This window comes from Oryza sativa, chromosome 1 (assembly GCF_034140825.1).
Source record: "Oryza sativa Japonica Group chromosome 1, ASM3414082v1".
Classification (NCBI taxonomy): Eukaryota; Viridiplantae; Streptophyta; class Magnoliopsida; order Poales; family Poaceae; genus Oryza; species Oryza sativa.
In genome coordinates this window covers 16,674,917-16,747,005 of record NC_089035.1, presented here as the reverse complement: position 1 = coordinate 16,747,005, position 72,089 = coordinate 16,674,917, and the positions used below count along the sequence as shown (strand labels likewise).

Below are 72,089 nucleotides of genomic sequence, written 5' to 3'. Positions count from 1 at the left end.
GAATATATACTTGCTGTTTAGTTTTCCTCCTTCCTACTATAGCATACATCAGTACCATAGAGGTCAGTTTCACTTTCAAATGAATTTTGATTATAGTGTACTACTGATTGGAAAAGAGAATATCCTGACAATTATCGTTCATTTAAAAATAAAAAATATACTGAATTTGCTGGTTCCATTTAACATGGAGTCTCATTTGCTCACCAATAGCTCGTGATCTACTTTCCTCTTAACCAATATAATTTATATTTCACTTTATGCAGACAATGATAAATCTGATGTTCCCATTATATGTCATCTGTTTTGTCCTTCGGAGCAAAAACGGTTTCTATCTATGTTTTTTCCCCATGTTTTAGTGTACCATGCGCTCTTATAGTTTTCATATTACTGATGATAGAAAATGCATTTCTATATTTTTTGTGATCGAGGTGGTCGGCAGCAACGGTGTGGCGAAGCAAGAGTAGAGGTCACGGAAGATGCGGACGAACAGCGAGGAACCGGGCCTAGCACAGAAGAGCAGTTGCTCGCCGCCATTCCAACCTCCTCCCTCCACCCACCACATCTGTTGAATAGAGTGATCAGGAGGGGGAGGACTCTCGTCTGATCCATCCCATGCCACTTGTGGTGTTGGAAGAAGGGGAGGGCAAGGTGGCGACTTTTGAGCTGCAACTGGGAATAGCATCTACAAGGGCAGCAGGCATCCCTGACTGGAGCTGATGAAGTCATCACTGCTGATCCTTCTAACGCCGACCTACAAGGTATGCCTCAACGTCAACTCACATTTACTAATTCTCAATCGCCACATGCCACTGATAATTGACCTCGGCCCCTGATTCGACTCAAGATATGACAATGAGAAGCCATCTTTGTTAAAGATTAAGATTGTTTTGTTTCTATTGTAACTAAAATGATCTTGGCCCTAAACATTAATACGAAGTTGCTAACTACCATAGTATTTCTATGTTTTTTGGCACAGAAACAATTCATACTACCTCTGTTTTTTAATACATGATGCCGTTAACTTGTAGACACACGGTTGACCATTTGTCTTATTGAAAAATTTACATATTTGTAATTTCATTGTGTTACTAACGCATAACGTATATTTTGTCTTATGTGCTGCTCATGAAATTTTCCCTCTTATTTTCTAATGTTTTCTTTTATTTTAATGATGAGGTATCCCCAGCCCCAGGAGATGTTGAATGTATTCATGGGAAGCTGGGCCTTTTGTCTTTCTAGAAATCGATCTATACACTTAAGTAAAACAATTCTTTTTACCCCAAACGATAAGTTGATCCCAACTCTATTAGTTGCTTATATTCACAACATTCCTTCCATTGCAATATTTCTTTATATACAATTTGGTTTAAATTAATATTTTCATCTATATTTGTCATGTTTTGCTTATCAGTGCCCTCACACGCCCAATATGATATATTATAGTTTTTGTTATGCAGACATCCATGGTTTCAATTAAATTTCAACCATATTTGAATTATCATGATATTTGCTTTCCAGGATCTACAATGCATTTTATCTTTGAAACAACTGCCAGTATCAGAGTTTTCTATTTGCAATTAGAATATTGGCAGAATAATATGGGCACTTGAAATTTTCACTTGGTTCTATTGCTTGACAAAGTTAGTGTGGTTTAGTTGAGTTGGTCCAATTGAAAGGGTTGCTGTCATTCTACTCTGTTTACCAGCGACACATTGGCTTGGAAATCAAGTCTTCAGCCAGCTTTTGCGCAGCACAATTTAGAATATTATTTTCTTGTTATAATTGTATTTGTTTGTAACAAAATTGTGTCAAAAAAATGACACACAATTGCTAGCTATTTTACAGTTCTAACTGGGCTAGATGGTCATATCTTTAGGGTATATTACCTTCAAATAATTGACTCTATTGTAGTTCTGAACTGACATGCTGAAGTTTTTCCTCTTAATCATTCTGTGATATCAAACAAAATCAGCATGATGTGTCTCAGTGGCTTTCAACATGCGTACATTGTTTCCAGCACTGGCTTTCCGTGGCAATATAAGGTGTGATATATGAAAATAAAATAGTTAATTTCCTAGGTTTGAAAGCTCATGAGTTAAACTTTATGTGATCTCAGACAATATAATGGTTTTTCTTATGTCTGTAAAATATGCTAATGAAATTTTCATTGGCTGTTAGATGCAACTTTGATTATCTATTCCATGTGAACCACGTTGATGAGAAAAAAAGTATAAGATGGTCAAGCTAAACAAGGGATTTTTTTACTAAAGTTCCCCGTCGCATTAGTGCGTATGATCGATTGCACACATTATTATTTGTGACAATATTTGATTTAGTTGATCTTTCTGTAAATTAGAAGTGATGTTGTTGGCTCTGCTCATAAGTCAAGGAGACAAGGACTCTAAGCAAGAAATCGAAGTAGTTCACTCAATGTATCACTACTTTTGACTGGTGAGTCTCTATGATCATCTCTGTACATTATACAATCATATAGCCATATTTGTGTCATGTAAATTTGCTTATGAAATTACATCCATGCTGTAGGAAATGGATCGAAACCTATGTGTTAACTACTACGTATATTAGGTTGCTGTGTACATTATAGCTAGCATGAAATTGCAGTATGTGTGAACATATTCTATACCAATTTATCCCAGCATGTGAATACTACCATGGCTGAAGCTTTCTATATTTTTTAATTGCTAGGACCCCATATGTTTAGGTCTTAGCATGCTTTTGCTCATCGCAGTGTGATATGGCATCTATCTAGCAGGACTTCATTTACTTCAGTTTGTTCTATTCTGGTGTTATATCTTAACTATGGCAATCTGAATATGAGATGGAGAGTTTTGACATGTTTCAGGTTATACTACCAAGCTGGCCATTTGGTAGGTTTTTGGGCATGTTTATTGGCTTTGGAACTCTGATTCTCAGACTTAATTTTTATCCTTACAAGTGGCAATGTTAGCTTGACGATTAGGGAGGTTTGGCCGCATCTTCAGTATTGTATAGCTTATTGAGTTAATAATATTTGCAGAGTTATCTTCTTTGCTTCTATGGTTATACGGAACATTCTGTTGTTTCGGACAATCATCATCTCTAGATTGGCTAGAGATCAGCTGCATGCCTGCATGTGAGTTAACTTGGAAACCATAACTTTGGCATTAGAATTTCATCATCTGTATGTACTCCCTCTATCCTAATGTCATGGTCGGGATTACGTACCAACGGAAGAGAACGAAGGCGCAACGCGAGGAGAAGCAGACGCGCGGGGTTGCCGGAGACGCAGAGGTTGCGACGGCGCCGTGAGTTGCGCTTGCCAGACGCACAACAGTGCGTGAAGAACTATCCAGTTTGTTTGTTCAGTTTCAGTTTGTTAGATAAACAAACTTGGTTTCTTAGGATTTGGTTTCATCCATTCGATTGTAAGCTTATATAAGCACCATTTTCATTAATAGAGGCAAGCAAGATTCAATCTACTATCTCATCTCCCTTTCTCTGCTTTTCCCATCTTCTCTGCTCGTCGCCACCACGGGGCGACGGCCGACTTGGCAGCCGCGTCCTCGCCCTCCCACGTTCCACTCGTATCCCATTAGATCACTTCCCGGAGCTCGTGACAACTTGGTATCAGAGACTATGGTTCAAGGCGACTCTTCCGCCGTCGCCAAACTCCAGGACACCATGTCTGATGTTCTATCCGGGCTCTCGCTCTTGGCTTCCAAAAGCGATCTCGTGGACCTACGTCGCTCGGTGGCCGTCGTCACTTCACGCCTAACATCCCTGGAACAACACCATGGATTGTCAGCTCCACCGAACAATTCATCGGCGCCACGCCTCGGTGGCACCGGCATCCTGCCGAACCCATCTCAGTTGCCGTCCGGCGCTGACACCGCGACAGAACACAGCTCCGACAGTGGCAACAATGGTGGTGGCGTTCCACGCTACTACAAGCTGGAGTTCCCAAAGTTCGACAGCAAGGAAGATCCTCTGAATTGGCTCAATCACTGTGAGCAATTCTTTCATGGCCAACGCACGGATGCTGGCGATCGCGTGTGGCTCGCGACATACCACCTCACCGGCAATGCGCAAGAATGGTACTTCCACCATGAACAACACAAGGGGCCACCAGATTGGGACACCTTCAAGGATCTCTGCTACGCCCAGTTCGGCCCACCAATTCGTCACAACCCTCTCGGCGAACTTAAGCGTCTGACGCAGACGACGACGGTGGCGGCGTACCAGTGTCGGTTCTTAGCCCTTGCCAGCCGGACAGCGGAATTGCTGACTGAAAACCAGCAAGTTCAGTTGCTCACTGCAGGGCTCCGAGAAGACTTGGCAATCGACGTCGAGATCAACCGCCCCGACGATCTCCAGGAGGCCATGAGCCTTGCTCGGGCTTTCGAACGCAAGGCACTGAAGCAGGCCGATGGGACGCAGGGGCGAAGCCAGCATTTGAGATTAGGGGGGTGTGGGATGAGGATAAGTCATGAGACCGAATAACCAATATTGATAATCTATTTTACTTTGAAAAAGATGAGAAATCACATGCTAATTTTGCAGATCTTGGTTCTTCCTAATGTCTTTTAGACTTGCTAACTAACTAAATTGATAATAATTTCAAGCTACACAAATAAACTAGATAAATACTTATCTTAGTTAACCTTAATATAGAGTAAAAATTGCTTTAATACAGACTAAAAATTTAGGGGGGGGTGTAGTGATAGTGGTGTTGGGATAGGGGGGTGTTGGCACCCTCCCCCCCTTGGCTGCGCCACTGGCGGGACGCACCCGATAGGACGAACATCGTTCCGCACTGCTCATGCGACTGTGCCTGCCACTCCATCGGGAGCCGGTGCGACCGCGACAGACAATGCCGACTCTGCCCCGAAGCAATTTCATCAGCTCTCGCTGGCGGAATTGGTCGACCGACGTCGCCAGGGTCTCTGCTACAATTGTGGTGAGAAATTCGTCCGTGGGCACAAATGTGCTCGTCTCTTCTACATTGAGTATGACGAGACCGCACCCGATGACGACATTCCGGTGGCCGATGATGACCACAGCGCCAACGAGCCACACGTGTTTCTCAATGCCATCTCCGGCATTGACGGGCACACTATGAATCTTCCGGTGATAGTGGGCGACGAACGCGTTGTCGCCCTGGTGGACTCTGGGTCGATGCACAATTCTGTGCAGCCACAGCTCGTCCAACACCTACAACTTCCACTGTCTCCGGTGCACAGCGACTTGCACGTCATCGTCGCCAACGGGGATCGGCTGGTCAGCCCGGGCCTCTGCCACGACCTGGACATCATGATCGACGGCGAGCCGTTCACAATCGACTGCTATGCCCTAGACATCTGTTCCGTGGACATCATCTTGGGCACGGCCTGACTGAGCACCCTAGGCCCCATCCTATGGGACTTCAAATCCATGCGGATGGCCATCTGGCGCAGCACGCAGGAAATCACGCTCTACAGCTTGGCGGGCAGCCGGCCACTGCTGTGTGCAGCGCTCGCCAACGACGACCTCTTGCCGCGCCTCCTGGCGGAATTCGACGACCTTTTCGCCGAGCCACAAGGACTGCCGCCTGCCTGCACCATCGATCACCGGATCCATTTGAAGACAGGTTCGGTGCCGGTCGCAGTACGGCCATATCGCTACCCGCAGCTTCAAAAGGATAAGTTGGAGCGGCAATGTGCAACCATGCTTCAGCAAGGGATAATTTGGCCAAGCACGTCGCCATTCTCGTCCCCCGTGCTCCTGGTCTGCAAAAGCGACGCCACTTGGCAATTTTGTGTCGACCACTGGGCGCTCAACGCGGTTACGGTGAAGGACAAGTTACCCATCCCCATTGTCGATGAGCTGCTTGACGAATTGCGCGGCGCATGCTTCTTCTCGAAGCTTGATTTGCGCTTCGGGTACCACCAGGTGCGGATGCACGACGCCGACATCCACAAGACGGCGTTCCGCATGCATCAAGGGCACTTCGAGTCCCTGGTGATGCCGTTTGGCCTCACGAGTGCGCCAGCCAAATTCCAAGCACTCATGAACACCGTGCTCGCCCCATTCCTCCGCCGCTTCGTCCTTGTTTTCTTTTATGATATTTTGATCTACAGCTCAACGTGGTCGGAGCATCTGCAACATATCCGCGCCGTCCTTCACGTCGTCCGCGACAACAAGCTGGTGCTCAAGCGCTCCAAGTGTCGATTTGGCGAACGCACCGTGCACTACCTGGGCCATGTCGTGTCTGCTGAGGGAGTGGCGATGGATGAACAGAAGATCCAGGCGGTGGAAAACTGGCCTCCGCCGCGCTCGGTGCGTGCGGTCCGTGGCTTCCTCGGTCTCGCCGGCTACTACTGCAAGTTCAAACGTGACTATGGCGCGGCTTAAGCGTGAGGCATTCCGCTGGTGACCAGCGGCCGACGCGGCTTTCGTCGCACTCAAGACAGCGTTGTCGTCTGCACCCGTGCTCCAGCTGCCGGACTTCGCCAAGGCATTCATTGTCGAGTGCGACACCTCGGGCTCCGGCATCGGCGCCATCCTGCACCAGGGCGTCGGGCCGCTCGCGTTCTTCAGCCGGCCGCTGGCGCCGTGACATGCAGGGCTCGCCGTGTACGAGCGCGAGCTCATCGGTCTCGTGCAGGCGGTGCACCATTGGCGGGCATATTTGTGGGGACGCACGTTCACTGTATGGACGAACTCCTACAGCCTCAAGTTCCTGCTCGACCAACACCTCTTCACCATCCCGCAACATCATTGGGTAAGCAAGCTAATGGGGTTTGATTTTACAGTGGAGTTCAGGCCAGGGCGGGTGAACGTGGTGGCAGACGCGCTCTCACATCGTGATCAGGAAGACGCCACGGCTTCGCTCAGTGCGATATCTGTGCCGTCCTTCCAAGTGTTAACCGATCTGCGCCAGGAAGTCGCGATGGACACCGACCTGTCCGCTCTCCGCGACAAGATCCGTGACGGCACCCAGGGACTAGCGTGGGCAGTGTGTGACGGTCTCATCACCCACAAGGGCCGCATCTTCGTGCCAGCATTGTCCCCATTGCTACCAACGCTGCTGGCGACGGCGCACGCCGGTCACAAGGGCGTCTAACGCATGCTGCACCACTTTCGAGCGGACTTCGACACACCAGGCACCAAGAAGCTGGTCCAGGACCACATTTGCACGTGCGCGGTGTGTCAACAGAAGTAGTCGAAGCATCTCACCCTGCCGGTCTACTTCAACCACTGCCGGTGCCGACGACAATTTGGGAGGACATCGCCATGGACTTCGTCGAGGGTCGTCGAGGGTCTGCCGCGCATTCACGGGAAATTGGTCATCCTCACGGTCATTGATCGATTCTCCAAGTATGCGCACTTCATCCCATTGGGCCACCCGTACACGGCGACCTCGGTGGCTCAGGGCATTCTTCGGCGAAGTGGTACGTCTCCACGGCATTCCCAGCTCCATCGTCAGTGACCGCGACCCGGTGTTCACGAGCATGTTCTGGAAGGAGCTCTTTGGCCTATCCGGGTTGAAGCTCAACCTCAGCTCGGCGTTCCATCCGCAGAGTGACGGCCAGTCGGAATCAGCCAACCGTGTCGTCGGGATGTATCTCCGGTGTCTCACAGGAGATCGGCCACACCAGTGGCTTCGGTGGTTGCCGTGGGCGGAATTTTGCTTCAATACGGTGTTCCAATCCTCGCTTAAGATGACGCCATTTCAAGTCGTCTATGGCCGTCCACCACCGGCGCTGCGTACTTATGATCGTGGATCAGCCCGTGTGCCGGCGGTGGAACAGGCCCTGGCGGATCGCGATGAGTTCCTCACGGAAATTCGTGATCGCCTGGTCCTGGCACAAGACTATGCTAAGCTTTACTACGACGACAAACACCGGGATGTAGCGTTCGGCGTGGGTGACTGGGTATGGGTTCGCCTCCTGCACCATCAGGCGGCATCCTTGCCTGGATTCTCTCGCGGGAAGCTATCGCCGAAATTCTATGGACCGTTTCAGGTTCTCGACATAATCGGTGAGGTGGCTTATCGTCTTCGATTGCCGGCCGGCGCGCGTCTTCACGACTTGTTCCACGTTGATGTCCTCAAGCAGTACCATAGCGAACCACCGGCGTCGACTCCAACGCTGCCAGCCACCGTCAATGGCAGGGTGCTACCGCGTCCGGCTGCCGTGATTCGTGGAAGGATAGCACGCAGTGAACGTGAAGTCTTGATCCAGTGGGACGGCATGGCTGCAGCAGATGCGACACGGGAGAATGAGGCTGCGTTTCGCCATCATTACCCAGAGTTCTAGCTCGAGGACGAGCTGTTTGCGAAGGAGGGGAGAGATGTCATGGTCGGGATTACGTATCAATGCAAGAGAGCGAAGGCGCAACGCGAGGAGAAGCAGACGCACAGGGTTGCCGGCGACGCAGAGGGCACGACGGCGCCGTGAGTTGCACTTGCCAGACGTGCAACAGTGCATGAAGAACTATCCAGTTTGTTTATTCAGTTTCAGTTTGTTAGATAAACTTGGTTTGTTAGGATTTGGTTTCATCCATTCGATTGTAAGCTTATATAAGCACCATTTTCATTAATAGAGGCAAGCAAGATTCAATCTACTATCTCATTTCTCTTTCTCTGCTTTTCCCGTCTTCTCTGCTCGTCGCCACCATGGGGCTACGGCCGACTCGGTAGCCGCGTCCTCGCCCTCCCACGTTCCACTCGTATCCCATTAGATCACTTCCCGGAGCTCGTGACACCTAAAATATAAGCGATTTTGGGTGGATGTGACACATCATATTACTATGAATCTAGACAACCTTACTGACCAAATTCGTAGTACTAGAATATGTCACATCCACCTAAAATCCCTTATATTTTGGGACAAAGGGAGTAGAAAATAATTCCATAGCTGTTTTTGTAGACTAATTTGGAAACCATAACTCTTTGGTTACTTGGAGAAAAAGGCCTCTTAAGTTGTGACAATTTCTGAGTGAAAGAGTTGTGACAATTAGGTGGCAGTGCTCTCTAGAGTGGTATTTTGGCTGCAGAATTATGTATGTTTCCTCTGTTTAGCTGCATAATCATGTTCCTAACCGATTTGTTTTTTTAGAACATAATTGTGGTACAACAGACTTTATCCTTGGTTGCTGTATGTTTTAAGTTTGAAGATAAGGTAGGCACTGAATCCTGAATAATTTGGTTTGAGTTTTAAGGTTTAGCGAGTATACTAGGTACGAAATTCTGAATGGTGCATGCTAGCCTTTCACTGACAAAGTCTGGAAGCATTGTTAGTGACATATAGAAGAATCAAACAGTGCCCGCCATTTTTTGTACGGTGCTATATATTACTTTAGAGAAGTGTTCCTCTCCTCCTTATGGTGCATTGGTTGCTTAACTGTTCATTCTATTTGGTACACATGATATATGGATGATGTTATGGATGATATGACAAGTGGGAAATGCATAATGTTGATTTTCATGATCAGAAGGGTCAAAACGATTATTTGAAGAGAATGTTGATTTTCCTTATAAAAGAGGAACGATTATTTCATATACAAGGCTCCTTATACTAGACATGTTCCTAGGAGATGGGGAAGGAAAAAGAAGCAACATTTACCAGAAGATATGAAGAATTTGCTTTCTAATAATGTCTTTCCTGTAATTAGTTTTGCTTGAGTCAAGTTATAATTTTTGCACATGCAATTACTGTATATGGCATGACTTTGTGAATCTTGGCTTAGAAAAGTACTCTAATATGAATGTTATTTCGCCAATTTTATGATCTGTGCATGTTTTGATGGTGTCAGACTTAGAATACAATTGACAATTATATTTCAGAGTCACACCAACATCATGTATTTTTCTTTGTTCTCTTGTATAATCATAACTACATACTTCCTCCGTTTCATATTATAAGACTTTCTAGTATTGTCCACATTCTTACATATATATGTTATATGTCTAGATTCATTAACATACGTAAGAATGTTAAATATGAAACAGAGGGAGTACATGATATTCAATAGAAGTAATGCAACAAACTACGTACAGGAGCCGCGCAATAGGCGCGCCCCATCCTCTAGTTGATATTATTCCAAGGCAATCACTTCAATTTTTAATGATTTCTCATGGTTAATGTGGTTCATTTTCTTTTGTGAGTTAATTTGCTCCCAAACTAAGGCATCAATTATCATGTACGTACCTAAAATTTTTACATTTTGGTCCTTTTTGAAAACTTATTTTACAAATAGACCCCTGGGAAAACTTTAACCGGAAATGGTCCTTTTTGGGGCGCCAGAGTGGCTGGCGCTGTACCCCAACATGGCGGCGCCAGCCACACTGGCGCCATGCCCGTGCCACCGTGGCACTAGGGCTGTCGTGGAGGTGCTGACTGGGCAGAATGGGGGCGCCGGCCACACTGGCGCCGCCCCTTCTTTCACGGTGCCAGCATGGCTGGCGCGCCCCTCCTCTGTGGGCCGACCCCTTAAACCCCGTGGGCCCCACCACCTTTCTCCTCCCCACTCCCATTTTCGCCCAAGCACCAGCCCGAGCTGAGCAGCAGCAGCTCTCCCCCTCTCTCTCCCCCTCACCTCCCCACCTCAAATCCACTCCATTTGAACTCGTTTTTCGCAGGATTTTTTTGTGGAAATCGAAGAGAAAGGTAGACTCTTTCATTCACCCCTCTTTTTTTTCGTTTTTAGTGGTTGAATTTGTAGATCGGTGGGTAACCCTAGAACCCCTTTTTTACCCAAATTTGTGATTTTTAGCATTTGTTCTTAGGATTGGCTTGTTGTAGTGCTATATGTTTGCAATGTACTCATTGGTGTCACGATTTTTTTAACCATATATGTGGTAATGTTAATTTTTAGATGGTTTGGTTGGATGGATGGATGAAAAATTATGGTTGAGGCATGAAAGTAATTTTAATTTGATGGACTTGATGCTATAGTCTATAGGTTAAACTTTTAACCATTAATTATATGAAGGTGAGAAAATTTTGGTTGCATTATATAAATTGATTATAGTTAACTAGAACTAGGTTGGGTTGTATGACGGAGTATTTTTAATATTTCGATGTGTAATGCACTAGTAAACTTGTTGATAGTTGTAGGTGAATTAAATATTTTTTTGGAGTAGTAGCTTTGGGATAATTTAAGTTATGCATTGGTTATAATATGTCGGTTTGGACTACGTTTAGGAATGAAGATTTAATTTTTGTTGCAAAGTTACATTTGATTTTTTGGTGTAGATGGATTGACTTGTTCGTGTTTACTACGGTGGTAGAGTGGTGGAACCTTATGTTGGTACACATGTTGAGTTTGAGGATATGTTATTGAAGACCATTTTGTTTCCCACCCACCCAACTCTAGATGAACTAAGGTCACGAGTGAAAGAAGTTCTTGGATGGACCGAGGATAATGTGGAGATTCGTTTTTATGGGAGATACGATGTTGGTCAAGGGCATAAGTATATATTAAATGTGATAGGTCAGTTGGAATGGGAAGTTTACTTTGATTTGGTAAAAGAGTCTCAGTTTAGATCTCTAGAGGTGTTTGCATCAAAGTTAGTTCGTACCGTAGAAAATTTGGATCTAAACAAATCTCCTTCTTATCATTGCGTTGAGAAGAATTTTGTGACATATTATTCTCGTCGTGGAGGGGGTGCAAGTAAGACTGAGTTGGTACGAGAAGACTTGGAGGGGGAAGGAGAGAAGAAGAGACCTTTGCTTGGAAATGATTTATGGGAGGCAGGACCATCAAAGAGACATTGTGGTAGTCATGATGTGGATGCAGCGAGGGAGATGAAAAGGGAGTTAGTACAAGAGGGGCTTGATCTAAGTGAACATTTGTCGGCGAGTGTTCATTGGTCATCGTACGGAGTCAACCCTGAATACCCGACAGAAGTAGCAGGCCAATATGTGAATCCAGATGATTACTTTGATGTCGAATTGAGTAGTGGTCACGATTCTGTCTCAGTAGAAGTCAATAGAGATGATGTTGACGAGGAGGCAAGTGTTGAGCAATATGATGTTGAATTTGCTGAAGACTCTGATGATGACCGTCCATTCCCTCCACTTACTAATAATGACAAGTTAGCATTAGAGGAATGTCGTGCGTTTGAGAAGGTGTTTGGGAGGAAGCCGGACATTCCTGAGTTTAGGGACCTAACACATGCCCATGGTGCACTACTAGATGGCGGCATCAACCTAGATCAGTTGCCAGAACCATTCTAGGTGGATGGTCTCAGAAAGGGTTTAGAGTTCCCATCCATGGTCGCATTGAAGCTATGGCTCCAGGATTACGTCATCGTGCACCATCGTCCATACCGAGTTGTCAATTCTGCCGCAAATAGGAGGTACACTGTTAAATGTGAAAACCCACGGTGCAAATGGAAGGTCCATGCAACTAAGAGGTCTAGTGGAACGTGGAGGATATCACGGGTAGGTAAGGAACATAGTTGTGCTACTACCGAAGGTTCAGGGAGCCACCGGCAGCTGACATCAAAGTTCATAGTAAATAGTTTATGCAATGCCATAAAACTGCAACGTACACTCTCTGCTTCTGCGTTAGCTTTGTATATATTTGAGGTTTTCCAGTATAGGGTGAAGTATGGCAAGGCTTGGAGGGCACGAGAGGAGGCTATGAAGCTCATTTACGGTGAATGGGGTGAAGCGTATGTCCGTTTGCCCACTTTGCTGCAAGCCATTAAGCAGAGGAATCCCAGTATGGTCTACCACATCGATACTCATTCTGATAGGGTTGTCAACGTTGATGGAGTGACCAAGAAAATTTTTATGCGTGCATTCTGGTGCTTTGGTCCTTCCATTGAGGCTTTTAAGCATTGTAGGCCAGTACTAGCTATAGATGCAACCTTCCTAACTGAGAAATACGGTGGTGCCTTGATGACTGCATTATCAGCTGATGCGGAGGACCAACTTGTACCTTTAGCTTTTGCCTTGGTGGAGAAAGAGAATTCACGAGACTGGTGCTGGTTTATCGATCTTGTCTGACGGGTTGTGGTTGGGCCGCATAGGGAGGTTTGTATTATCTCAGATCGACATGCTGGTATAATGAATGCCATGACGACTCCTGTTCCAGGATTGCCACCGGTTCACCACCGATGGTGCATGAGGCACTTCAATGCTAATTTCCACAAGGCCGGTGCGGACAAGCACCAGACAAAAGAGCTCCTAAGGATATGTCAGATTGACGAGAAGTGGATATTTGAGAGGGATGTTGAGGCACTAAGGCAGCGTATTCCCGAAGGTCCTCGTAAATGGCTTGAAGATGAGTTGTTGGATAAAGATAAGTGGTCTCGTGCATACGATAGAAATGGCCGCCGGTGGGGTTACATGACAACCAACATGGCCGAACAGTTCAATAGCGTGCTAGTTGGTGTTCGTAAGCTTCCAGTGACGGCCATAGTATCATTTACGTTCATGAAGTGCAATGACTACTTTGTGAACAGACGTGATGAAGCTTTGAAGCGAGTCCAGTTAGGGCAGCGTTGGTCCACCAAGGTTGATAGTAAGATGAAGGTGCAAAAAAGTAAGGCGAACAAACACACTGCAAGGTGTTTCGATAAGCAGAAAAAGACATACGAGGTCACAGAGAGGGGTAGTATAACGCGTGGTGGTGTTAGATTCGGCGCAAGAGCCTTCAAAGTTGAAGGTGAGGGGAACTCATGTTCTTGCCAAAGGCCATTGCTCTACCATATGCCTTGCTCACATCTTATACACGTTTATCTGATTCATGCAATTGATGAGAAATCTCCCAACCGAATGCCGTATCAATTCTCTTCAAGAGCCGTTGTGAACACATGGGCAAGTCGCTTTGAGCCATACCTCGACCCCACACAGTGGCCACCGTACGATGGTGAAGAATTTGTTGCTGACCGAAAGTTGAAGATTAAAACAAGAGGGAAGAGGAGATCGAAACGATTCAAGAACGAAATGGACTCGGGTCTGGGTGGTTCTGGAAGGAAACCACCTTCATGCGTTCAACTTGATGCTGCGCCGGTGCAAAATAGATGCTCGTTGTGTCACCAGGAGAGTCACAAGAAAACTAAGTGTCCTAAGCGTCCAAAAAAGAAGAAGTCCAAAAAAAATATATGTGTTAGGGAGGTAAATAATTTGTTTTCCTACTCATGTTCTCGCATTCATTTTCTGTTAATATATGTCACATTGGTAACTAACGGTGAATTTATTACTTTTTCATGTAGTATGGCCGAGGAGAGACAACCGCCGACTTACCCAGCCTTGGAGGCGTACTACGAGGCCCATCATCGCGGGGCTGCGATCGAGGCGGGGAGGGTATGAATCGGCATTGATTCACTTGTGCATAAGTATCTGTAGCGTGTATTTGACATTATATTAACTAATTGATTTACAATTGCTAATGCAGGTACTTCAACCGCTCCGAGTCAGAGCTCATGCCCCCCCACTGTTCGACGATAGGTACATCCCGTACCTAAGGGCGGCCGGGTTGCTCGGGGTGGCCTTGGTCGTGAGCAGAGGAATGCCAGTGTTCAACGCTCCTGCGTTGACAGCACTTGTGGACAGATGGAGGCCTGAGACACACAGCTTCCACCTCCCTAATGGTGAGATGACCATCACTCTACAGGATGTGGCTATGATCTTGGCCCTCCCATTACGGGGGCATGCCGTGACGGGCAGGACAGAGACTCCTGGATGGCGTGCACAAGTGGAGCAGCTGTTTGGCATTCCACTGAACATTGAGCAGGGGCAAGGGGGGAAGAAGAAGCAGAATGGAATACCCCTGTCTTGGCTGAGTCAGAACTTCTCACATCTTGACGACGACGCTGAGCCATGGCGTGTTGAGTGTTATGCCCGTGCATACATCTTGCACTTGTTGGGAGGGGTTCTGTTTCCTGATGCTGGGGATGACATTGCTTCGGCGATATGGATTCCTTTGGTCGCCAACCTTGGTGATCTAGGCCGTTTCAGTTGGGGCTCAGCAGTGTTGGCGTGGACATATAGACAGCTCTGTGAGGCCTGTTGTCGTCAGGCACCATCATCCAACATGAGTGGTTGTGTGCTATTGATTCAGCTGTGGATGTGGTTAAGACTACCGGTTGGAAGGCCTAAGTGGAGGCAAAGCTTCACTCCTTGGCCCTACAATGAGCCAGACATGGAGAAGACAGTGGCCTACCTTTTTGAGAGTACTGCCACTGCACATGCTCACCGGGATGTGGCATACAAGCATTATGTCAATGAGATGGACTGCTTACAGTCTCAACATGTAAGTACTTCCAATATCACTTCTAGTTAGACATTTACTTCTTTAATTGAGATACTAACCAACGACATCTCTTCAACTTTTGCAGATTGAATGGTTACCATACCACACAAATGAGGCTTCAAGCCTGACCCTGAACTCGATGTGCAATCGAGACTTTGACTATTTAATGTACCAGTGCCCATTGATTTGTTTCTGGGCAGTTGAGTACCACCTTCCGCACCGTGTCATGCGACAGTTCGGGAAGAAACAAGACTGGCCGGTTGAGGACATCTCAACTGGAGTTGAATTACACAAGTAAATATTTCTTATCTTTGTTTGCTTTCATTGTCAATGTTCAATTTTGTACCATTTAACCCTTGTTGATGCTCACTATTGTTTCATCACCTTCTACTTGTCTAGGTATGACAGGGTGAGAACAAAGAAGGTGAAAGACTGGGGGCTAGAGCATAATAGATACATTGATGAATGGAGGACAGCCGGAAGGAACTACAGGTACATCGAGACTATACACCAAAATCATCTTTTCTCAGAGTATCTTCGTTGGCTGCATAGGACATATAGACTGTTCCTCCGCCCTACTTGGACGGAAGCCGACATAGAGGATGACCGCGACTCCGATGAGGGACGGAATCCCTATGATGTCCGGACTAGAGTTGGATATCAAATGGAGCACGCCCCACTTAGAGACAGAGTCGTAAGTTTTCTTGCATTTGTCAAAGTTATTTCCATTTGCACCCTAGACCCTAACATATATCTTCTCACGCTTTCAGTCGAGAGAGCTCCTCAGGAGTGTGAATGAAATGGGGCATGCCCTCCAAGCTCCGAGGGGTGGTGAGGACACGGAGAACACACTCCGCAATGTTTTGGAGGTAAAATTTATTTAGCACTTTGCATTACTTGAGTTATGCCTAACAAACTTCTTTTTTTTTTGAACTGCAGAAAGTTCGTCAAAGGTGCCGGAAACTTGCAGCAAGATTAGGTTGCAAGTCGGTTGAATTGGACGACGTGTACCAACCGCGGAGACTACCACCACCACTACCTCACTCCGTGCGTCCAAGTACCGCTCGACACTCCATCAGGATAGAAGAGCGTGAAGAAGTTGGTGGCTCGTCGTCGTCACGCATTCCGCAAGGGAGGGGAAAGGGGAAGGCGCCGACTCCACCTAGCGACGACGATGACGACGAGGAGGAGGAGGATGAGGACTACGTCGCACCAGACGCTGAGGAGATAGACATGTCGCAGCTTCCCGACGCGTCTCAGGGGACGCAACCCACGCAATACAACTTGCGATCCACTCGGGCAGCGAAAAAGAGGTAAAATGAGCTCACCATTCTCAAATGTTATTTGATTTCCCTCATTTTGTTTTTAAAATGTTTTAAACATTGGATTTTCAAATGTAGGTACACTCCGGGCTCGCAAGCTATTCGACGCCAACGGAAGAAGTGATTTGTATGAAGTTAATCTATTTGTTGGTAGTATGACATATGTGGTGCACTATGTGATATAAAATGTGATGGACTATGTGATGGACTTTTGGCATTGTTTGATGTGTGGAATATGTGATGGACTTTTGGCATTGTTTGATGTGTGGAATATGTGATGGACTATGTGAGGACTATGTGATGGACTTTTGGCATTGTGATTTGTGCAATTGGAACTTGTTTTAGTCCGTACGAATTTGTGAATTGTGATTTGAATTGCGAACTGTGAATTGGTATATTTGTGCAATATGGATCTTCAATTTGCAGGGAGGCAGAGGGCGGCGCCAACCACCCTGGCGCCGCGGTTGGGGAGGGCGGCGCCAGCCAGTGCCGAGAGGCAGAAGGGTTTTGGGCTGGGGGGAGGGCGGCGCCAACTACCCTGGCGCCGTGGTCCATGAGGGCGGTGCCAGCCGAGGCCCGGAGGCAGAAGGGCTTCGATGGGGGGAGGAGGGGGGGCACCAGCCACCCTGGCACCGCGGTCTGGGGGGGCGCCAGCCGTTGCCCGGAGGCAGAAGCGAAAATTTTGGGGGGAGGGGGAGAAAGTTGGTGGGGCCCGTAGAGGAGGGGCGCGCCAGCCATGCTGGCGCCGTGGTATGAGGGGCGGCGCCACTCTGGCTGGCGCCCCCTTCGGCCTAGTCAGCACCTCCACGACAACCCTACTGCCACGGTGGCACAGGCACGACGCCAGTGTGGCTGGCGCCGCCATGTTGGGGTACGGCGCCAGCCACTCTGGCGTCCCAAAAAGAACCATTTCCGGTTTAAGTTTTTTCAGGGGTCTATTTGTAAAATAAGTTTTCAAAAAGGACCAAAATGTAAAAATTTCAGATGTACGTACTACATATCGTTATACTTGATTTCTCCAGCTAAAAAGGAACTGTGATACGATGGCTAGATATGCTCTTTTTGGTACAAACTGAATCTGGATATGAACAGATGTGCTTCATTTCTATGCTAACCTTGAGGTGTTCAGACCATCATCAGCATTAAGGTTAACAAAATGCTTCTCATAATAGTATAGGTTTAAATATCAATCTGCTCCACTTCCTATCACTGCCCTAGCAGTGAGCAGCAAATACACTCTAAAAATTTGCTTAGATATTACAAATGGTGTAAAACAAATTATAATTCTTTTCATCGATATTCTCTGATCTATTTTAGGTTTTTGTTGCTGTGGAATGAAGGGTACACGCAGACGTACCCACCATCGAGCCAGCCTCCTTTGGGGTATCAGAACTACTTTGGCAAGGAGCAGCACCCACCTTTGTATTACCTGCCGTCGCATGAAATCAAAATGGAAGCAAAATTAGATCGCAGTATACTGCATATGATATATTCCATGTCAATGCATGCCTGGAATATATCATATTGTAATTTACATGGAATATATCATATGCAGTATACTGCGATCTAATTTTGGAATATATTGCATTGACATGGAATATATCAATTTGATTAGTGGTGCAAAACTTCCTGGCTATTGTAATTTACCCAAAAACTGATCCAACCCGAATCCAACTACTGTCAGAAAGAATGACACAAGCATTTTTTTCTGTTGACCTTGTTGGTTTGAGTTTGGGAATGTGTTTTTTCTTTTTCGGTTGGTCTTGGAGTCACACATGGATGGATGGATGGATATTGCGGTCTTTACGTTTCCTTTTACCTAACTCATTTTACTTATGAATGATAATGTAATTTTGATAATTTACTTATTCAAATATTATGGGATAAAATCCTTATTTGGCCCAAAAGACCAAAAGTTGACCTTCATTCTCTCATTGAGATGTGGGTCCATGAACAACATGTCAGTGACTTGTTATGGAAAACTTTTTGTTGGAGTCGCTTGTAGTTATTTGGTGCATCATGAGCAAATAATATTTATGTAGTTATAAAAGAATTTCTTAGCACGTCATCTAGTTTTGAAGATATAGAAGTTGCGATGTTATATTGAGCACATGGTTATGTCTATTAAAATATAATGACTCTATCATTCATCTTTACGTAAATTTTAAATTTATTTAATCATATGCTTGATCTTGTTAACATATGATAGTCTTTGGTTTATTGATTTGCATTACCTAATGTTACCATAGCGTTAGCAGGAGCAAGTTACTAGTTAGGTTGGTGCGCTGTTACTGTGCAATACTTTTTTCCTAGTAACTTGACACTGTTATGCTACAAGAAAATTTTCTTTACAGGATAAGTATTAACAAACAGGCACTATACATTTTCCTTTACCATTGCCTTGATTTATGGAACAAAATATATGATTTAGCCAAAAGCGCTTCTTGCTACATAACAATTGATACGATTTGGCCAAAAGGCGCTTCTTGCTACATAACAATTGAGCTACATTGTTTGTTGAGCGTGTGCTTTGAGATATCAGAGCTACATACCAGTGAACTTTGATAAAGGATCCTCACGATTTCTTACGGAATCGTTGGCGCTTTGTGCCTCCTGAATTGTTATTCCCATCCCAAGCACTTCCCCAGAAAAACAGTGCCATCCAGAACAGAACTGCAAAGAATATGCGTATCCTATCCTGTAATCTTGATAACCTCTCTTGCCAACCTGTCAAAAGGAAGAAAAGACTAGTACATATGGTTAAATGCATGCATCCATTAAGCATGAACTACAATCCTGAGATACACTAGAAATATGTTGCGCATGAAAGTAATAGGTAGAACCGTAGAACTAGAGAAGAAAATACAAAAATGATTGCACTGCTCTACTGGCTAAAAGTTAAAATGCATACAATTATTAAGAACTAGGAGTATAAAGATAATGTCCACAAAGTTCACCAGAGATTGACTGTTCCTAGACACAATTCCTTGATAGCATTGTGAAACAATCTCGTTTTGGTTGTTGCAAGCAAGTGATACACATGATGTACATAATTCATAATAAATTTCACACAAATGTTGATGAACATCACTAACCAACTAATGAAGTCTCTATATTTATGATTTAACTAAAAGTTGCACTGACAAAGTAAATCAAACAAGTAGATACAACTCTAACTATGATGTCTGAAATTAAAATAGCATCAAGAAATTAAGCATTCCTAAGTATACAAGATAACGATTATAGTTTGTTGACGATGCTGCCTCAAGTTCAACACAAACCCCACAAAAAAGAACAGCACACAGAGTCAGCCCTCCAAAAGTTTCTAGTGGGATGGCAAACCTAGGCAGCTAGTGCTTGCCGGTGTTGGCTGGGTGTGTGGGTGTGTTTTTTCGGTGGGAGGGCTTTGGTTCTCCTACTTTGTTTTTTTTTTCTTTTTCTTCCTTCCCCTTAATGAATGAAACACATTTCTCTTGCATTTTCGAGGAAAAAAATCACTACGGAGTTTTTCCCATTGTTGATGAGTTCCCTTTGTTGCGAAGAATGCTGAAGACCACCAAGAAAACTAAAAACCAAAGTTTTGTGAGATTTATGTGCAAGATCAATGTACGTGAGGAACAATTATGATAATATTGCAATGATTGAAAATTTGTGTTTGAGAGGTGAAGTGCCATGTGCTTAGTGGTCTGACCAGTATGGTACCGTAGTCTGACTATGGCCCTAGTGGTCAAACTGGGGACGACTCATTTTAGTTTGACTTTTGGTCGCCTCGGGTTTGCATGGTTGGACAGGTCACATAACAACAGTCTGACTAAGGCCAGCTAAGATTGGGTTGATTAGGACTTATGTCCAAGTTGGTTTTGAGTTGGATGGCTATTGCAATATTCTTAGTGATTTACACACATTACATATGATGTGTAAACGCTAATTTGAATCAAGTTCAGAAGAACTTGTGGTAAAAAAATTGTTTCTTGGTTTGGTTATGACGTTATGTACAGTTATTACTTGAGGGTGAGCGTGGTCGATGACCTTAGATAGGAACAAGACAGATGGGGGTGTTGAGGTTCAGTCATTCAGATAGTCAATGAGTTCATGTGGGACACACGGGTAGATAACAGTGCATGCGAAGGTGAGATTTCCATATGGAATTCATGGGAGATGTGCATCTTATGGAAAAGTATAATAATTTAAAAATAGTCCAAGTTTGGCGAGGACAAACTCGGTTATGCGAGTCTTTCCTCTACAGCTACGAGCCCTAGATAAAGAAAGATTTGTGGCTTGTGACAGCCATGTTGCGGGTATATAAACACTCGGGGAGAGCAAAATTGTTGAGGATTTTTAGAGAAGAATTAGGGATTTAGACATTTTCCATTTTCATCTAGGGTTTTCCCATGTGGTTAAGGGTGCCAAGGATACACCTTGTAAACATTTTAAAGCAACAAAGATAAAATTCATAAATCCAAAGGTGTAAAATCCTTTTGCTTTTCCTCACTGTTCTTCATTTTTGTCTATTTTTGTACAAGTTGATCCATCCAAAACTTGCTAGGGCAGAAAGAAATAGTTCTGAAAATTTTCATTGTTCCTTTCTGATGTTTGAAAATGACCACATTTTCATGTTTTTTATGATTTCAGGGTCAATATGTTCAGATCTATAAGTCGAAGTGCGAAAGTTCTTCTTGGAACAGTTTCTAAATAGATAAAGTTTATATTAGTCGAAAAGTTCCAGGCCAATAGAAGTTAGGGGGTTAGAAGACACCAATTTTACATTTGGTTTGACAGATTGCAAACAGGGCTCGTGGTCTGACCATGACTAAGCCACTAAGGACAATCCGACCTAACTAACAGGGCCTAAGTGTGATTGCAGTGGTTTAGTGATTTCAGTCCTACAATTGCAGCATTAAGTAGCTGCTGTTTGCAAATCAGGCCATCCACCTGATATTCTAATTTATGATTTGTACTGTTTTACTTCTACTAGGGAGGGCAACATACTAGTAACTATATATTACATATGTTGCAGCAGTTTCAACTTTTAAGATATAACAAATATATTTCATATTTTAGTTTCCTAGGCACCAAAAGAAAACATGGTATATGGACAGCTAACATTCTCATGATATTGAAGCCTGGATGTCTGGCCTGCATGAACACCATAAAAAAATGGCCAACGATACATTGTTCCCCTACATCTATGTGCTCTGCTGCAAACTAACACACTACGGATGAAGAGGACACTTTCTTCAGCAATTCATTTTGTCCCACAACCCTTTTATAAAATGGAACATGTATAAAAAAGCATACATTTGCCGTTAGACAAACCGACAATCAGCATTTGGTATCTCAAATCCCCGGCAAATGAGTCTGGATCGGACACAATTAGTACATAGTAATTCTCTAGTACAACACATCCCAACCTCAATCGATTAATCAATTACTTGGGAGCACGGCATAAAACTGCGGAAGCAAAAAGGGAAGGGGACGCACAGCAGCCTTACCGTGGGGAGACCGTGGCGGCGGCTCAGAGGAGGGCGGAGAGGGGCCGGCGGCTGCACGGTAGCGGAAGCCGGGCCGAGAACGGTAGCCACGGCCCACAGCTGCTGGTAATCGCCGGAAGCGGAGACCGGAAAGGGGTAGGAGGTGCCGCAGGGCGGAGGTGGAGGAGGGGATGGTGGCGGGTGGTGCGAGAGGAGGGGAGCTCGCCGCCGTCATCGGGGAGAGGCGATGGGTCCGGGACGTGGCGGAATGACCTCTTCTTCCTCTTCCTCTGCCGGTTGGGCGCGGCGCTCTGCAACAAGAAAGAGACGGTTTGTTTGGCAACTCTCGACCGAATTGACAGCGAGATGGAAATTTGATTTTTAGTTCCAATTTCTTGTTTGGTAGTGATGTTGAAATTAACAGAGTTTAGTTCGAGATTAAATTTTTAAAGAAAATGGATGGATTAAATCTTCCATGAAAATGGATGGTTCAGATTTGTTTAGGCAAAATAAAGGAGGAATTCCCCTAATTACTATCCCTATCTAGGTATTGAAAAGGATGAAGTTCTTTCTTCAATTCTCCATCCTCATCCCATCGAAACTCTCATGTGTTACAACCAGTTGACGTAAAACACGAGGCCTGGGAGATCTTCTTAACTCCAGTGCAGGTCCAAAACTCGCCTTCGGGTATACTAGTGTGCCAGTTGATTTGATCCTGCAATCAACAAGAAACAAGGACAAAGAAACCGTGGTTAAATCCATAAACGATAGACGATCGGCTAGGTGCCGATGACATATTATTTATCTTTGAGCCGATGTCATATATGCATCGATCGGCAAGTATCAATAAATAAAACAGAACTAAATCTACTCGATCGGCTATAGATATTAATGATATATGATCCTTATATCGATATATACTTAAACCAAGTGATTGGGATAGATCGGTCGCCATGCCGAGACAGTATAAATCACTTAGATCGAAATATATATTAATAATGAGATTATATATATTCATAGTATAGCCGATCAGATAGATCTAGCATGTATCAGCTAATACTCTGATACCACTCTATACTAAGATATCAAAGCAAATAGAATATATCAAACAAAAGCCTAATATTCCTAAATGCAGCAAGATCTTAACATAAAGGGCAGATTTAACATATTAACGAAGCATATAGAGTAAAAATAGTTAAATCAGGTAAGATCGGCTGAAACCCCGATGCTACCCTAATCGTCAACCAGAAGGCAGGCTAGAGATTGATATTCTAAGCACGACTTAATAGATCAAACTCAACTGATGCAGCATTAAATATGAAAAGAAGAACAATATCTAGACAATCAAGCCACTAGATGCTTCATAGAGTGGTAAATATCCTATATAATCTAAGCCAACGTCGCTATTTAACCTAATCGGCTACCTTCTACTAACAGATGTTAGCCGATTGTAGGTTAGATAACGATATTACCGAAGATTATATAAGATATATGATAACTCGACGAATTACATAAATAAGATTAGAGTATCATAAAGATGGAAGCACTAATCCCGAGAACGCAAGCTGCTATAACAAGTTTACCTCTTGTTGAAGATCGAAATCGATGCAGCTCAACCCGAAAGCAAGAACTTGTCGAAACAAAACGAAAGCAACAATTCTTAAACCGGCTCCACCAGTAAGATATTTTTAATCCTTTCACTAGTTGATCTCAGCCGATTTTGTCTAACACTTGTCTCTTTTACAGCCTCCTCCTCCTCCTTCTTCTCCTGTACGACCATCATCGAGTGACCATACTCCGTCGGCTGTAGGGAGCCATCATGTTGAAGAAGAAGAACAACTAGCTGCTCCTACCATTCCAGTAAGTTTCCTTTTGACACAAGAATTTAGATCGGCTATGTCTACTTAGCTCTAACTTCCTTTAAATAATTATTGCAGGTCCTAGCCGATCTTTTCTGCTTTGACATTAGAGACTATCTTGATGAGACAGAAGAGGATACCACAAGCAAAGCTTTAGCCCCCTTATCCGATGATGTGAAGAAAATTCTTGAAGATATCTCATCGGCTAGAGGCATCATCGTTAGACAGCTTAGTGGTTGATTGTGGCTCAATTAGGACTCGGCTACATGAGGTTCAAGCTCTGATCCCAGATGAGCTAGCCGATATCCTTACTCCGGCCGTATATCTCGAGCAACATCAATTCAAGCTAGAGAAAGCCAAGCTGAGACTAGCTGAACGTCGGGAGCGCAAAGATATCGAGGCTACAATTCAAGCCAATCGACAGCTTGTTCATGAAGAGAAGGCCAAACTTGATCAGCTATCTGAGGGCCCGATCAAATCTAATATTGATCGGCTCGAAACTCGTAAGACTGAGCTCTTGGCACAACTTGAAGAATGCAACGCCGAGCTGGACATGGAACATAAAAAGCTAGCCGATCTCCCAAATTCTGTTGAAGAGCAGAAGGCAAGACTAAAATCGGCTATCAAAAATGTTGCTGATCTGACCAAGTTTTTAAAAGTCATCCCTGTAACCGATGCTCAAGGTGCCCATGCCATTGAAGAAGTAGAAAAAATCAGGCAAAGAGCTATTTCAGCTTTCCAGCAATATTTGTCTTAGTGATATCTTATGTAATAGGTCTTAGAAATTTTTTTGCAATCGGCTAAGAAACTCTGACTCTTTATGTAACTCATCTCAACAATCTTTAAGCCGATTTAATATGACCCCATATTTGGCTCAAAAATATGCAATTTTTCATATATATATGTGCCCCCCCTAATTTTACAATGTCACAAGCATTGATAAAATTATAAAAGCGGCTAAGGGCGATACAACAATATCGGCCATTATACATCGGCAAACCATAACCGATTACAATATGAAAAACAACTAAGGGCGATATAACAAAGGAGGAACTGATTAAACGGCTTGCTGATTATCAGTGATCAAGGGCCGATAATTCGGGAAAGTACCTCCTTGAAGATAAACCGGTCCCGTAGTCTGATAGTCAGCTATTGAACCATCAACCATCGACTTCACCATGTTTGACAAAGTATTGACTAATATCCCAGATTGATTGATCAAAGCATGATGTACGGCATAGTCTACCTGATCTTGGAAGTTATTAAACTGTAGCTGTGCTGCGTTACTAACTTGGTTAAGATTAGCACCTTTAAATCCCTGAGAACCATCACCTTGAACTCCTTGAGAGCCAATACCTTGAACTCCTTGAGAGCCATCACCTTGGTCTCATTGAAAACCATCTGCAGCACCTTTATCAGTCGGTTGAGCCGAGCCATCTAGAGCTTGTTTCACTTCTCCATCCTTAGAAGAACCGGTCCCAGGAACATCAGCAACTACCTTTACTTTGTACTTCTGAACTAATGTTCCCTTGCGAGTCTCCGTGAATGAGCTCAAGAACTGATTCCGTGCTTACTGCATCATTGTATCAAGATCTTTTTGCTGCTCAAGTGTCAATTTATCAAAAGTGATGGGCACAATGTTGGCTTCATCAATCTCAGATAGACCCAGCTTCAGGATCTTTTCTTTAACAGAGCCAGGACCAGCCGAGGACGGCGATGCTACTAGTTTCTCGGCCATGAGGAAAGCTGCTGTTGTGATTCTGACTTCTGATAGGTCCCACCAGGCGTGCCAAAAGCGTGTTGACGTAAAACACGAGGCCTGGGAGATCTGCTTAACTCTAGTGCAGGTCCAAAACTCGCCTTCGGGTATGCTAGCGTACCAGTTGATTTGATCCTGCAATCAACAAGAAACAAGGACAAAGAAACCGTGGTTAAATCCATAAACGATAGCCGATCGGCTAGGTGCCGATGACATATTATTTATCTTTGAGCCGATGTCATATATGCATCGATCGGCAAGTATCAATAAATAAAACAGAACTAAATCTACTCGATCGGCTGTAGATATTAACGATATATGATCCTTATATCGATATATACTTAAAACCAAGTGATTGGGATAGATCGGTCGCCATGCCGAGACAGTATAAATCACTTAGATCGAAATATATATTAATAATGAGATTATATATATTCATAGCATAGCCGATCAGATAGATCTAGCATGTATCGACTAATACTCCGATACAACTCTATACTAAGATATCAAAGCAAATAGAATATATCAAACAAAAGCCTAATATACCTAAATGCAACAAGATCTTAACATAAAGGGCAGATATAACATATCAACGAAGCATATAGAGTAAAACTAGTTAAATCAGGTAAGATCGGCTGAAACCCCGATGCTACCCTAATCGTCAACCAGAAGGCAGGCTAGAGATTGATATTCTAAGCACGACTTAATAGATCAAACTCAACTGATGCAGCATTAAGTATGAAAAAAAGAACAATATCTAGACAATCAAGCCACTGGATGCTTCATAGAGTGGTAAATATCCTATATAATCTAAGCCAACGTCACTATTTAACCTAATCGGCTGCCTTCTACCAACAGATGTTAGCCGATTGTAGGTTAGATAACAATATTACTGAAGATTATATAAGATATATGATAACTCGACAAATTACATAAACAAGATTAGAGTATCATAAAGATGGAAGCACTAATCCCGAGAACGCAAGCTGCCATAACAAGTTTACCTCTTGTTGAAGATCGAAATCGATGCAGCTCAACCCGAAAGTAAGAACTTGTCGAAACAAAACGAAAGTAAAAAGAGTGGCGATGCGCCGAGATTGTATTGAACGTGTGTTAAATTGATTACATGGGGCTCGGGGTCTATTTATACCCGAGAATTACAAAACATGTCCGTATCGGACACGACTCTTATCTCTAACAAACTCTAAGATACCATAAGTCTTTGCGGCAGACTTTTGCCCGAATATATCTCTAAGGAAATTACATAAAATATCCTAATTAATATATACAATTGCCTTCTCAAGACTCTATCCATGTGTGGCAATCATCACGAAGCACATTAACTCAACCCGATGATGTATACCGAGTCGTATTGTCGGAATCGGCTGTATCAGCTTACCCAATCTGACTCGGACTCAGCCGATCCTGATTGTAGCTGATTTGGATTCCAGCCGATTCTTACTCTGTTCCCGAATCGATCTTCGTCTTTGATTCCGCTTCGATCTAATCTTCATCTTCGATACTGACACTGGTGGAGAAACCCTTTGTAGTCCCGGTTCGTAACCCCCCTTTAGTCCCGGTTTCCAAACCGGGAGTACCAATCCGGGACTAAAGATCGCTATCTTTAGTCCCGGGTGAAATAACCGGGAGTAAAAATCGATCTTTAGTCCCGGTTGGTAACACCAACCGGGACTAAAGATCGAGCTAACCTTTTTTTTTTGCATGGCCCTGTTGCTGCATGGTTTATATATATATATATATATATATATATATATATATATATATATATATATATATATATAAACCATGCATATATATGTTTCAATACATATATATGCATACATATATATATATATGTATATATATATATATTATATTATATTATATGTATATACATGCATAATATATATGTATTTATACATATATATGTTATGCAAATGCATATGTATATAGATATATATATGAACAAAATATATTTACATTATAGAAAATGTGTACACATGCATATAGAAACATATGTAGTCATGTATTAATTACAATCCATTATATGTCCTAGCTAGCTACGATTTCGACGTAGTAGTACTCGCTGCTAGCTCAGAAGCTAAGGACCGGTGAATTGTGTTTCCGTCGTAGTAGAATTCACCCTTGGGATCAAGGATTTCTTCGTTGATGAATCCCATGAGTTGTTCTTGAATCGCCGCGATAAATTCCTTGTGTGTGGTCAGGTTATCCCTCATGCGAATAAACTATATGAATGTATGAAATTGATTAGTAATTAAACAAGAAATCGCTACGTAATGAAATTTTGAATTTATTTGTACATACATCGAGCTCTCTTGTGGTGATGATTTGGTCTGCAAGGCAGTGGCAATACTCGCACACGTAATAGCCGCACAAGTTAGTTCCCTGCTTTTGCTTTGCGCACTACAAATAAATGACAAACAACGAGAGATCTAATTAATATACACTTGTATGTATTTGAATCGGAGAAATATAAATGTAGAGCATGTGTACTCACAGGAAATTTGAACTTCCGCCTAAGTCTTTCTCTCCATTTGCCGCGGACCAAATGACGGAACCGATACCAAGCCCTACATGGAGTTTAAAGCTATGATTCGTAGTAGCAATTAACATAACAAGATTTTCTTAATTAACAAAGGAACTTATGACGGTACCTGTCTATAAGTTCGAAAACCTTGTCAAACGTAGACTCTTTTTTATCCATTGAGTCATATACGTTGACGGTGTAGGCCTCCAGGTCGATGAGTAAAAGCACCCAGTGGAATCTGCAATGTGCGTGGGATGCATTACATATGAAACACTTAGCAAGTTCGTACGGGAATGAAATTTGGTATGTAGGAAGACAGTAAAATTAAACTAACTCTGTGTTGTATGGCAACAGTATGAACGTCTTGTAATGCTGCGCCTTCAGGAGATGGACGAGATTGTCCTCTGTTTCTTGTGGATATTGGTCGAGCATTGCGACGTTTACTTTCCGAGGGTCGATGAATCCAGTATCGAAAACCCTCCGCCGTCGGGCCCTTTGAATCTCCATTCTACAACGATAAAAGGGAGTATATTATTTTCTATGGTCTACTTATATACAAGGACCTAATTAATTAAAGGAGACATATAGTAAGAAATCTAACTGAACGATATACTTACAAAATCCAGCAACTCATAATAGAGACGTCGAGGGCGTCCAGCTGGTATAGTTCGTAGATTCCCCTGAAATTGATCCAGAGAATGTCATCTCCTTGCAAGAAGTCCGTGTCCCTGATCCTCGCTCCGATCATCTCTCTACCGGTGGCGCTCATCTCCATGTACAGCTGATGGAACTTGTACATTTGTGTGGGTAGGGACTGCAGCAGCTCAGGCTTGACAAGAGGTTTACCGAGTTCGTACATGTATTTCACTTCCGCCTTTTCGATTGGTGCGACTCCTAGCAATTGATCCGTAGTTAGACCGGTGTCAGTAATAAATTGTTCTATCGTCATTTCTTTACCGGTCACCAACGGCTCGATCTCCTGGTTTGGTTGCTCTCCAAGCTGAGGGACTAGTTTGGACTTTCCAGAAGATGCTTTCTTCAGCGTTCGCTCATAGTCCGATAGCTTGATGGTCTCCTTGACAGATGCAGACATACCCCTGAAGAAGTTCCTGACACTGGGGTCTATAGGAATCTTCTTTTCTGGACTTCGAGGCTTGAATTGTCTCTTGACTTCTGATGCAACGTAAGCGTCAAGCTCCTCTTGCGTGCAATCGTACCCCGGGTCCTTGTTCTTGGCGGCGTCAACTTTCGCCTTCTTCGTTGCCCTTGTGTGGGCAGGCGGTGGAGCTGGGGGGGCCCTTGACTTTGAAGGTGCCGGAAGTGGAGCTTGCGGGGGAGTAGGTGTAGGAGCACGAGGAGGAGTCGGTGCAGGATCCTGAGGAGGAGTCGATGCTGGAGCCTGAGGTGGAGACGGTGCTGGCGGAGCATGAGGAGGAGACGGTGTAGGATCCTGAGGAGGAGATGGCGGAGCCGGAGGAGATGGTGCACGAGACGCCGCTTGTCGCCCAGGGAGGATGATGTACCGCCTGCGCCATAGAATAATGGCATGGCATGTGTCTCGTAGATGCGTCTCACCGTCTCCTCCAGGGTAATCCAGCTCGAGGTCCTCGTACGCGCCTTCGACCAACTCAACTTCGACCTTCGAGTATCCTGCTGGAATCGGCCTGCAGTGGTAAGTACCTGAAGGGTCCGTTGGGATGGCCATGCCCGACGCCACCTTCATGTTGTGAGAGATTATTTATTAGTAATCAACATATATAAGCAGCAACTAGCAGAATGGCTAAATCTTACCTTTATTGATAAGTTCTTGAAAGGAATATGCAGCTCACATGGTGTCCGCTGAGTGATGTCATCAACGGGACAGGTCGATTCGTCCTGTGTTTGCATATGGCGTCCATGCTCTGTGATCCTACCTGCCCCGTTGAGGCGCAGCTGCTACGGTTTCCTGACGGGCTCACCATTGCAGGAGGAATGGTCGGCTGGGGATCATGGGACCGATGTGCGGCCATGCGTTCATCAACCTTCCTTGCCACCTCCTCTTGCATGTTGAGTTCGTAGCTCGATACCCGGAACTCTAGGTCTGCAATCTTCGCCTCGGTATCTCTCTTGCTCCTCATCCGACTCCTGTACGTGTGGATGTCCTCCTTGAAACCAATCTTCCAAGGAATCACCCATTTCCCTCGAGTTCGTCCTGGATGCTCTGGAGTCTGCAGGGCGAGTGTCAGCTCGTCCCTATCTCTGTCTGGTCGGAACGTGCCCTGAGAGGAGGCTTCCACTGCATCTGTTAGTCGTCGCGCAGCCTCTCGTATCTGATAGCCGAAGACCAGTGAGCCATCAGCTGGGTTGAGCGTTCCACCGTGAGCATAGTACCAGAACTTCGATCGTTCCGGCCAATTGGCTGTTGCCGGTTCGATACCCCTCTCAATCAAGCTAGCCTCCATCTGCTCCCACTTCGGCATCGCGACGCTATAGCCTCCTGACCCCAAGTGGTGATGGTACTTCTTCTTGGCGGCATTTTCTTTGTTTCTTTCCATCATCGCCTGCCCTTGTTCACCTGTCTTATATGCAACGAACTCGTCCCAGTGATCCCTTAGCTTTGGGAATGTGTCGAAGTTCGGTGTCTGCCCCTTCAGTATATACTTCTGGTACAGATCTCCCTTGAAGCTCTGAAACTGTTCTGCCATTTTCTTCAGAGTCCACCTTTTCACTTTGTCCTCTGTACCCGCAGGAAGGGTGAATGTCTCGAGCATTGTGGTCCACAGCATCTCTTTCTCCGAATCTGGGACAAAGCTCTCATGATCTCCGCGTGCCCTTGTTCTTCGCCAGTACACCGTACTGACAGGCACGTTATCCCGCACAACCCAACCGCTGTGACGTACATAGTTCTTGGCGGCTTCGGCCGGGGCACTAGGACGTCCATCTTCTTCCACTTCCGTTATGATGTGCCGACCCTCAAGCTTCTTCGCTGCACCTCGTTGCCCGCGTGCCCTCTTCTGTCCAACGGAGGGTTGACTATCACTAGCCTCCTCCTCCTGGTTCCCCTCCACATCCCTTTCCACGTGCCCCTGCTGGTTCCCCTCCGCATCCCTCTCCACGTTCCCTTCCTCGTTCAAGTACTGGTTTGGATCCTCGTTTCCCTCTTCTTCATTCCAGTACTGGCTGCTTCCCTCCGCGATTGTATCGTACAATATCTGTTCCTCATCGCGGTCAGCCATCTGTTGATACAAGAAACATCTGCTAAGTCACGAGACATTTATGTTTTAACAATCTAAGTCATGTATGCTAAGTGTAAATGTCGTACATTAGAACCCTACACAACCTTACGTGCTAAGTCTAATTACAAATCGTGACATAAGCTAAGTCTAGGTGACGTATATTATACAACCCTAGCTAGTAAATAATTATATACTAAGTCTAATTACAAATAAAATAATCTTATATTAAAACTCAAATAATATTACATGCTAAGACTAAAATAGTCATGTATATGCTAAGTGTTTCGTGCGTATATGCTAAGTCTAATTAAGACTACAATAGTCAATTGCTACTTGTCGCACCAATTCCGTAGTCAATAATTACATACCAAGTCTAATTACAAATAAAGTAATATTATATTAAAACTCAAATAATATTACATGCTAAGACTAAAATAGTCATGTATGCTAAGTGTTTCGGGCGTATATGCTAAGTCTAATTAAGACTACAATAGTCAATTGCTAGGAGTCGCACCAATTCCGTAGTCAATAATGTCATACTAAGTCTAATTTGCAATAAAATAATCTTATATTAAAACTCAAATAATATTAGAACACTACACAATCTTATATGATAAGTCTAATTACAGGTCTAATAATCTTAATTAATTGCATTACAAATATAACAATCATTTATATTATTACGTCACTTGCCTGCTCCAATTCCTTCTAGGGCTAGCTCTTCCACTCAGGCTTGACGGACGACTCCGACAACACGTCTTTTCTGCAAGATACAAAAAAATATATTAGGATAAATGCGAAGTAACATATATATATATATATTGCATTTCACGTTAACGTTCGTCCTCGTTCGTTCGCTCGTTCACGTTCCCTAGCTCGTTCACGTTCGTTCCCTCGTTCTCGCTTGTCTTCGTTCGATCGTTCTCGTTCTCGCTCTCGTTCGTTCGATCGTTCTCGTTCTCGTTCATGTTCTCGCGGCAACGTACGTTGACGTGTTCATCTCGCTCTCGTTCGTTCGATCGTTCTCGTTCTCGTTCGTTAACGGCGGTGTGGCGGCATCGGGGCGGCGGTTGGCGCGGCGGCGTGGCGGCGGCGGCGGCGGCGTGGCGACGGCGGCGGCGGCGTGGCGTTGCGGGGCCATGGCGGCGGCGGCGTGGCGTGGCGGCGGCGGCGTGGCGTGGCGTGGCGGCGGCGGCGTGGCGTGGCGGCGGCGGCATTGCGCGCGCGGCGGCGAAGGCGGCGGCGGCGTGGCGACGGCGGCGGCGGCGTGGCGTTGGCATGCGGCGGCGGCGTTGCGCGGCGTCGAAGGCGGCGGCGTGGCGCGTCGTCGTCGTGGCGCGGCGTCTCGTGGCGGGCGGCGCGACGGAGAGAGATCGAGATCGGAGAGATCGAGATGCATGAAGGGAGATCTGGCGGTGGCAGCTCTCACCCCAGAGATGCGGCGGCAGCGGAGGAGGCGGAGGCGGCGGCGAGGACGACGAGCTCAAGACGACGGCGAGATACGGCGGCGTCGGCGCGGGGATTTGCCCTAGGCAGTGGCGGCGAAGGAGAGAGGCCGAGAGAGATCGATCGGCCGAAAACGTTTAAGTGTTGGTGAAGAAGACGAGGGCGCACCGGGAATATATATACCCCCGGATCTTTACTCCCGGTTGTTCTCAACAACCGGGACTAAAGATATTGTTGAGAACAACCGGGAGTAAATATCTTTTCCCGCTATTTCGAAATTCTTTTTAAACCCGGTTAGGGTTAAGAACCGGGACTAAAGATTATAGCACTGCATATGATTTTCGCTTACATATGTGTTTATAAAATAGAAGTTAATGCATTAACATTATTTAAAGTACAAAGATTAATGACAATTACTTCGAAAAATTATTTTTGTCTGTAATAAATTAAGTGGATAAATCGTAATAAGCAAATATAATTAATAAAAATTCCAATAATCATATATACTTAGCATATATATGAATGATATTATTATATTGGTAAAAACTCTAATTAAGATATGTATGTACATACTGCATGATTTAAAATTAATAAAAATTGTAATCATCATATGTACTTAGCGTAGGAATTATATTAAATTAAATGCTAAAAACTCTAATTAACATATGTAAATGCCACATGCATGATTTAAACCTTTTAAAAATTCGAATAGTCATATATAAGTAGCATATGAAAGATAGTAAATTAAATTGTGAAAAACTCTAATATATGAATGATAGTTTTAAAAATATATTAAATTTAATACTTTTAAAAATTCTCCAGTCAATTATAATTAGCATATGAATGATAGTAAATTAAATGTTAAAAACTCTAATTAACATATGAAATTGCCACTTGCGTGATTTAAAACTTTTAAAAATCCTCTAGTCAATTATAATTAGCATATGAATGCTAGTAAATTAAATGTTAAAAACTCTAATTAACATACATATGAAATTGCCACCTGTGTGATTTAAAACTTTTAAAAATTGTAAGTATCACATATAACTAGCATATACATGATTTAAACTTGTTGAAACCTCTAATAATCGTGCGTAATTAACATATGCCATACATCAATTGATTTATATGGATAATCAATACATCCAAAATAGTTTACATCGTGTACACAATAATTACGGCACGTACTTTCTCCTCACTATTGTTCCCTCCTTGTGATCGCTGCGTGAGTAAGGGGTGTCTTCATTTGATAGGAGGATGCTAGGGTCAATCGTCACCGTGAAAGGGGGTTGCCCATCCAACTGATCGTAATCCTCGTCAGTCTTGTCCTCAACTCCGACGATTTTTCTTTTGCCTGGGAGAACCACTTGACGCTTAGGCTCATCAGGCCCTCTGCCCTTCTTTCCTTTGCTAGACATGTCCTTCACGAAAAAGACTTGCGTTACATCATTGCCAAGGACAAAAGGTTCGTCCGAGTATCCAACCTTGTTAAGGTCAACAGTTGTCATCCCACTGTCATCAATCATTACGCCTCCACTAGTCAACCTAACCCATTGGCACCGGAACAGAGGAACCTTGAGAGGACCATAGTCAAGTTCCCATATGTCCTCGATGGCACCGTAATACGTGGCAGTTGTTCCATCGTGTCCCATGGCATCGACACGAACAGCGCTGTTTTGGTTCGTGCTCTTCATGTCTTGGGCTCTCGTGTAGAATGTGTACCCATTGATCTCATATCCCTGGAATGTCGCGATCGACCCAGACGGTCCCCTCGCCAGGAAGGCAAGTTGTTGGTTGATCGACTCGTTACCCATGAGATGTTGTCGTAGCCACGCGGGGAAAGTATCAATGTGATGCCGTGTAATCAATGCATCGGACTTACCGATGTTCCTGGCGCGAACTAGAGCCAAGTGCTCCTCGATGTAAGGAGCTACCAATGAAGAGTGTTGCAGAACAGTGAAATGGGCTTTACGGAATAAATTGTTGTCTACCGTCGTTATTGCTTTCCTTCCGAGAGTTCCCTTTCCCCGTAGTCTCCCTTCATGGCGTGATTCAGGTACCCCGATTGGGCGAAGGTCTTCGATAAATTCTACGCAAAATTCGATGACCTCCTCTGTTCCATAACCCTTGGCGATGCTTGCCTCTGGACGAGCACGGTTACGAACATACTTCTTCAGAACGCCCATGTACCTCTCGAAAGGAAACATGTTGTGTAGGTACATAGGCCCGAGAATACGGATCTCTTTCACAAGGTGACAAAGCAGATGCGTCATTATATTGAAAAATGAAGGTGGAAATATCAACTCAAAACTGACGAGACATTGCACCACTTCATTCTGAAGGGCTTCTAATCTATCCGGATCGATGACCTTCTGCGAAATTGCGTTCATGAATGCACATATCTTTGTTATTGTTGCCCGGACATTGTCTGGAAGGATACCCCTTATTACAACTGGTAGCAGTTGTATCATCAACACGTGACAGTCATGAGACTTTAGGTTTGTGAACTTCTTCTCCTTCGTGCTTATTATTCGCTTGATATTCGTGGAGTATCCAGACGGTACCTTTATGCTCTCCAAGCATTCAAACATACTTTCCTTCTCTGCCTTGCTAAGAGTGTAGCTGGCTGGACTCAAGTAATGGCTTCCTTTCTCCTTTGGTTCCGAGTGAAGGTCGCCGCGTTGTTCCATATGCTTCAGATCATTACGTGCTTCCAGTGTATCTTTCGACTTTCCGTATACACCTAGGAAGCCAAGAAGGTTTACGCAAAGGTTCTTAGTGAGGTGCATCACGTCGATTGCGTGGCGTACGTCCAAGAATTCCCAATATGGTAACTCCCAAAATATGGAGTTCTTTTTCCACATCGCCGCGTGACCATCTTCGCTCTCTATATGCTGGCTTCCAGGCCCCTTTCCGAACACTACTTTAAGATCTTTAACCATATCAAACACTGTTTTCCCGCTGCGATGTTTAGGCTTCGTACGGTGGTCGGCCTTATGTTCGAAGTGCTTGCCTTTCTTCCGTACCGGGTGGTTTGCTGCAAGGAATCGACGATGACCCATGTATACAACCTTCCTACAGTGCTTAAGATACGTACTTTCTGTTTCATCCATACAGTGAGTGCAAGCCTTGTACCCCTTGTTGGACTGTCCGGATAGGTTGCTAAGTGCAGGCCAATCGTTGATGGTTACGAACAGCAGCGCTCGTAGGTTAAACTCCTCCTGTTTGTCCTCGTCCCACATGGGGACACCTTCCTTCTTCCACAACTGTTTAAGATCTTCGACCAGTGGTCTTAGGTACACGTCGATGTCGTTACCAGGTTGCTTGGGGCCTTGAATAATAATCGGCATCATTATGTACTTCCTCTTCATGCATAGCCAGGGGGGGAGGTTGTAGATACACATCGTAACGGGCCAAGTGCTATGGCCGCTGCTCATCTCTCCAAAAGGATTCATGCCATCCGTACTCAAACCAAACCGTATGTTTCGTGCGTCCTTTCCAAATTCTTTAAATTTTCTGTCGATGTTTCGCCACTGCGAACCATCGGCGGGGTGTCTCAGCATCCCGTCCTGTTGACGCTCTTCAGCGTGCCATCGCAACATTCTAGCATTCCCCTTGTTCCTGAACAAACGCCTTAGCCGTGGTATTATAGGGAAATACCACATCACCTTAGCAGGAATTCTCTTCTTTGTTAGCTGCCCGTCAACTTCTCCTGGATCGTCCCGTCTAATCTTGTATCGTAGTGCTTTGCAAACAGGGCATGCTTCTAGGTTCTCATACTCCTCACCGCGATATAGGATACAATCGTTCGGACATGCGTGAATCTTATGAACTTCTAGTCCTAACGGGCAGACTATCTTCTTAGCCTCGTACGTTGTCTCGGGCAATTTGTTTCCCCCCGGAAGAATGTTCTTGACGAGTTTCAATAAATCGCCAAATGCCTTGTCACTAACCCCATTTTTTGCCTTCCATTGCACCAACTCCAGAGTGGTATCCAACTTTTTGTGCCCCCGCTCGCAACCTGGGTACAACGAAGTTCTGTGGTCCTCCAACATCCTGACCAATTTATGGGCCTCCTTTTCACTTTCGCAGTCTTCCCTGGCGTCCTGCAACATCTGACCAAGATCATCCGCAACGTCGTTACCATCAGCAGCTATTTCCTCCTCGCCCGTTTGATTTCCTTCAAATCCAACATACTGAGCAAAGTCCGGAATATTGTCGTCTTCCACTTTATCTTCTTCCATTTCAACACCTTGCTCTCCGTGGGATGTCCAACAATTATAGCTTGGCATGAACCCCGACTCAAACAAGTGGAAATGAATAGTCCTGGATGCAGAATACTCCTTCTGATTCTTACACTTATTGCATGGACAACAAATAAAACCCCTTTGCCTGTTAGCTTCGGCCACTCTCAAAAAATAGTGCACGCCGTCAATAAACTCTTTGGACCGCTGGTCAGCGTACATCCATTGCCGATCCATCTACATGAGTCAAAAAAACCGCACACAAATAATTATTCTTACAATAATGACAGTCATACAATAATTATAAGATATCTTTATTCATACAAAAATCATAAAATATTACACCAAATAATTCTTAAAAACTATTTGTAAAGTTTTAAACTAATTTTAATGTGTTTTACTTCTTTTAATTTTCATTTTAGTTTGTTTTCTATTATTTAAGATTAACTTTCACTAGAGTTTTCCTTCTCAACTATTTTATAAAACCTTGTTTAGCAAATGAACTAAATTTCTATATATTCTTTCTTCCCCACATACATTTTCTCTCTCATCAACTTACAACTAAATTTTGGAGACAAAAAAAGTGTGCAAAACATAGGTGCAAATGTAGTATGACAAAAAAAAACATTGGAGGATGAAGTTGCAAACCTTTTAGGCACCTCGATTTGTATGTAATCACCAAAATAAATTCAATAGAAATTTTGGCATGACCTCCCCTCTTTTTTGAAGAAATTTTGAAGCTTGCTCGGGCAGCTGGAGGAGGAAGAAGACATATATATAGGGGTGGGACTTTAGTCCCGGTTGGTAGCACCAACCGGGGCTAAAGATCACCGAGATCATTAGTCCCGGTTGGTATTACCAACCGGGACTAAAGTTAAGATCTTTAGTCCCGGTTGGTGTTACCAACCGGGACTAAAGATCCCGGGGGGGCCTGACAGGTCCTGACAGCATTCGAACCGATGATCTTTAGTCCCGGTTGGTAACACAAACCGGGACTAAAGATCAAATATGCCCGTTACCCTTTTGAACCGGGACTAAAGATCATCTTTAGCCCCGGTTTTTATTGCATCCGGGACTATTGTGGAAATCGGCCGACCGACGAAAGATGGTTTCTCCACCAGTGTGATATTACCAAATTTGGTTGTTAACACAACCAAACAGAATAATTAATAGCATCATCCCTCTAAACTCTCAATCTCTCCTAAAAACTCCCCCAACCAAATGACCCGAGAGGGGTTGCTGAATTTTTTTATATATAATAGTCCCTCCGTCACAGAATATAGACAGTTTTAGAGTTGGACACGGTTATTAAAAAAATAGATAGCATTAAATAGAAAGAGATTGTGATTGGTTGAGCAGTGGAGGTAGGTGGGAAAAGTGAAGGGTTGTGATTGGTTAGGAAGGAAATGCTGATGAAGAAGTTATATTTTGGGACAAATCCTAAGAGCATGTACAATAGCAGGCTATAAGTCAACTATAAACATATTTTAAAGAGATAAAGGAAGAGAGAGAAAAGTAGCGGGCTACAGATCTGTAGCCAGCTGCAGCACGGACTACAAGACATAATGTGTGTATGACAGGTGGGACCAGGTATTAATAGTATAGTAAGCAACTATTGTATGAATTGGCTGTTACATTGGCTATAGATGATTTTGAGCTAACGGTGGGCTATACTATTAAAATTGCTCTAAGTGCTAAAAATTGTTATATTTTGGGACGAGGAGTAATTAACTAGCATAATGCCTGTGGGTTGCAACGGTTTCTAAATAATATTTATTGACATAAATTAAAATCCAAAATCATATATTATAGTTGGGATAAACGACGAAGGAAATACAAACATACAAATAACTTTTGTCCGGAACGATAATTCAATATCATGAAAATTACATAACTTAATCCCTATTTTTTCATTTACCTATAAAGAATTCAATACAAAGAAAAATATAAATTATGATAATTTTTAATGGATCAAATAGTGCTAAAACTAATACTGTGAAAAAACAACTTAAATTAGTTAGAAATTGAAAAAACTTATTTTAGCCCACAAATGAAAAATCCAATACATTAATTCTAAAACGGTGCATGTTTCATTGACATAAATTAGAATTTTATTGTTCTATTCATAGTCCTATGGTCTGTGAGTGTTCCATGAGCATCTTTGGGCTAGACCAAGAAGGAATTGTGTCAAAAAAAAACATTGTTCATTGCCTTCCCTAGCTGAAGACGAGAAACAAAAGAGGAGGGGAAATGGGTGTCGGTGCTCCTATGACCAAACAGTGGCGAGGAAGATGGTAGGATGTGTCTCACGATGTGACTCGTCCATAGATGGTGGTGGTCGGCAATGAAGAAAACCAAAACAGCAGGAATTGGGCAAGCAATGTCATGGTCTTGGTAGAGGGAGAAACGATAATGACGAGCTCTGGTGGCGAACACGACCGGATAAGTGCGTCAAAACACATTCCTGAACGAGAGGATTCTGTTTTCCTTGAACTCGCGGAAAGAATGAAAGATGGAGATGTGTATTGGTCGCTAAGGTACAACGTAACGTCTTGTACGGTTGTAGTCGGGTCATCAACGTTTCTTCTAAATCGTAGTTATCTAAACTCATCGAAAGATTGGGCCAACAACAGTCTTGAGTGTCGAGTGGAACTCAGGGTTCATCAGTGCCATGAGGGAGAGAGGGAGGCGGGAGAGGAGAGGCGCAAGGGAGAAGAGGGCCGCGAGGGTGGGGGAGCGTGCAGCAACGAAGAGATGGGGGCGTCGGAAGGAAGGGAGAGAGGCGGAAGCGGAGATGCATGGGAGGGCTGGCGGCGTGGGGGCAGGGGGGGTGGGGGGACGGACTAAAGCGGAGGGAGGAAGCCTTCCGTATTTTTTAATTAGGTATATAGATAACCATGAAATTGTTTCCTATATATAATAATTAATAACCATGAAATTAAATCATTAGTAATTCATTGGCATTATTTAGCAAAATAGTAAGGACGCTATTTGGAAGATCGTCCAGGTGTGGTCACTGTTACGAGCAGCGTCTGGGTATAGACGTAGCAAAACGGCGTCCACCAGGCAAATGCTGCCCGATAAGCTCCCGCCCAACTTAGAAGGTTTCTAGGTTTCTCGACAAAAGGATACCAGCGCTGCTCTGCTTTCTTTTCCTCAATTGTTGCAGCGGTGTAGCCGCGATTGCCTGTTGTAGCGGCGAAGCTTGATGTCGTCTTGGTTGCTTGTTAGCTGCGCTGCGGCGGAGTAGCCTCCTCCAGAGTTTGTAAACTCCACACCACCTCTTCTATTTGCGGCGCGCACCATCCACCCCGGTCGATGTTTGACTCCAAACCACGAGGCGAGGTGACGTCGTCTAGCTCCACGACTCCACACGCAGGTAGACAAGGTCGCCTTTGACCGGCCGCCTCCACAGAATTTGCACCACAGCCCACAAGGCTATGGCCAAAGCCTCTGCCTACTATGGATCCTTTTTTTTTTGGGAAAATTGGAACTATGCCATTATAATTTTGCAAAATTTGAGATATGCCATCCTGACCCACATGTCATTGACTCATGTGGGTCCTACATGTTATTGAGATACCGATGGCATATCTCAAACTTTGCAAAATTATAATGGCATGGTTCTAAATTACCCGTTTTTTTTCTAGTTCTATGGGTCCACATGTCAAAGAATTTAATGTCATCTGACTTAAGGAAGAGGATCTCAATCCAAAAGAGAGTGGCCCCAGACCATGCACGCGGCATGATTCCTTCACTTATTTTTTAGATAATGGAATAGATAACATCCCGGCCTTTGCTAAACAGAGCTGCAGCCAATTATTACAATCTAACACTCGAACAAGAGTGTAGTTCAAATAGAATTAAACACACCTAAACATTATAAAAGTGACCAGACCAAGATAAGGAATACACAATTATTCAAGTCTATTTTTAAACCTCCATCCATGGTTGGTAAAAAGTTGCATAACCGTCGTCTCAATCCAAAAGAGAGTGGCCCCACACCATACATGCGGCCTGATTCCTTCACACGTGACGAGTAGGGGTTGGGCACAAATTTCCCCAAAAATCAGCCATAGAACCAAACAAGCATTCACTCCTGGGGAAGGGAGCTTTACTCCCGGTTGCCAACCCTTCGTAGTCCTAGTTGAAATAAGCGGGACTAAAGATGCATACCACGTCAAAAAAACGCGTCGGATGTGGGATTCAAACTCAAGATCTCTCACCTCAACCCTCACGCGTGTTACGAAAACGGTATGAAAATTTCCCGACGGTATTGATACCGTTTCCACAAAACTAATATAATAATACTATTTTTACCGATGGTTACCGTTTTCAAAATTTAGTTTTTTTTAATTTCTGTCAGCATGGCATTGAAGTTGACACTAAGGCCTTGTTTGTTTCAGCTTAAAGATTATTGTAATCTAGATTATTAAATTAGATTACTCTAAGCTGAATTATAATAATGACATAAAATAAGCTACGAGTTGTTTATTTCTCTGGATTATTAGAGGCATCTAAGGGTAGTAGGTCTTTAGCCACTCAATAATCTGAAAAAAGCTTCTCTAGAGGAGATTAATGGATTATAGTAATCCGGCTTATAGATTATAATAATCTAGCATAATAATCTACTTGTTTGTTTCAGCTTACTCCTAATAATCTAGATTATAATAATCCTAAGCTGAATCAAACAGGGTCTAAATAGATGAATTCATAAATATGGAAATTTTTCGACCGTTTCCGTTCGTTTTCGAAAAATAATAAAATAATGATACCGTTTCCGACCGTTTTCATCTCTAGTATACACATCTGACTTGGATAGAGATGCTTTATTTTTAAACTAACCCTGGAGGCATCTTTACTCCGGGTTGGTAACACCAAGTGGAGCTAAAAATATCTTTAGTCTGGGTTGGTTTATGAACCGGGACTAATGATCAATGTTTAGTCCGGATTGGTGTTACCAGCCAGGATGAAAGATCCTCCTATTTTAGTCTGGGTTGGTAACAGCAACTGGGACTAAAGTGATGATCTTTAGTCCTTGTTGGGGGCCTGACACGGCCTGACAATTATTGAACCGTGGCTAAAAATGATCTTAAATCCCAGTTAGTGTTCGAACCGGGATAACTGTGATTTTTGTCGTGGCTAAAGATATTCTTTAGTCTCGGATCCTATTCGAACTTGGGCAACTGTGATTTTTGCCGTCCAAGCAAAGATTAGTGTTGATATTTCTTAAACGGCATTACTAGAAATATAATTCCCAGCAATGACGAAGAAATATTCATGGTATATTTATGGTCACAAATATGATCCGTAAGCGCACGGATATACCATTTTAGCATTTCACCCCGGAGTATTCCAAGTATCATATTTGTTTAATCCCAAGGGAAGATATGATAAGAGAGTACTATGCTAATAGTTTATATATTACTTGTATACATCAAGGTCTATGTTGGGGTTAAGTAATTTAAAGGGTAGGTGACACACAGAAGAAAGAACTATGATACTCTCGCTAAATATAATCTAAGCTAAGTGGAGGAAGAATAAGAAAAGAATTCATTCTTGTACTTCTAATATACAAACATCTTTAGTCTACCACTTGTTAGTATACAGTCGTACAACCAATACTCCCTAATAGTGCCCTCCTGGTGTTTCGAGAGACCACCCTGTATTGTCGAGTTCCTTACGACAACCTGTCATGGCCGTCTAACCGGGGCTAAATACGGAGGAGTATCCTCCCCAGGAATTTGTCTTAGGAATATATACTAACATGGAGGAATACATGTACTGAGTTGTCACCATCAGCGGCCCACCTCTACTGTCCCGCAGCATATATGCCCAGATAGTGATACTTAATAATTTAGACACCACATCTACATTATTAAATACTACTATATATCCCCCGAGATGACATAGATCAACTGAGTAATCGGACACTAAACCCACACCATTGCACCTCTCTGGTAGGCTAGCTACACAACTATATTGATACAAGTATAAAATGAAGCCGGCACTCAGATAATATAAATGGAATAAAATACCGAAGATGTATAAAGAAGAATATTCTATTAATTCCATAAGTCTTACAAAAGAAGAGAGGAAAGCTACTAGAGACATACCAAAATTCTCCTGAAGACCCGAGGACTAAGAATACTTTTATAATTTCTACTCCACTAGCACTAGGATACTACTAAACTTGAGAGAGGGAGAGAGCTCTTCTTCTTGAGTGTGTGCAGAGAGTGAGGATGTGAGGTCCTTACATAGGGCAGTTATGACGGTTAGGTGATGCAAAATGTTCATTCTGCCCTCCAACTGTCGTTGAGGGAGGCATCCTGGACATCCACACCCCAAAACCTGGGATCAACGGCGGAGATGGGGAGGCTGGCCCAAACAGCCCAATTTTCGGCAGGCCGTCTCCCTGTTGTCTCGTCAGTCCAGAAGGCCTAGTGGATCGTGTGAATTCTGTGTTCTTTGCGCATTCATCCATAAGTCTGGATCTCGACAGCGTATGATTGATTGACCATTTACTTTCTGTCGATTCTTCTCCATTTATATGTGCTTCTCCTACATCTATGTTAGTAGTATAGTATATAGTGGAAGTTGATATTTTATTTGCAAATTATGCATTGCAAGCATAGCTAGTCTTTATTAATTGAGTAATATTGATGGTCGAAATTGGTCGATAACGACCGTCAACAATCAGTTCTCTAGTAGTGATTCTTTTCGGTGTTCGCCTGCACGCAGTAAGCTCGGGTTATCTTTTGGGTATTACTTTCTCCGTCCAAGAAAAATATTAATCCTATCTATCAATCCGAATGCATGCGTATCTAGGTCGGTAGTTAGGATTAAGTTTTTTTTTATAGGATGGAAGGTGTAGATCAGTGTTTGGCAATCAGCTCGGTTTTTGTTTCTTGTTGTTTTAACACTTTTTCTGTTACTAGCTAATTAAATGAGGATAGTGTTGGAGACCTAATGAAGGCCGACGGGTTAGGGGTGAAGAAGGGATACTGTCACATAAGATTTATCCGTGTACTCCCTCCATGCTAAAATAAGTTAATGTAGGTGTGTTAACTTATTTTGCACAGAAAATTCCCTGTGTACCCCTGAAAGTTCGCCCAATCCCTTCTATGCCTCTGAGATTTGCTCATTCTCTTTCATACCCCTAAATTTCAGTTTGAATCCCTTCTATACCCCTTTTGTTAGTTGACCATTAAATTCCTATCATAAAGTTCATTTTGCCCTTTGGTATTATTGGTATTTCTTAACGACATTACTAGAAATATTCATTCCTAGCAATGACGCAGAAATGGTCCTGGTATATTTTCTGGTTACAGATGTTATCCACAAGCGCACCGATATACCATTGTAGTATTTCACCCAAAAATATTCCAAGGTATCGTATTTTTGATCCCAAGGGAAGATAATATGAGTAGACTATGCTAATACTCTTTATACATATATTACTTGTATTTATCAAAGTCTAAGCAGGGGTTAAGTTTAATATACGGGCACAGTGACACGAAGCTAAGCTATAGTTTAACATCTACCCTATAGTTGAACAAATGGTTTTACTCATTACACATTCATCATGTCACACATCCAACAGCCTAAAATCATCTGAGTTACATCCAACGTCTCCCAGATCGCGCCCTCCCTCCCAGATCCCTCCCTCTCTCGCGCACCTCCCTCTCCCTTCTACAACTGCCGCATCCCCCCAACGCATCGCCCCACAAATCACGCCGCCGTCGCCACCCCTTCCTTTCCAATAGCATTCCCTTTGCCTCGCCATCCTGCTGCTCGTGCCCCTCCGCCCATCACACTGATCCGCACCGGAGTCGCAGTCGCCACCCCCGAGCCTCTGCCCATCGCATCGATCCCCGCCGTCCCTCCACCCATTGCACCTATCCGTGCCGCCACCGATGACGATCTCGTCCGCACCGCCCCTCCGCCCATCGCACCGATCCGCGCTGCCAGGCCAGTTTGCCCTCGCCGCCCCCGATGTACGCCAGGGCGCCCGCCTCCACGCCCCCATATCACCGTCGGCCGGAGTCGCCGGGCTCGTCCTCACCAAGCCGATCCCCTCCGCCACCGATAGAAGGTACAAAAATCCTCCTCCCCTACCAGATGATTTGTCTTGCTTTGTATTAATGGGTGCATGGACTGGTGGTGGTGCGGCTGTCAGGCTCTTCTATTATGTTGCTTGCAAATCAGCTATTAAGTTTGAAGATGTACACATTTTGTGATTAGTCTCTTGTGATTAAGAGAAAATTATGGTGATTTGCCACTGACACTTTAACAGAAAATTATGGAGGGGATTCTTTTGCAGTACCAGTGACATGAGAAACTTCAGTTGGTTCATGAGATGGAGCTGCCTGACTCCCTTCTGCTGGGCTGGTTTTGACCCTGAACCTGTTGTTTCTCTGAAAAATGTGTCATTTTATTTTTAGAATGAGGGGTTGCCATATTTGCTTGTTATGCCGATGTGGACAAGCTTGTCCTGTTTTATGCACAGGAATTATTGGTTTATATACTAAGAGCAAAATTAAAATATTTTCTACAATTATATATACATAGAGAGGCTCGATTTATGGGCACAAACGTCCTAATAGGTCAATTTAATCTCTTTTTGGGTTAAGCAAGAACTTTGTATTGATGGGTGCATGGACTGGTGGTGGTGCAGCCGTCAGCTCGCTCTGAACTCTGAGGTGGTTTGTTTTTTTTTCTCAGGCGCTTGCAACACTACATCATTTCCAGAACGCCTTCACCAAAATTCACTGCATGCAATCAGGCGCAAGGGTTGTGTTAGTGATATGCCCTAGGGGCAATCATAGAGATGATTGTATTACATACTATGTTTACATATTTATCCAACTTTGTTCCTTGAAATAGATAACTCATTATTAGTTAATGAATATGTGATTCTTTCATGAGACTCTTTATGTTGTTTGTTACTATTTCTAAAAGATCCCTGATCAAACATCATATATGGAACAAATATGGTTAAATGATCAGCACATATATTAATTGATGATCATGTCTCATAGATCATAGTATCTTTACTACTTAAAAAATACGTGGTGGTGTTGGTGAGTCCTGTATAATCCAAGGGCCGATATTCCTCGCAGGATCCTCCCACAGATCGAAGGGATCAAATAACCTCCTGCTGTCCCGCACCACCCCCACCTCCGTATCGCACTGTCCTCACACTGCCCCCTCCATCGCACGCCCCCGTCACTCCTCCTTCGTACCGCCTTCGCCGCTTTCCCAGCGCCGCCGTCGCGCCCTCGGCGGCTCCTCCGCCGCGCTGCCGCCACATCAGTCGCGACCCCGGCAGCTCCTCCGCCGCACTGCCGCCACCTCGGTCGTGAACCCCGGCGCCTCATCCGCCGCGCTGCTGCCACCTCCGTCGTGAACCCCGGCGCCTACTCCATTGCCTCATAGCCCCTCTCCTCCTCCAACCCTACGGCTTTCTCCTCCGTCCGGTGCACCGCCTCTTCCATCCCCATATCCTATTCCTACTTCATCTCTCCCTACCGCTGTCACTGCTCAAACCCTAAGATCCGAAGGGAGGGAAGAGAACCTAAGATCGGAAGGGGAGGGAAGAGAAGAGCGCATAGGCGGTGGCAACGGCAACCTCAGCAGGCATGCTGTCGACTTCCATCATCCCTGTCATCCTCCAGGTAATTGATTCTATTTTTATTTGATTTGTTGGATTGTCTGTAGAAGATCGAGCTGCTGCTAACTCAGGATACATACACAAAAAAAACTTATGCCCCAATCAAGCATTTGGGTGCTTGGCTGCTATTGTGCTATTGACGGAATTGACCATTCTTTTTTCTCGCTTTGCTGTTCAAGGATCCAAACATATGTTGATGAAACCGGCATCACAGGCCAAGCCCAAGGCAACAGTGGGGTTTGAACTTCGAAGACGATTTAATCCCTGTCTTTGGTGAAAACACAAATCATCATGATTCACCATGGTATTAGGAGGTCTTGATTCTGAAATTTCCAATTTTGCTTTTGTTACTACTTTATTTACATAGTTTCTGTGTAGCTTACCTTATCGTTGTTAAGTATGGTTGAACTAGCCATTTTAGATGCTAAAATTCTAGAAGTTGGAGGCTTATCCATGCAGTTTTAGATTTGGTTGGATGGAATTTGGATTCTTCGAACATTCTTAAACTATGGCTCTTTTTCCATTAAAACTTTACATTTTCCATATTGTCTTCGACTGCTTGTAGACGAACAACTACAGGGGAATATCTCATGCTTTTATGGAACCAGCTAATGTGAGAGTATCAAGGGGAGTCTTGGCCGAATCCGTTGCTCATGGCTGGTAGGAGTGAGGAGTACATAGGATTCCACACTACGAGGTAATCTACATGCATGATTCATGTGCCTGTTGGTCTCTTTGTCTAAAATGATAGTTCATTTTGGTATACCACCTGTTGGAATAAATGGGCTAAGCCCAATTTAATTCAATTAAAATCTCAAGAACCCACAAGTAATGTTAGAGAGAATAATACTACCTTGAAAAATTAGGTGAAAGAACCTCAACTTAAATATGGTGATATTGGAGATTCCCTGTTGACCGGTTGAGGTGATGGTTGGACTGCCACACACATGCGCGCGCGCCGAGTCGGCCTCGGCCGTAGGCGTAGCGAGGCGAGGCGGCCGACCGAGCCGAGCCTGCCTGCTGCTCTTCCGTTTTGTAACAGATGAGAATAAAGTCACCATTAACAAATGAAATTCATTGTGTTGTAGCCTCCACAACAAATGAGAGATTCATTGTGTTGTAACCTCCACAACAAATGAGAGATTCATTGTGTTGTAACATCCACAACAAATGAGATTTATTTGTGTGGTAATGGAGATCTCTCTCTCTATATATATAAGGATGTGACTACACAGCTAGTGGTAGCTGTATTGTCTAAACCAGCTGAGACCCTATCCACCTATGCTTCAAATAAAAATTTATCTTAAACTACTTATCCGATCTACGATCCGATTACACCGTTGTGTTCGTAACAATTAAATCTTTATAACAAGATCTCACATGATTATATTTTGATGAAAAAACATAAATTACTTTTATAGTATATCTAAATTACTTTTAAATTTCACTAAATTACTTCTTAGACATATAAAAATAAATTCAATAAAACCTAAAATTAATTTGCATATATTATAGAAGTAACTTATAACAAAAAAGAGTGTAACTTTAATGTATGTCTTTTTTCATTGGACGTGACTACACAGCTAGTGGTAGCTGGTTTGTACTCCATCTAGTCTCTCCTTTGAACTTGAAAAATGCAATAGTATGTATCCTTTTTTAATCTCTTTAATAACTTATATCTTTTAAAAAAGGTACACTGTGGGCAAATGTCTGGTAGTATTCATTTCAAAAAAAAGCTTATATCTTTTAGATCACATATTACTTCTAATGTCGTGACAAAGTTACTTCCATTTTGTTTTAAGTTACTTTTATAATATATGTAAATTACTTTTAGACCTTATTGAATTTACTTTTATATGACTAAGAAATAATTTAGTCATATCTAAAAGTAACTTATATATATATGATAAAAGTAACTTACATATATAATAAAAGTAATTTATAAATATAAATATTTTTTCATCGTAATATAATCATGTAAGATCTTGTTGTGAAGATTTAATTGTAACGAACACAATGGTGTAATCGGATTATAGATCGGATAAGTAATTTAAGAGAAAACTTTATTTGAATAGGAAAAAGATATACATGTCTATTGAGAAACAAGGCACACACTGTGTCAATCCTTCTCATTGTGCCATTACAGCGCGGCCACGTGGATGGACGATAGGCGCGATCGATCGGCTATGAGATGCGTCGCGTGATACGACTAAAGCGAGAAGCCTCTCAGTTTAGATTTTACGTATATATAACGCAAGGCAGAGGCTCTCAAAGTGTGTGTCTTCCTCCTGCATTGTTCCTTGGCGATACTCTCCTTCTGTTCCTGCGCTGTCTCTCTGTTTCCCCGGTTCTGTTCATCCCGCGCACATGGGTGATTGGAACGAGCAGGTGCCTCCGAAACTCCGTCCGCTTGAGAACCTGCACGGGTAGGCGGGCGATCAAGTTTTTGAGTAGCGCTTCAAGCGCGACTACTCTGCATCATCTTCACCAACATGTCGACAACCGGCGACAACAACAACACTAGAGACAAGGAGGAGCCTCCCGTCAACACCAACGGAGGCAATACTGTCTCAAACTCCAGCGGAGGGCCATTTTCGGGGTATAACGTTTCACTCTTACCGTTCGTTCTTCGTTTCCTACAACTGTCGGTCGCAATATTATTGCGTTCTCTTGTCTATGTTGATGCTTATTCTATATTAAGCACACTCAAGTTGTATACATCTAGCACTGTCACTAGATCTACTCATATTGCAAATGTCATGTTTATTGTCTTAATATTTTGGATTAAAATATGTCGAATTATGACCAAATTTCCAACAATCCAAAAACTTGATAGGTCTTTTTCGGTAGTTGGCTTTGCTGCATCACTAAAACCACATGCTTTCGATGGTTCAAATTATAAAAGATGGAAAGCACGTGCACTTTTGTGGTTGACGGCGATGCAATGTTTCTTTGCTTCACGAGGCAAACCGAGTGAACCGCCTCTCTCCCTGAGGAGGAGGCTAAGTTCGAGGCTGCGGATTGCTTGTTCCGTGGAGCATTGATCAGTGTGCACGCCGACAGTATTGTGGACGTTTATATGCACATGCCTTCAGGGAAGGACATGTGGGATTCTCTTGAGGCCAAGTTCGGGGTTTCCGACGCCGACAGCGAGCTGTATGTCATGGAGCAGTTCTATGACTACAACATGGTCGATGACCGTTCTGTAGTGGAACATGCTCATGAAATTCAGATGCTGGCAAAGGAACTTGAGAACAACAACTGCGAGTTGCCGGACAAGTTTGTGGCGGGTGGCATTATTGCCAAATTGCCACCTTCTTGGTCAGACTTTGGTACTTCTCTAAAACACAAGAGGCAAGAGTTCAGCGTTACTGATCTCATTGGCTCTTTGGGTGTTGAGGAGAAGACGAGGGCAAAGGACAACCGGGACAAAAAGATCGAGGGAGGTTCTAGCGCTAATTTGGTACAGAAGAAGAACCCTCACGCATCCCACAACAAGAACAAGAAAGTCAAACCTGACGTCAAACCCAAGGCTACAATCAATTTTAAGAATAAAGACAAGGGAAAGGCAAAAGGAGATTGCTTTGTGTGTGGCAAGCCTAGGCATTGGGCCAAGGACTGTCCTGAGTGCATGGACAAGAAGTCTGCAAACATGGTTATTAGTGAGGGCGGAGGAACATCGGGGTATGGTAAATTTTATCTACAGTTCTCTCTGTCTGTCACTCCCCTGATTGGTGGGTTGATACTGGTGCTAATATTCATGTGTGTGCTGACATTTCCCTGTTTTCTTCTTATCAGGTCGGGAGAGGTTCCTCCTTGTTGATGGGAAACGGATCGTTTGCGGTTGTTCATGGTGTAGGTACGATCGATCTGAAGTTTACTTCGGGAAAGATCGTGCAGCTGAAGAACGTGCAGCATGTCCCTTCAATAAAGAAGAATCTAGTTAGCGGCTCTCTACTGTGTAGAGATGGTTTTAGACTTGTGTTTGAATCCAATAAATGTGTCGTATCTAAATATGGCACGTTTATTGGAAAAGGTTATGACAGCGGAGGCTTGTTCCGCTTTATCTTGGATGATATGTGTAATAAAGTTGTGAACCATGTAAGCGATGATGATGATGAGTCCAATGTGTGGCATTCGCGACTTTGTCATGTGAACTTTGGTTGTATGACACGCTTAGCCAACATGAGTTTAATTCCAAAATTCACTTTAGTCAAAGGCTCTAAGTGCCATACTTGTGTTCAATCGAAACAACCTCGCAAGCCTCACAAGGCATCTGAGGTGAGGAATTTGGTACCACTAGAACTTGTTCATTCCGATCTGTGCGAAATGAACAACGTGTTGACTAAGGGGGAAAGAAATATTTCATGACACTGATATATGATTGCACTAGATTCTGCTATGTGTACCTATTGAAAACAAAGGACGAAGCATTACATTACTTTAAGATCTATAAGGCTGAGGTAGAAAACCAACTAGAAAGGAAAATCAAACGGTTGAGGTCTGGTAGGGGTGGAGAGTATTTTTCCAATGAGTTTACTTCTTTATGCGAAGAGTATGGAATTATTCATGAGAGGACGCCTCCCTATTCACCCCAGTCAAACGGGGTAGCCGAAAAGAAGAACCGCACTCTAACTGAAATGGTGAATGCCATGTTAGACACTGCAAGACTTTCCAAGGAATGGTGGGGTGAGGCAATATTGACTGCGTGTCATGTCCTGAATAGAATTCCTACTATGCATAAAGAACTAACACCATTCGAGGAATGGGAAAGGAAGAAATTAAATCTCCCTCACCTGCGCACATGGGGCTGTTTGGCCAAGGTAAATGTATCTATAGCCAAAAAGCGTAAACTTGGACCAAAGACCGTAGATTGTGTGTTCCTTGGTTATGCTATCCATAGTGTGGGATATAGGTTCTTAACAGTAAATTCTGGAGTACCCGACATGCGTGTTGGTATAATTACTGAGTCCAGAGATGCCACATTTTTTGAGAATGAATTTCCTATGAAAAATGCACCTAGCACTTCTAGTCAAGAACCTATTTTATCCCCTGAGCACTTTGTGCCGATAGAACACATTGATCAAATGCTTGAGGAAAATTCTGAGGAGGATAACATTGTAGCAACTCAAAAGAGTAAGAGACAAAGGACTGCAAAGTCTTTTGGAGATGACTACGTTGTATATCTTGTGGATGATACTCCAAGAACCATTGAAGAGGCATATTCATCTCCTGACACTGACTATTGGAAGGAAGCGGTATGAAGTGAGATGGACTCAATTATGTCTAATGGTACTTGGGAAGTCATCGAGCATTCATATCGGTGCAAGCCTGTAGGATGCAAATGAGTTTTCAAGAAAAAGCTTAGGCCTGATGGTACAATTGAAAAGTACAAGGCAAGGCTTGTGGCCAAGGGTTGTTGTCACACCCTGAAGTTTTCCCCCTTTTGCTTGCTTTAAAAATTGGTTAAATAAATTGCTTGAAGAAATTATCTTAATTAACCTAGAGCTAAATCCCTAGTTAATAAATGCACTTAATAATCGGAAATAGTGTGGTGGAATTTTTCTTGAGTTCCCCATGCTCCAATGCATTAACAGGATTTTTAGTGGAATTTTCAGAGCCTTGGAAATAATTTTAACCAATTAAAAATCACTAAAGTGCAATTTTAAATCCCAGGAAAAATCCTTTCTTCTTTTTCTTTTTTTTCTTTTCCCTCCTTTTCCTTTCTTGGGCCGTCGGCCCATCCCTCTCCCGCTCGGCCTTCCTCTTGTTGGGCCGGCCCATGCGCCCCTCCCTCCTCTCTCTGGGATGCCGACAGGTGGGCCCCACCTGTCGGTCGTCTCCCACCTCCAGCCGTTGGAGCTGGAGCTCTAACTGCTGCCGTCGAAACCGCCCATGCCGCCGCCGCCGTTTCCCGCCGTTCTCCACGCCCCACTCCGCCCGTGCCGCGCGCCCACGTCGCCGCCCCACTCCTCCGCCCTTCCCGCCCGCGCGCATGCACGAAGTGGGCGGGATTCATTTTGAATCCCACCTCACCGTCTCTCTCTCCTCCCCATGTCGCCGGCGGTTTCGGCCATCTCCCCGGCCACGTCCGCCCCTCTCTCGCCCATAAAAACCCTCCCCCGAGTCCCCTCCCTCGTTTCCCCCATTTGCCGTCCTCTCCCACGCCCCCTACCGCGCCCGCGCCGTCACACCCGAGCTCCGCCGCTTGCCGCCGCCTTCGGCCATGAGCCGCCGCCGCTAGAGTCGCCGCCGCGCCAAACCGCCGCCGCCGTTAGCTTCGCCGCCGCAAGAGCTTTCCCGGCCGCCGCCTCGCGTCGCCGGAATCCCACTGGAGCGCCTCTCCCCTCGCGAGCCGGTGAGTTTTTCCCTCCCCTCCATCTCCGGCCGGCAATTCAAGCTGCCGTGGTCGTCGTCTCCTCTCCTAACGCCTCTCCATCTTCTCCTAGGGTGTCGCCGCTGCCCGTCCGTGCCTCCGCGTCGCCGGTCATCGCCGCCGTCTTCATCCTTCGCGCCGGCCGCCGTGCTCACAGTGAGGAGCTCCTCTCCTCCCTCCTTCCCTCTGTCCCGCACGCGCTGCCGCTCCCTGCGCTCGCCATCGCCTTCGTCCGCCGCCGCCGGTCTGTGCGCCGCCCGCCGCCGCCTCCCACGCCGCTGGTTGCCGTCACCGGCGACCGCATGCCGCCGCCGTTCGCCATGCTTGCCGGCCGGCTTGAAGCCGAGGCCGAGCCCGGTGGCTGCTCCCTTCACCGTCCGATCGGCTTGGGCCGATCCGGACCCTTGGTCCCGTGGACCGGCCGCCTTGAGCCGCTGACATGCGGGCCCCGCTTGCCGGCGCCCCCTTCCTCTCCCCTTTGAGCCGCTGACCCGTGGGCCCCACCTGTCGGCGCCGCCCCCCCCTTCGCTGACGTCAGCCCTGGGCTTTATTGCGCAATAATTAATTAAGGACTTTTTCTTTATTAGTAAAAACATAGTTTATCTTCTAAAATTCATAAGTAATTCATCCGAGCTCCGTTTAAGTCCATTCAAGTCTCAGTAAATCAAGAAAAATGCAAAGAATCCATTAAAAATGGTTTTGTTTCCTGTTTCTGTAGTCTTATAGCATGTTTTGCTTGCGTGCTTTGTTTGTCGCGTAGGTTTCGGCCGTTTCGTCGATCCGCGGTCTCTCGAAGACGTTGCTGAGGTCTCATCAGTTCGAGAGCAAGGCAAGTCATGCAATACGTTTGATCATATTGTACCCAATTTACAAATATCCCGCATTTCTATGTAATGTTGCATTCTTTTACAATGTAATGTGGGATGGGTCCTATTCCTCAGCCACATATTGGTTACCCTATGCCATTAATAACTTGGGTATCAAAATGACTAGATGTTGGCTTAGGAAATGCTTAGCCATGCTTAGTTCAACTAGTACACAAATGGGGATCACATTATTACATAGACTTTGTCTTTTGGCATAGCTTTAGATTGTTGCCACCGCAATGGTGTTAGTTAATTAAAATACACTGAATGGTGGGCTGTGGGTGCATGGTTTTACTGGTCGCACCCATGGCAGTTAAGGACCGGTTCACGGGAAACCCTGGGAGACTTACCGTGCTTACCACAAGCGGGAGTGGGTAACTGCTTGATCTGAAGTATAGCTCGACCCTTTCCTAGGCACCGGTGGCGAGGGTGGGCGTGATGGAGTTGGGTCGGCCGGGGTGTCCGGTTGTCCAGCTGCCGGATTCACCGCGGCGCAAGAGGGGACCGCCCACTGCCTTTTGAGGGGTGGGGGTGAAACCTTAGCGTGGTGTGGATGGTTAGGGGAGGGTTATGCGGAGGGTCTTGTCACGATTTCCCCCTTTGCAGTATCATGGTGATACTTCGGGGCATGGCGACATGTGTGGAAAAGTGTCTTGTGGGTACAGTTGTACACCTCTGGCCAGAGTAAAACTATTCGAATAGCCGTGCCCGCGGTTATGGGCGATCAACCAGATTCACCGTGATTAGTCTCACCCCTAGTTTAGCTTAATGAACTGGTGTAGTTCAGGTGGTTGGTTCGGCCTGTTGCAACGTGGTGTAGCGTTGGACAGTGATTGGTTAATATTGATTAATTACTACAACTGTTTTACTGCCTTCAACTACTACTTTTGAATGCTAGCTTTATGCAAAAGAACCTCTAGCCTCCTTTGGTTATATCCTGCATCATACCTCCTCTTCCGGTATGACTTGCTGAGTACAGTGGGTAGTACTCAGTCTTGCTCTCTTTTCCCCCACACCAGAGTTGAAGTTCTTCTCAGTTGGAGCCGTCTCAGAGAGGTTGGTTTCGTCGCTGCCGTCAAGGGTTGCCTGTGGAATGGAATCGCCCGCTGCAGGAGTCAAGTCTTCAGGCTTAGCTCGCTTTTACCTTTTCCGCTGCATTTGTAATCCTTTATGTTTTTGTAAGACGTGGATCTGTATGTCAACAATTATCGTTTGTGTACCCTGGCTGGTCCTGGACAGGGGTTTAATACACATTCAGCTTAGAAATTCTGGTTCGTGAATTTCTGGGCGTGACAAGTTGGTATCAGAGCCGACCTTGACCGTAGGACAAGCCAACTGGAAACCTAAGAGCCCTCTGAACCCCTTTTTTTTTCATATGCATATGCCCTTTTGCGCTTGGATTTGTTTCAGGAAAATTTGGGGTTTTGCCTCTTTGGCTTGTGGGAAAAATCTTGGTCGTTCATTCGGATCGGTTTTTTTTAGCTCAGTGTAGGGTTTTAGAAAAAAAAATCTATTTGGGGTTTATTCGACGGTCAGTCGGGAATTTGTCAGGTGATATGCACTAAGTCGTGTCTAGGTTGATGGGGGCAATTTCATGCGTATCATTATAGCTATGCATTTATTTTATGCATTAATTTATTGATTAGCCAGTTGCATCAGTATCCTCATTTGAGTTCATGAAAAATGTTCTATGCATAAAAATCATCATGCTCGAGTATTTATTTGAGTCATTTGTTGCTTTGTTTAATTTGGATTTGAGCATGAATTGGTTCCTATCCCTTGTCTACTTTAGATGTCAGTCCTATTCCTCGATCGCAAGCGCCGCTCCGAGCTTCAGAGTCGCCGCCCTTAGCTTTATTGCCTTCTTAGTCTGTTTGCTTGCTAGTTTTCTGTTTAGGTTTGTTGCTTGTGGGTTAGTCGGCGGTCGATATCATGTGTCAGTGGTATGACTGCCTCAATTAGGAGTTGCGTGCCTCTTTTTCAGTGTTTTAATCAAGATTAAGATAATTGCACTTAAATTCATAAGCAAGATTAGTTTCTGAGCCCCTGTTTTCTTCCTTTTCTCATATTTCTACCTATCCCCTTCAGATGGAGACAAGGAATGGTTCACGCGACTCCAACAATGCCAGTGGCAGCGAAGAGCCGATCGATGGAGCACGTGCCAACGGTGCATCTGACAACAATCCGTCCCCACCGCCTAAGAACCCAACAATTGCTCAGGTGTTGGACAATCAGACTCAGATGATGACAATGATGATGCAACAGATGCAGCAACAGTACCATCAGGTGTTGCAACAGGTGCAGCAGCAAGCACAGCAGCAGCAACAGAACCTGCAGTTTGGTCCTCCACCTCCTCAGTCCAAACTATTAGAATTTCTTCGTGTCAAGCCGCCCACTTTCTCAAGCACCACCAACCCAATCGAGGCCCATGACTGGCTTCATGCCATTGAGAAGAAGCTGAATCTTTTGCAATGCAATGAGCAGGAGAAGGTTGCTTTTGCTACACACCAGCTACAAGGTCCCGCTTCTATTTGGTGGGACAACTACATGGTGACCCGTCCAACTGGGGCAGAAGTTACTTGGACAGAGTTTTGTCATAGTTTCAATAAAGCACAGGTTCCCGAGGGAATTGTGGCACAAAAGAAGAGAGAGTTCCGTTCCCTGCAACAAGGAACCAGAACAGTTATAGAGTATTTGCATGAGTTCAACCGCCTCGCGCGCTACGCCCCTGAGGACGTGCGTACCGATGCCAAGAGGCAGGAGAAGTTTCTGTCTGGTCTTGATGATGAATTGATTAACCAGTTGATCTCTAGAGATTATGAGGACTTTGAGAAGCTGGTGGATAAGGCTATCCGTCAGGAGGAGCACTGTAACAAAGTAAACCGTAAGAGGAAGGCAGCTCAGTTCAGGACTCCCCAGGGGAAGAGTCAGAAGCCTCGTTCCACGATGGGACATCACGGTGGACCTTCCACCATGATTATCCGGCAGTACCGTCCCTACCACCCGGGTAGCTTCAACAAGAACCACCATAGTGGCAGTCACAACAACCGTGAGCAGCACAGCCTCAACCCTACTCCGAGTTCACTAAAGATTCCAGCTCAATCAGTTCAGCCAGCTCTGCCAGAACAGCCCAAGAGGTTGGGAGAAAAACCCGAACTCTGCTTCAATTGTAACAAACCCGGACACACGGTTGGAAAGTGCTCGAAGCCAAGACGTGCTGGACCCAAGTTCGTTCAGGCCCGTGTTAATCATGCATCTGCAGAGGAGGCGCAGTCAGCACCAGAGGTTATATTGGGCACATTCCCCGTCAACTCGACACCGGCAGTAATATTGTTTGATTCTGGTGCAACCCATTCCTTCATTTCCAAGCGTTTTGCTGGTGCACATGGGTTATCTTTAGTGAAGCTTAAGATACCAATGCGAGTTCATACTCCTGGAGGTGGCATGACCACAACTCACTACTGCCCATCTGTGACAGTTGAAATTCAAGGGTTGATTTTTCCAGCCAACCTCATTCTTCTCGAATCCAAGGACCTAGATGTCATACTTGGAATGGATTGGTTGACAAGACACAGAGGAGTGATTGATTGCGCCAGCCGCACCATCAAGTTGACCAATGCAAAAGGAGAGGTGGTAACCTTCCAGTCTCCAGTGCCGCAGAAGTCAGGGATCAGTTTAAACCAGGCTGCTGGTGAAGAACAAGAGGTAGCAGTGGAGAAAACCACTAAGAAGCTGGAGGATATTCCCATAGTCAGAGAGTATCCAGAGGTTTTTCCGGACGATCTGACAACAATGCCACCAAAAAGGGATATCGAGTTCCGGATTGACTTGGTACCTGGAACTGCACCGATCCACAAGAGGCCTTACAGAATGGGAGCCAACGAGTTGGCGGAAGTCAAGAAGCAAGTCGATGAACAGTTACAGAAGGGATACATCCGCCCGAGCACATCGCCTTGGGGTGCTCCGGTTATCTTTGTGGAGAAGAAAGACAAAACCAAGAGGATGTGCGTTGACTACCGCGCACTCAATGAGGTCACCATCAAGAACAAATATCCTTTGCCAAGGATTGATGATCTGTTTGATCAGTTGAAAGGAGCTACTGTGTTCTCTAAGATAGACCTGCGATCAGACTATCACCAGTTGAGGATCCGCGAGGAGGATATTCCAAAGACAGCATTCATCACTCGGTACGGGTTGTTCGAATGCACAGTTATGTCTTTCGGACTCACTAATGCACCTGCCTTCTTCATGAATTTGATGAACAAGGTGTTTATGGAATTTCTAGACAAGTTTGTCGTGGTTTTCATCGATGACATACTTATCTACTCCAAGTCCGAGGAAGAACATGAGCAGCATCTTCGGCTGGTACTTGAAAAGTTAAAAGAGCACCAGCTATATGCCAAGTTCAGCAAGTGCGACTTCTGGCTTAAGGAAGTTCAGTTTCTCGGTCACATCGTGAATGCTCAAGGAGTAGCTGTGGATCCAGCAAATGTGGAGTCAGTTACCAAATGGACCCCACCAAGGACAGTCACTCAAGTTCGGAGTTTCTTAGGACTTGCGGGCTATTACCGCCGGTTCATTGAGAACTTCTCTAAAATTGCTAAGCCAATGACACAGCTATTGAAGAAGGAAGAAAAGTTTATCTGGTCTGCTGAATGCAATAGGAGTTTTGAAGAACTCAAACGACGGTTGGTGTCTGCACCAGTCTTAATCCTGCCTGATCAGACGAAAGATTTCCAGGTCTATTGTGATGCATCTCGCCAGGGGCTAGGATGTGTGTTGATGCATGATGGCAAAGTGGTTTCTTATGCTTCACGGCAGTTGCGTCCTCATGAAGGCAACTACCCGACGCATGATCTGGAATTAGCCGCAGTTGTTCATGCTTTAAAGATTTGGCGGCACTATCTCATCGGTAACCGTTGTGAGGTATATACAGATCACAAAAGTCTAAAGTACATCTTCACCCAACCTGATCTGAATCTCAGACAGCGAAGATGGTTGGAGCTGATCAAGGATTATGATATGGGAATACATTATCATCCCGGCAAGGCTAATGTGGTTGCAGATGCCTTGAGCAGGAAGAGCTAGTGCAATGTTGCATGGGTAGAGCAACTATGTTGTGAGGTTCAACGTGATTTGGAACATCTGAACCTTGGTATAGTTGAGCACGGATTCGTGGCTGCCCTAGAGGCACAGCCCACACTGGTGGAGCAGGTTCGCATAGCTCAAGCAAGTGATCCTGAAATAGCAGAGCTCAAAAAGAACATGAGGGTTGGAAAAGCCCGAGGTTTTGTTGAGGACGAACAAGGAACAATCTGGATGGGATAAAGATTGTGTGTACCCGAAAACAAGGAATTAAAAGACCTGATACTAACCGAGGCTCATCAAACTCAATATTCCATTCATCCCGGCAGTACCAAAATGTACCAAGACCTCAAAGAAAAGTTCTGGTGGGTCAGCATGAGAAGGGAAATAGCTGAATTCGTAGCACTCTGTGACGTCTGTCAACGAGTAAAGGCAGAACACCAAAGGCCAGCAGGTTTGCTACAGACACTTCAGATTCCAGAATGGAAGTGGGAAGAAATCGGAATGGATTTCATCACCGGTTTGCCCAGGACGTCATCGGGGCATGATTCTATTTGGGTAGTCGTTGACCGACTCACCAAAGTGGCTCACTTCATTCCGGTGCACACTACCTACTCAGGGAAGAAATTAGCAGAACTCTATCTGGCAAGAATTATGTGTTTACATGGTGTACCTAAGAAGATCGTGTCTGATCGAGGAAGCCAATTCACTTCAAAGTTCTGGCAGAAATTACAAGAAGAATTGGGAACCCGGTTGAATTTCAGCACTGCTTACCATCCACAAACAGACGGCCAGACCGAGCGAGTCAATCAAATCCTAGAGGATATGTTGAGAGCCTGTGCGCTTGACTTTGGTGGAGCATGGGACAAAAGCTTACCGTATGCTGAGTTCTCGTACAACAACAGTTACCAAGCTAGTTTGCAGATGGCACCATTTGAAGCACTGTATGGACGAAGGTGTCGTACTCCGCTCTTCTGGGATCAGACAGGGGAACGCCAGTTGTTTGGTACAGAAGTTTTAAATGAGGCAGAAGAGAAAGTCAGAGCTGTTAGGGAAAGATTGAGAATCGCGCAATCTCGGCAGAAAAGCTATGCAGACAACCGCCGAAGGGAGCTCGTTTTCCAAGCAGGGGATTATGTGTATCTCCGTGTCACTCCGCTCAGGGGAGTACACCGCTTCCAAACCAAAGGAAAGTTGGCACCACGCTTTGTGGGACCATATCGAATTTTGGAACGCAGGGGTGAAGTTGCTTACCAGCTTGAGCTTCCCTCCAACATGCTTGGCATCCATAATGTGTTCCACGTCTCCCAGTTGAAGAAATGTTTGAGAGTTCCTGAGGAACAGGCAAGTCCGGATCAAATCGAAATCCAGGAAGACTTGACGTATGTGGAGAAGCCGACTCGTATCCTTGAAACCAGCGAGAGAAGGACCAGAAACAAAGCAATCAGATTCTGCAAGGTTCAGTGGAGCCATCACTCAGAAGAAGAGGCCACTTGGGAAAGAGAAGATGAGTTGAAGGCCACCCACCCGCACCTCTTCGCCAGCTCTTCCGAATCTCGGGGTTGAGATTCCGTTTAAGGGGGGTAGGTTTGTCACACCCTGAAGTTTTCCCCCTTTTGCTTGCTTTAAAAATTGGTTAAATAAATTGCCCGAAGAAATTATCTTAATTAACCTAGAGCTAAATCCCTAGTTAATAAATGCACTTAATAATCAGAAATAGTGTGGTGGAATTTTTCTTGAGTTCCCCATGCTCCAATGCATTAACAGGATTTTTAGTGAAATTTTCAGAGCCTTGGAAATAATTTTAACCAATTAAAAATCACCAAAGTGCAATTTTAAATCTCAGGAAAAATCCTTTCTTCTTTTTCTTTTTTTTCTTTTCCCTCCTTTTCCTTTGTTGGGCCGTCGGCCCATCCCTCTCCCGCTCGGCCTTCCTCTTGTTGGGCCGGCCCATGCGCCCCTCCCTCCTCTCTCTGGGATGCCGACAGGTGGGCCCCACCTGTCGGTGGTCTCCCACCTCCAGCCGTTGGAGCCGGAGCTCCAACTGCTGCCGTCGAAACCGCCCATGCCGCCGCCGCCGTTTCCCGCCGTTCTCCACGCCCCACTCCGCCCGTGCCGCGCGCCCACGTCGCCGCCCCACTCCTCCGCCCTTCCCGCCCGCGCGCATGCACGAAGTGGGCGGGATTCATTTTGAATCCCACCTCACCGTCTCTCTCTCTCCTCCCCATGTCGCCGGCGGTTTCGGCCATCTCCCCGGCCACGTCCGCCCCTCTCTCGCCCATAAAAACCCTCCCCCGAGTCCCCTCCCTCGTTTCCCCCATTTGCCGTCCTCTCCCACGCCCCCTACCGCGCCCGCGCCGTCACACCCGAGCTCCGCCGCTTGCCGCCGCCTTCGGCCGTGAGCCGCCGCCGCTAGAGTCGCCGCCGCGCCAAATCGCCGCCGCCGTTAGCTTCGCCGCCGCAAGAGCTTTCCCGGCCGCCGCCTCGCGTCGCCGGAATCCCACCGGAGCGCCTCTCCCCTCGCGAGCCGGTGAGTTTTTCCCTCCCCTCCATCTCCGGCCGGCAATTCAAGCCGCCGTGGTCGTCGTCTCCTCTCCTAACGCCTCTCCATCTTCTCCTAGGGTGTCGCCGCCGCCCGTCCGTGCCTCCGCGTCGCCGGTCATCGCCGCCGTCTTCATCCTTCGCGCCGGCCGCCGTGCTCACAGTGAGGAGCTCCTCTCCTCCATCCTTCCATCTGTCCCGCACGCGCTGCCGCTCCCTGCGCTCGCCATCGCCTTCGTCCGCCGCCGCCGGTCTGTGCGCCGCCCGCCGCCGCCTCCCACGCCGCTGGTTGCCGTCACCGGCGACCGCATGCCGCCGCCGTTCGCCATGCTTGCCGGCCGGCTTGAAGCCGAGGCCGAGCCCGGTGGCTGCTCCCTTCACCGTCCGATCGGCTTGGGCCGATCCGGACCCTTGGTCCCGTGGACCGGCCGCCTTGAGCCGCTGACATGCGGGCCCCGCTTGCCGGCGCCCCCTTCCTCTCCCCTTTAAGCCGCTGACCCGTGGGCCCCACCTGTCGGCGCCGCCCCCCCTTCGCTGACGTCAGCCCTGGGCTTTATTGCGCAATAATTAATTAAGGACTTTTTCTTTATTAGTAAAAACACAGTTTATCTTCTAAAATTCATAAGTAATTCATCCGAGCTCCGTTTAAGTCCATTCAAGTCTCAGTAAATCAAGAAAAATGCAAAGAATCCATTAAAAATGGTTTTGTTTCCTGTTTCTGTAGTCTTATAGCATGTTTTGCTTGTGTGCTTTGTTTGTCGCGTAGATTTCGGCCTTTTCGTCGATCCGCGGTCTCTCGAAGACGTTGCTGAGGTCTCATCAGTTCGAGAGCAAGGCAAGTCATGCAATACGTTTGATCATATTGTACCCAATTTACAAATATCCCGCATTTCTATTAAATGTTGCATTCTTTTACAATGTAATGTGGGATGGGTCCTATTCCTCAGCCACATATTGGTTACCCTATGCCATTGATAACTTGGGTATCAAAATGACTAGATGTTGGCTAAGGAAATGCTTAGCCATGCTTAGTTCAACTAGTACACAAATGGGGATCACATTATTACATAGACTTTGTCTTTTGGCATAGCTTTAGATTGGTGCCACCGCAATGGTATTAGTTAATTAAAATACACTGAATGGTGGGCTGTGGGTGCATGGTTTTGCTGGTCGCACCCATGGCAGTTAAGGACCGGTTCACGGGAAACCCTGGGAGACTTACCGTGCTTACCACAAGCGGGAGTGGGTAACTGCTTGATCTGAAGTATAGCTCGACCCTTTCCTAGGCACCGGTGGCGAGGGTGGGCGTGATGGAGTTGGGTCGGCCGGGGTGTCCGGTTGTCCAGCTGCCGGATTCACCGTGGCGCAAGAGGGGACCGCCCACTGCCTTTTGAGGGGTGGGGGTGAAACCTTAGCGTGGTGTGGATGGTTAGGGGAGGGTTATGCGGAGGGTCTTGTCACGATTTCCCCCTTTGCAGTATCATGGTGATACTTCGGGGCATGGCGACATGTGTGGAATCGTGTCTTGTGGGTACAGTTGTACACCTCTGGCCAGAGTAAAACTATTCGAATAGCCGTGCCCGCGGTTATGGGCGATCAACCAGATTCACCGTGATTAGTCTCACCCCTAGTTTAGCTTAATGAACTGGTGTAGTTCAGGTGGTTGGTTCGGCCTGTTGCAACGTGGTGTAGCGTTGGACAGTGATTGGTTAATATTGATTAATTACTACAACTGTTTTACTGCCTTCAACTACTGCTTTTAAATGCTAGCTTTATGCAAAAGAACCTCTAGCCTCCTTTGGTTATATCCTGCATCATACCTCCTCTTCCGGTATGACTTGCTGAGTACAGTGGGTAGTACTCAGTCTTGCTCTCTTTTCCCCCACACCAGAGTAGAAGTTCTTCTCAATTGGAGCCGTCTCAGAGAGGTTGGTTTCGTCGCTGCCGTCAAGGGTTGCCTGTGGAATGGAATCGCCCGCTGCAGGAGTCAAGTCTTCAGGCTTAGCTCGCTTTTACCTTTTCCGCTGCATTTGTAATCCTTTATGTTTTTGTAAGACGTGGATCTGTATGTCAACAATTGTCGTTTGTGTACCCTGGCTGGTCCTGGATAGGGGTTTAATACACATTCAGCTTAGAAATTCTGGTTCGTGAATTTCTGGGCGTGACAGTTGTACCCAAAAAGAAGGCGAGGACTTTTTCGACACTTATTCACCGGTTGCTCGCTTGACCACGATTCGAGTACTACTTGCTCTGGCAGCCTCTCATGGTCTACTTGTCCATCAGATGAATGTTAAGACAGCTTTCCTCAATGGAGAGTTGGAGGAGGAGATCTATATGGATCAACCAGATGGGTATGTACTAGAAGGTCAGGAGGGAATGGTGTGCAAGCTGTTGAAGTCCTTGTATGGTCTCAAACAAGCGCCTAAGCAATGGCATGAGAAGTTTGACAATACACTTACATATGTTGGCTTTGTTGTGAACGAAGCTGACAAATGTGTGTACTATCGCTATGGTGGGGGAGAGGGAGTGATCTTGTGTTTATATGTCGATGACATATTGATCTTTGGGTCCAGCCTTAATGTGATTGAGGAGGTCAAGGACTTTCTATCCAAAAGCTTTGAAATGAAGGATTTGGGAGTGGCTGATGTTATTCTTCACATTAAACTACTGAGAGGAGATGAGGGTGGGATTACACTTGTGCAATCTCACTATGTGGACAAGGTCCTGAGTCGCTTTGGTTATAGTGACTGCAAGGCAGCTCCTACTCCTTTTGATCCTAGTGTGCTATTAAGGAAAAACCGAAGAATAGCAAGGGATCAATTGAGATACTCCCAGATTATTGGTTCATTGATGTACTTAGCTAGTGCAACGAGGCCTGCATCTCATTTGCTGTGAGCAAGTTGAGCCGGTTTGTTTCAAATCCGGGAGATGATCATTGGCATGCTCTTGAAAGAGTAATGTGCTATCTAAAAGGGACAATGAGCTTTGGAGTTCACTACGCTGGGTACCCAAAAGTACTGGAGGGCTATAGTAATTCAAACTGGATATCTGATGCTGATTAGATAAAGGCCACAAGTGGGTATGTGTTCACACTTGGAAGGGGCGCCGTTTCCTGGAAGTCTTGCAAGCAGACCATCTTAACGAGGTCAACAATGGAAGCAGAACTCGCATCTTTAGATACTGCCACAGTTGAGGCCAAATGGCTTCGTGAGCTCCTGATGGACTTGCCGGTGGTTGAAAAACTAGTACCAGCAATCCTGATGAACTGTGATAATCAAACAGTGATTATTAAAGTGAACAGTTCAAAGGACAACATGAAGTCATCCAGGCATGTTAAAAGAAGACTGAAGTCTGTCAGAAAGCAGAAAAACTCCGGAGTGATAGCATTGGACTATGTCCAGATGGCTAAAAATTTGGCAGATCAGTTTACCAAGGGGCTACCACGTAATGTGATAGACTGTGCATCGAGGGAGATAGGCTTAAGACCCACTTAGAGTTGCACAATGGTGGAAACCTGTCCATTGTGATTGGAGATCCCGTGAATTTGGATGGCGAAACAAACTATTGGGTAACTGAGAGAAGAGACCCAAAAATGAGCTTATCTTCATGATGCACTTCTCTTCTAATCTGTATGGTAGGATGGTATACACCTTAATGTGATCCGAGTGGCTTTTCATAAAGCAGAGATGTTGGCCTACAGAACATCTTAGAAGGAACACGCCTATATGACTCCGACTGCTAGTCACAGTCTATGAGATCTGGGTGATCTCTAGATACTCATGAAAAGGCCAGGAGTATGACTTATACGCTCCAAACAGAGGGGATGCAAACGACAGCCCAATACCAGTTAAGGGTTTGAGTGAAACCTGAATCGCACAAAACTGACAATTACAAGGCATAATCCATTGTTCAGTTATGATCTGGTGTAACTCTTTTCCTAGGTGGAAGTTCAACCTAACAGTCTCCATCAAAACACTGGTATAACTAACAGGTTCAGTTTTGAGAACATTTCTTGTGAGCCATGAAATTTGGTGGGGATTGTTGAAATAAATGGGCTAGGCCTAATTTAATTTAATTAAAATCTCAAGAGCCCACAAGTAATGTTAGAGAGAATAATACTACCTTGAAAAATTAGGTGGAAGAACCTCAACTTAAATAGGGTGATATTGGAGATTCCCTGTTGACCGGTTGAGGTGATGGTTGGACTGCCACACGCATGCGCACGCGCTGAGTCGGCCTCGGCCATGGACGTAGCGAGGCGAGGCGGCCGACCGAGCCGAGCCTGCCTGCTGCTCTTCCGTTTCCGTTTTGTAACAAACGAGAATGAAGTCACCATTAAAAAATGAAATTCACAACAAATGAGAGATTCATTGTGTTGTAACCTCCACAACAAATGAGAGATTGATTGTGTTGTAACATCCACAACAAATTAGATTTATTTTTGCGGTAATGGAGATCTCTCTCTATATATAACGCAAGGCAGAGGCTCTCAAAGTGTGTGTCTTCCTCCTGTATTGTTCCTTAGCGATACTCTCGTTCTGTTCCTGCGCTGTCTCTTTGTTTCCCCGGTTCTGTTCATCCCGTGCGCACGGGTGATCGGAATGAGCAGGTGCCTCCGAAACTCCGTCCGCTTGAGAACCTGCACGGGTAAGTGGGCGATCAAGTTTTTGGGTAGCGCTTCAAGCGCGACTGCTCTGCATCATCTTCACTAACATGTTGACAACCGGCGACAACAACAACACTAGAGACAAGGAGAAGGAGCTTCCCGTCAACACCAACGGAGGCAATACTGTCTCAAACTCCAGCGGAGGGCCATTCTCAGGGTATAACGTTTCACTCTTACCGTTCGTTCTTTGTTTCCTACAACTGTCGGTCGCAATATTATTGTGTTCTCTTGTCTATGCTGATGCTTATTCTATATTAAGCATACTCAAGTTGTATACATGTAGCACTGTCACTATATCTACTAATATTGCAAATGTTATATTTATTGTCTTAATATTTTGGATTAAAATATGCCAAATTATGACTAAATTTCCAACACCACCGTCATTTAGGAAACTTCAATTCTCGAGTTGTGGAGCTAGGTTGAGGGTATTTGATTATTTAATCTTTATAGGGTTCTGTAGCGTGCACTCAGCCCTTAGGACTTAACATGACAGTACATGAGCAAATGGGAAAGCAGTGAATTTTTGCATCAGGCTGGCTCAACTAAATGATTGTTATGTCCATTTGGTTATTAAAATAGAATTTTCTGTTGTATACCACCTCACATGCTATTAAGATACATTTTGATTTACATAGCAATTATGTTTCTATGTGAAAGAAACTAAATATATATTTGGTCATTTTGGTAACTGTTAGTATCTCAAGCAGTACCACCCCCATTCACTTCCCACAGATAATCACTCTCCACTGTGTACTCCATTTCCTTCTTTTTGATCTGCTCTGCTCGCTTAACTTGCATGGCATGTTGGCTAACCCAGAATTGGCAACTGGAGGGGGGCAGTTGCTGTTCAGTGGCTGACTTGGCTGACCGTAGGTACACGTATCTATAGTCAACTAATAAACGGTATACATCTCTTCATGCTAAATGTATATCCTTTTCATGACAGAATTTATTCAAGAACGAAATGAAATCTGCCTATAGTCAGTAGCAACTAAATTTACATTTTTAGCATGTAATTAATAATGTATTGTTTACAGGATTCGCTCGAATGCTACTCTCAAGTTGTGGGCATTCGCTACAATGCCATTTTCGCTGTCTGTTGCATTTGCAAAATACTATTTTTCATCTAAATAATTATTTCTTGGCCCTTTTTGCCCCTCACTGCCATCTCTCTCTCTAAACCACGCACTCACAACTGAGACCGAGCCGAGTGAGAGGATAAAAGGGCAAAGGGAGGGGCAACCATGCTGGCGCCGCCGCCTTCCCCTACCATCCACGACATTGAGGGCGGTTAGAATGAGGAGCAGGCAGCAGCAGTTGCGATGGCGCGGCTCGGTGTGGGGAGGCGGCGCAACCGGGAAGGCGGCGGAGCAGGTGGTGGGCGGCCCCGGCGAGGTTGGGGAAGAAGAAGCGGCATGGATGGTGGGTTAAGGCGACACCACGGATGGCGAGAAAGGCGGCGCGAATAGCGGGGGCAGGTGGCGCGGTCAGGAAGGTGGCGGAGTAGGTGGTGGGCGGCGCCGGCGAAGTTGAGGAAGAAGAAGCGACACGGATGGTGGGGGAAGGCGGCGACGCAGATGGCGGGGGAGGTGGCAGCACCAGTGTGGTCGCCTCTCCCTTCGCTAGGGGTGCAAGTGGGCCTGTCTGCCACATCCTGATTTTCACTTTAGGATTCATAAATTATTTAATAAATTATTTTTAGAATTTATATTAAATGTTCATTAATTTACAAGTAAAGTTAAATGTGGGAAATAAAATTTCCTAAATATAAAGTATGGCTGGATTTAATTTTTATTAAGTTCGCATTATACTCTCTGGAATTTTCTTTGATTTTTTCGGAGCTCAATTCTTAATTTTAATAATACAAACAACATTTAAGTAATTATTCACATATTAAATTAATCATTAAATGGTCTGATTTTAATTTTGTTAAATACTTATAGTGTTCAAGTACTTTCAGGATTTTTTTTGAAATTATTTGAGCAATAGAAGTATTTTTAACAATTCAAGGATCATTTCAGTGATTAATTTAATTGGAAAAGTAATTAAAATCCCCTTTTCCTTTTCGGGCCGAAACTGGAAAGGTTCACCTTTAGTTCTCGGCCCATTCTCCCTCCCTTTCGGCTGGCCTTATCCCTCCTCCGAAGTCCATTTCAGGTCCCTCCTTCAATCCGGCCTAGTAGAGGATGCTCTCGGAGAAAGTCTGCTTTACGTCCCTCGCTACTGTTCATCTTCAACCTCAGGACAGCCGAACTGAGACCGAGTTGGCTCGGTTTTTCTCCTCCGAATCCGGCCTTATCTCTCGTGTTTTCCGAAAATTAGTTGAGGGGACTTGTTTCCTTATCCTCCTCTATCTCTTTCCCCAAAAATCCGGTTTTATCCCTTTGAATTCGACGCGAATTTGGATTCGTTTTCGAGTTTATCTCTCCACCAAACCCTAGGTTTTCCCGACGCGATTCCTTGCGTTCCAAGCCCGATATCTCTCTCCCGTGGCTATAAATAGAACCCCCAAGCTCTCCTCTTTCGTTTCCAACCCCTAGCTCGAGCTCCCGTGCCCTAGCCGTCTCTCCCTGCGAGTCCCTCTCTCTCCAGCGCCGCCACCATCTCCAGCAGCGCCGCGCCGCCTCTCTGGTCAACGCCGCCTTGAGCCGTCGCCTCCCTCGGCTTCGCAAGGGTCAGCTCTACCCCGGCCACCGGTTCTTTTGCGCCAAATCCCGCCGGGAGATTGCCGTCACCGTGAACCAGTGGGTTGCCGCCTTGTTTTGATCTCCGGCGAAGCCTCCTCATCGACCCCAAGGTCGCCGGACCTCGCCGCAGCCTCCCTCGGCATCGCAGCTGCGAGGAGAACCCCGTCCACCCCTCGGTTGTCGTCTCCCGTCGCTGAAACTCCGCCGCCACCATCGATCGGTACCCCGTCGTCACTCCCGATCTCATCGCCAGCCGTTTTTCATCGTCGTGCCGCCCCTCAGTGAGTTCCCCTCGTCGTGCTCTTTCTTCTGGTGCCTCGGCTTGGCCGCCTAAACCCTCCATCGCCGGCAATGATGTCGTCATGACATTGTTAATCCTGTTCTGTATAAGGCTAAAATCATATTTATCTTGTAAAATTGATAACTAATTCATATGAAGTCGGAATTAAGTGGTTCAAGTCTCTAAATTCATCTAAAATCATGATCTACATGTTTGTCTACTTTTTATGTACTGTTTATTTGGTTTTTATTAGTCTTTTTCTTCGTTTTTCGTGTTAGCTTGTTGTTTCCGTCGTTGCGAAGGTTCGTGAGTGCGTCGGAAGTGTTCAAGAAGATTAATTGAAGACCGATTATTGCAAGGCAAGTCACACAGATCTCAAACAACCCTTTGAGCATGTTGAACCTATCTAAAGCTATTGTTTTATTTCAACTTATGCATTATTTTCGAATGTCATCGGGTGGTGAGCCATTCCCAATTAATTATGGCCGAAGATGACTTTATTTTCCTATGGGTAATAAATTGATTAGCTTGGACTTTATATATTGGATTGGTTCAGCTAAATGCTATATATATAATTGCTTAGCCATAAATGAGATGAATCACACTACATTGTTACTTATGGTTATATTTAATGGTAGCTCACGATGGTTAATTGTGTTATGATAATTAATTGATAATTAAAACTTGATAATGGTGGGTTGTGAGCACATGGTTTTGAAGGTCGTGCTCATGACAATTAAGGAACGGTTCACGAGCTATTGTTGTGAAATATTTACCGTGCCAAGCACAAGCCAGCGTGGGCAACGGATTTACCTTTCGTATAGCATGGTTCATTGCGGGGCACCAGACTGAGAAGCGGCGAGAAGTCCATGAGGGTCGCTGGGGAGTCCATGCCTCTGGTTGTAGAGGGGGTGATTATGATCCAGGAATGGTGCACTGTGGTGAGTTGTGTTGTGCGAGGGGTACTGTCACAGTTCCTTTCCAAGGTACCGTGGTGGTATTGAGGCGCATGGTGACATGTCGTGGAGCTGTGTCTTGTGGGTACAGTGGTGATACACCTCTGGCCAGAGTAAAACTATTCGAATAGCCGTGCCCGCGATCATGGGCAGGTTGAACAATGTTTTTCGTGATTAGTCTCACACCTCTCACAGTAATTATTGATGCTATAACTGGTAATAATTTGCTTAGCTCCTGGTTTGGAGTTAGATCTATACAGCCGGGTATGGTTGTTCAGGATGGTTGGGCCTGAGCAGCATGGGTGTGCTGTTCAGTGTTGAATAACATTGATTAATTACTCTACTATTTTTCAATTCTCAAATGTTTGCTAAATGCTGCTTTTGCAAATGAGTCTATATTATGCCATCTTTTGGTATCCTTGTGCACTTGCATATTTGCTGTGTGGCTTGCAGAGTATGTCATATGCTCACCTTGCAATAATCAATCAACCTCAGTTGAAGAAAAGGATCCAGAAGAAGACGTTTGGCTTATACCCCAGTTGAGCTGCCTGTGGGAGTGGAGCTGAAGCCATCGCTAGACCGTTATTCCGCTGCTGATTTTCTTTTGTTTTGTAAGTATGTAACGTTATTATTATGATGGATTTCTATATTAAATTGTCAGTTTGTGTACCTCGGCTGATTCCTGGACGAGGATTCTATACACAAATTAGTTCGGAAATTACTAGTGAATTTCTAGGCGTGACATTGTCCACGAACCCGCTTATAGGCAAAATTAGTACGTAACCTGCAGGTTTGACCAACGGGTTACCTATCAATTTGATCTATAAATGAGTTTTCATATCTATGATGCGGTAAACTGGACCGACGCGAAAACCCATAAAATATGATTTATTTGACCTATAAGTGAACTCGCGGGTCGGCCCGCTTGCATCCCTACCCTGGCGGGGAAGAAGATGCCAGTAAGCTTCATTTAGTTCCTTTTTTATTCAACTTCTTTTCAAATGGATCTTCAGTAACATATCATATGATCATTTGTTTTGAATGGTTCCTCTCTTTTTTGACATGAAGTTGAAACTTTGAAAACACCCTATGGAAAAAGGTAAGATTCTGATCTACAGAGGGAACTCAATTGCAAGCTGATAGAATGTACTTACGAACTGTGTTCTCTTGTATATTCATACGTAGTTGTAGCATATATTTTTCGCTTATGAATTCTATTGGACTTGGTAGGCCAGACTAGAGTATCTGTGAGGTGTCTTGATTTACTCTTTTGTTTTGCACCCGTGCTAGCAACCTTTCATTATCAAAACTGAGATGTGCCATCTATAGAACATCAGAACTATGTTACACATTTTCTAGCTATGAATATACTAAAATGTTCTACCAGCCAATTATTTTCTTTTTTTTCATTCATAAGCCTTATTTTGTTTCTGTTTATCCATAAGTTCTGTAGAAATTGGCAATATATATTTTTAAACCATACATTGTACAAGTTCTGACCTACATTTATGTGTAGTAAAAATTAATTGATGTCATGTGGCACCATCTCTACAATGTTGGATCCGCCCTCATGGTTTCTTATGAGTTTGATCTCCTCAATAATATGAAAGGAGCGTGGTACTCACGTGTTCGAAGGAACTGCATATACAAATGAAAGTACGCGTTGATGCGTCCTGGAGGAATGGTGGTCTTGCATACCGCTGGATTAGGAGGTCAAATAATAGGTGGCATGAGTTAAAGTTAGATCATTTTCGGCTATTTATTCTACTCCTTCCGTTCCACAATGTAAGTCATTCTAGCATTAACATTAATATAAATGTGAGAAATGCTAGAATGACTTACA

General features: G+C 44.8%; 1 long non-coding RNA gene across 9 annotated transcripts; it reads left to right on the top strand.

The window, feature by feature from the left end:
* Positions 1–44,839: 44,839 nt before the first annotated feature.
* On the top strand, positions 44,840–50,937 carry LOC107277807 (uncharacterized). 9 transcript variants are annotated; one of them, XR_010738809.1, is made up of 7 exons: positions 44,840–45,208; positions 46,236–46,790; positions 46,966–47,100; positions 47,352–47,483; positions 47,653–49,385; positions 49,623–50,470; positions 50,585–50,937. It is a non-coding gene; the product is annotated as an uncharacterized lncRNA (long non-coding RNA). The 9 variants fall into 9 exon arrangements; XR_010738808.1 differs by having other exon boundaries at positions 45,838–46,790; positions 46,966–47,090; XR_010738807.1 differs by having other exon boundaries at positions 45,838–46,790; positions 49,175–49,385.
* Positions 50,938–72,089: the final 21,152 nt, after the last annotated feature.